Source organism: Pteronotus mesoamericanus, unplaced genomic scaffold, assembly GCF_021234165.1.
Source record: "Pteronotus mesoamericanus isolate MK-2021 breed Mesoamerican mustached bat unplaced genomic scaffold, CSHL_Meso_final scaffold_507, whole genome shotgun sequence".
NCBI classification, from domain to species: domain Eukaryota; kingdom Metazoa; phylum Chordata; class Mammalia; order Chiroptera; family Mormoopidae; genus Pteronotus; species Pteronotus mesoamericanus.
The window spans coordinates 3,251,275-3,316,157 of record NW_026555319.1 but is presented as its reverse complement, the minus strand read 5'-3'; the positions used below and the strand labels follow the sequence as shown (position 1 = coordinate 3,316,157).

General features: G+C 50.9%; 3 protein-coding genes across 3 annotated transcripts; 2 read left to right on the top strand and 1 right to left on the bottom strand.

Moving 5' to 3' along the window:
• Positions 1-9,479: 9,479 nt before the first annotated feature.
• On the bottom strand, positions 9,480-10,579 carry HCAR1 (hydroxycarboxylic acid receptor 1). Its single transcript, XM_054593957.1, has one exon. It carries the CDS (start codon positions 10,574-10,576, stop codon positions 9,548-9,550), a length of 1,029 nt encoding a protein of 342 aa, XP_054449932.1. The 5' UTR covers positions 10,577-10,579; the 3' UTR covers positions 9,480-9,547.
• A 15,386-nt stretch (positions 10,580-25,965) lies between these two features.
• On the top strand, positions 25,966-36,898 carry DENR (density regulated re-initiation and release factor). Its single transcript, XM_054594069.1, has 8 exons — positions 25,966-26,089; positions 26,805-26,919; positions 30,553-30,572; positions 31,486-31,570; positions 32,058-32,141; positions 34,026-34,142; positions 34,984-35,123; positions 35,231-36,898. Exons 2-8 carry the CDS (start codon positions 26,814-26,816, stop codon positions 35,273-35,275), a joined length of 597 nt encoding a protein of 198 aa, XP_054450044.1. The 5' UTR covers positions 25,966-26,089; positions 26,805-26,813; the 3' UTR covers positions 35,276-36,898.
• A 1,858-nt stretch (positions 36,899-38,756) lies between these two features.
• On the top strand, positions 38,757-64,371 carry CCDC62 (coiled-coil domain containing 62). The gene is made up of 12 exons (XM_054593963.1): positions 38,757-38,792; positions 40,525-40,717; positions 42,556-42,722; positions 44,878-44,979; positions 46,476-46,647; positions 48,472-48,573; positions 50,060-50,148; positions 50,495-50,610; positions 52,860-53,579; positions 55,810-55,954; positions 58,275-58,445; positions 64,303-64,371. Exons 1-12 carry the CDS (start codon positions 38,757-38,759, stop codon positions 64,348-64,350), a joined length of 2,061 nt encoding a protein of 686 aa, XP_054449938.1. The 3' UTR covers positions 64,351-64,371.
• Positions 64,372-64,883: the final 512 nt, after the last annotated feature.

Sequence of the window (64,883 nt, the reverse complement as noted above, 5' to 3'; positions counted from 1 at the left end):
TTCTCAGCCAAATCGCGCAGAAAGTGCAGAGCGTTCCTGTGTAACTCCTGTCCCCACGCATGCACAGCCGTCCCCCCGCCCCCCACGCTTGATAGTTTAAAAGCCCCCGTCTTTTGGATAATTAAACTTAGAGTGACAGGACCTAAGAGGACTTTTAACTCTGCTTCGGTGCAGGTCACCATTTCACACATCATTTCTTTGCTTTTCAGTATAATTGAGTGCAGCCGCACAGAACATTTCTACCCTGTGATGTTTTGGTCTCCTGACTTCTGGCTTTGCTAGAAGTTTCTAAATTGCTTCTACTTTGAGTTAGAAATAGGAAATGTTTCTTTTCTTTCTTTCTTTTTCCTTTTTTAAAAATTGTTCAAATACATTTGTCTCCATTTTCCCGCCACCGCTTTCCCCTGCCCCACCCGCCCCCACCTCCCACCCTCAATCCTCCTCCACTTTGGCTTTGTCCATGGGTCCTTTATACATGTTCCTTGTTCTTTTCTTTTCTTTTCTTTTCTTTTAGAAAGAGGAAAAGAGAGAAACACTGATGTGAGAAATAAGCATTGACTGGTTGCCCCCCATATGCACCCGGACCAGGGATCGAACCCACAGCCCAGGTATGTGCCCCTACCGGGAACCAAACCCTTTCTTTGGTTATGGACGACACTCCACCCAACTGAGCCCCGCCAGCCAGGGCAGAAAATCTGTTTCTTTAGGTGCACGCCCAGGTTCAACAGCAGGGGTTTGTACACTTTTGACCATAAATTAGTCAGGATGATCTAACACTATTAGACTCTCACAGGAAGCAGACATCCTTGATGACAAAGGCAATGAGAGAGGCGATGTTTGCACCGACGTTACAGGACACTTCCGATGTGTCAGACCCCGGGCTCCGTGCTTCACACCCAGGGCCTTGTCCCACTCTCACGGACCCCCCGTAAGGCAGGGACGACAACTGGTTCAGATTTCAAAACGAGGAAAGCGGAGCTCGGAGAGGTTGGTCACATAGGCAAGGCTGCCCAGCGAACACGGGCAGAGCGTAGATGTGGGCCCGGCCCCGGCTTGCAAGCCCGCGTCCCTGACCGTTGCACACGCGGTCTCTCTGCGGTTGTCTTGTCCATCAGGCTGCGCTGCATTAAGGTCACACTATGTGGGTGTCCTAAGGCTCCAGTGAAATGGCTGGTATTTGTTTCACGTTCTTGCTGCCTGTGACTGTCACGCTCTCTTCCTGGACACGTGGACTCGTCAATGATATCCGTAAACTAATCCTCAGGTGTTAATTAACTAACAGTTGGAGGAACTGGCTATTAAGTTATTTCGGGGAGCTAAAGTTTGCAAGGGACCCTCCCTTTCTAAATTTTCCAATTTTATAATTTTTTAAAAAATGTATGATCATGAACAAAATTAGAAAAGAGCAACAAATATTGTTAAGTGTGAAAAAAGAGGAAAACTGGAGAGGCTGGGTACGCGTTCTGGTTTTATCACCAGCAGGTGGTGAACCCTCTTAAGCTTCAGCTTCCTCATGTGGAAGTTCAGAGGTTGGACCGTCTTCAAGTTTCCTTCCAGCTCTCACAGCTTATGACTCTGAACTGGCAATTTTCCACTGGTGTGCCACGAGAATTTTTAAAACACGCAAAACGTGGCTCTTTAGTCAGAAGCACTAACCTCTTTTTCCCTTTGATTGTCAAATAAAAAAATGACAACAGCCAACACAACCGTAGCCACCCAGTATGAATGAATCAAAATTATACCTATTTTTTCGTAAGGTCGGCAAAAAAATCTGTTTTGGCGTACTGCAGAATTTTCGTCATCAGTTTACATGTGCCATGGGATGAAGAGGGTGAAAACCACTATCGAAACCGGAGTTCACAGTTATCTGGCAGAATGTGAATTCCGGCCTCCCCGGGTTCAGGTGCCCACGATGGAATTTCTGGCCTTCCCACTCCGCCGTGGGCATGTTTTGTCTTGCGTGCGTCCTCTGTTTATGTATTTTTTTTCTTACTAGTGCATGAGTTGTACAGAAACTTGTTGTAATGAATCATGTCAGCAGATAACAGTGATTCCACCGCGTTTTGAGCCAAGTAAGTCCACATATAGTCTACGACTTTCACATTAACTTGAATCTCCGTGCCTCCTTCTCACAGCCTGAGTGTGTGGCACTAAACTGGATGGAACTAGTTTTTAAAATTAAAGATAATAATAGCGGCCATTTATCAACAGTCCGCACTGTGGCAGGCGTGACCTCAGTGAATCCTCACAAAAGCCCTGCAAGTGCCTTGCTGATCCTACCCTCGCCCCCATTTTTCAGACCGGAAAACCGAGGCTTAGAGAGCGGAAATCCCCCCACTGCCTGCCTTGGGCTCTGTCTTTGCTCTCGTGGGTCTAGGCGTTGGTGGGGCTCCACCGGGCAGCTCTCAGTTGGGGCCCTCAGGGGGCAGCGGGGGCCCCGCAGGACACAGGGCTCCTCTCCACATGGCCCGTGTCTCCGTCTCTGTAGCATCTCTGGGTGGCAGGTCCACATGGCTCCTTCCCACATCCTTCCCGCGGGGCCGGCCAGCCATCTCATCAGGCCGCTCAGGGCTTCCAAAGCCACATGCGGGACCTCCTCCACGCCTGGGCTCGGAAATCCCAGACGTCACCTCCACCGCATTCCGTGGATTAAAGCGAGTCACCGAGCCATTTCCTAGTCCGCTGCCGGGCGGGGCGGTGGGGGGCTCTGACGCGGGGCGAGGCAGGATTCAGGGGACACTGCGGCAGACTTGCCTTGCGGATGGCAAACGGCACTGAGTTGAGACACCTGGCTAGTGGGAAATGCGAGGCCTCTGGACCACTGATGAGGATGAGGAGGAAGGGGGAACTGGGTGTGGGGGGTGGAGAGGAAGCTGCCGATGCTGACTGGCAGGGGACACGAACAAAAGGAGTGTCAGAGGTCGCACTTCCTGGCCAGGCCGTCAGCCTGGTTCACATAAAATCTTACATAAATTCAAAGAGAAAAAGAAAAAGAAAGAAGGAGTGTACGACAGGGTTTTGAAACATAGTGTTGAATTTAACGTTAACCACCTAAGGGCGTGTACATTTGGAACATATATAATTTTATTAACCAATGCCACCCCCAATAAAGTCAAGTAAAAAAAAACAACCCCTAAGGGCAAACCAGAATAACCAAATGATCCTGAAAAAGAAGAACAGAGTTAAATAACACACACTTCCTGATTTTAAACTTGCTGCAAAGCTTCGGTAATGAAGACAGCGTGGTCCCAGCATGAAGACAGTGTGGTCCCAGAGGTTAGCGCCGAGGACTCAGACGCCGCCGCAGGTGCGTGCGGCTGGCCGATCATTAAAAGCACGCTTGGGCAGATCAAGGGGGGACAGACTCGTCTTTTTAATAAGTGACACTGGGACAATCGGATAGCCACAGACATGAGAGTGAGGTCGGGCCCCTTCCTCTCACTGTACGCAAAAATGAGCACAGAAGGCATCGCAGACCGACCCGTGAGATGTGAAACTCAGAAAAAAACAGTTAGGGCTTCGTGACCTTGGCGAAGGCAAAGCCTTCTCGGGTATAGCACCAAACGTGCAAACAACAGGATCGATCAGTTGGACATCATCACTTTAAAGGGTTTTTTGGGGGGGTTTTTTGGGGTTTTTCTTTTTACAAGGAAAAAAATGCTTGTTAAAATAAGAGCCCTTTGGCAAGAGTGTCAAAGAAGGCTGTTCATCTGCTGTTGGTGGGAAGTATAAGTTGGTGTAGCCTTTTTGTTGGGCAGTTTGTTGGTACCTATCAAGAGGACAGTAAAAGCTGATACAGTAAGAGCTAATCCCGGTGAACGAACACAGCTAATAGGAATCGTGCGTCCGCTGTGCTGGGCGCTATTCTAGGTGCTCTCGCATTAGACTCATTCAGGGCTCACAGCACCCTTTGGGGGCCGGTGCTGTTCTCGGCCCCATTTTGCGGACAAGGAAAGGAAAGCACTGACAGGTTGAGTGAGTGGCCCGAGGTCGCACGGCCACCAGCCAGGAAGTGAAGGAGACAGGGTCTAAGCGCAGGCAGTCTGGCCCCCGGGCTCAGCTCTCAGCCACTCGGCCTGGCCTCTGACCCGATGCTTCCGTGTCCAAGAATCTAGCTCTCAGCCCTGGCTGGGGCGGCTCAGGTGACCGAGCACTGGCCTGCGAACCTCAAGGTCACTGGTTCGGTGCCTGGTCAGGGCACAGGCCTGGGTCGCGGGCAGGTCCCCAGTCGTGGGCCTGCAAGAGGTGACCAGTAAAAGAATCTAGCTTCCAAAAACTGTGGCCCATGTGCCCAAAGAGATGAGTCAGAATATTCACCATAGATGGTGGCAAGAGAGGGAAGTTGGAAATAACTTTTCCCTTTTTCTCTCTGAGTCAATAAATTAAAAAAAACTTTAAGGCCATTGGTTAAACAAACTATATGTTTGTTTATACAACAAAATTGAGTTTAAAACATGGAGCTTGATCTCTGTTTTTATGTAGGAGGTGCTTTATGATAAAAATGCCTCACAAAACTATATAATCTTTATTACATATTATATATATACCCCTGTTTTAGCCAAACAAAACACTCATTCTTTGTTTGTAAGTGTGAATATACCCCAGAAGTTAAAAGTCATTGCTCCTAAGAAATGAGATTAAATGAAAGGAAGACTTTTACTTCTTTATATATTTGTGTGTTCTTTGCATTTTGAACAAAAACATATACATGCCTTCTAGACTCAGAGAAATTCTTTTTTTTTTTAAGAATAGCATCCGAAAGGCTGTTCACGGGTCTCCTGTCCACACGGGTTGTGACAGAGCCTTTTGTCCCCGTGGGTCTCTGCGGCCGCAGCCCAGCCTCGGGCTCTCTGTCCCTGGTGCGCGGACCCCCCAGATCCCTGCTCTGCCCTCCCACCTCTCTGCTCTCCAGCCGGGGCGCCTTTGCCCCCCAAGCCCTCGGCTTGCTTCCTCTCCATCCTCGAGACCTAGGTTCATGAGCCACTTTCTCCGAGAGGCCTTCCCCCGCTGAAGCCAGGATTACGGGGTTCTCCCGCGGAACCCTGTTAACCACACTGACCGCAGTTCCCCTGAATGGAAATTTTATTTTTTCCGTGGTTTCTGCAACCAATGCAAACCATGGGCTCAAGAGCCGAGTTTGCCATTGCCATTGCCCCTCCACTGTGGCTGGCACAGAGCTGGTGCCTGATACGTGCTCCGTGAGAGGGGCGAGCGGTGGATGTGTCTCCTCAGGAGTGGGACACGGACCCCCCCCACCCCCCGCTGTCTCATCGCCAGAAGCTGCGCACGTACGTACTAGGGCCTGGTGTGAGGCCGCCTGTGAACTTCGTCTCAACATCTGTCTGACTCTAAAATTGAGGGCCTCAGCTTCACGGACGAGCTCAGAAGGGTCTCGTGTTTGGTTTAATGCTCTGCTGTCACCACGTTGAAATTCTGAGTACTTTTTTAACAGGGACCTTGCATTTTCATTTTGGCCCCAGGAGATCATGGAACTGGCCCCAAAGCCGTTTGTGCACTCACGGCAGCGATGGGGGCTCGGCTGCCGCTGGAAGCTCCTCTGGATCAGACGGCACAGACAGCGCGCCCGCTGGGGCTGTGGGTCACAATGGGCGCGCCGTGTCGTTGAGTGTCTAACTGATGGCCGAGCCCCTTGTGCCCAGAGGTCAAATTCCCTCTAAGCAGACCCTGCTTCTGGTGACCTCAGACCTCGTCTTAACCTTTCACTTAAAAAAAATTTTTTTTTTTTGCCCCGGCTGGTGTGGCCCAATGACCTGAGTGCAGGCCTGCAAACCAAAGGGTCAGCGGTTCGATCCCCAGTCAGAGCACAGGCCTGGGCTGCAGGCCAGGCCCATAGTAGGGGGCACACGAGGGGCAACCACACATTGATGTTTCTCTCCCTCTCTTTCTGCCCCCTTTCCCCTCTCTAAAAATAAATAAATCTTAAAAAAAAATTTTTTTAATTTTTCAATTGCGGTTGATGTACAATATTATATTAGTTTCAAGTGTAGAACGTAGCCGTTAGACATTCATATAACTTACAAAGCGGCCGCCCCTATAAGCCGGCACCCACCTGGCCCCGTGTGGCCTAATGACAGTAGCGCTGCCCGCCCCCCTGCGCCGCGCTGCGCGGCCCCGCGGCTGCTCCCGAACTGCCAGTTTGCACTTCTCGGGCCTTTACCTTCCTCGCCCCTCCCCCAAGCCGCCTCCTGTCTGGCGACTGTCGAAGCTCTCTCTGTATCTATGGGTCTGTCTCTGTTCTGCTTGTTTGTTTATGTTGTTCTTTAGATTCCACATACAAGTGGAATCATCTGACATCTGTCTTCCTCTGACTTAGGTCACTCAGCGCGGTGGCCTCTAGGCCACCATGTTGTTGCCGACGGCGAGAGGTCATTCTTTCTCATGGCCGAGCCATATTCCACTGTGTATGTGCGCCACTTCTTTATCTGCTCGCCTACTGACGGATGCGTGGGTGGCTTCCATATCTGGACTGTTGTAAATAACGCTGCAGTGACTATATGGATGTGTGTGTCTTTTCAATTTAGTGTTTGTGGTGTCTTTGGATAAATACCCAGAAGTGGAATTCCTGGGTCCATCTTTGTCTCTTGTGATAGCCTCTGTTTTAAAGTCTATTTTTTAATCGCTTCACTTTTAATAAAGGGAAAGGAAGCCCATTCTGAGAGTAGATCAGAACTGGAATTTTTACACTATCGGCATCAATAAAAGGTACCTCTTTTGTTGTTTTGGTAGAACTTCCTGTAGGATATATCACCTAACATTCATTACAGCTTTTATGCAACTGTTTCTGACAGACCCTGAAAAAGAGGAACAAACCTTTTCTTCCAAATCGATTACATATTTCCCGTTCCAGGTAGTTTACCTGATTTTTGTCAGCAAAGTAACCTTCCCCTTCCTTACTATTTCTGAAGAAAGCTTCTTGCTAAGATTTCTTTTTCATCACATCCTAGGAACCCAAAAAGGGAAGCAAAATTAGAGTCGAGTCTGTGTTTGGGTTTTTCTTTTGATTTGCTCTGGCTGCGTCTTAGTGAGAAACTCTACCCGCCAGCAGCTGGTGAATTTTTGGGACCTTTTCCCATGGAGGGGAAAGTCTTATGAGTCATTTAACATAGGTTCACACACACACAGGCATGAACTCACTTTGGGAACCATTTTTATTAAAATGAAGCAACAAAGAGCAGCCCAGGAAAGAATTAGAACTAAGAATGGAGTTAAAAGCAGAAGTGTGGTTTTCACAAATTTCTAGGAGGAAGGTACGTGCTTCTTTGATGCTGATAAAAATTCTGCCCTGGTCGGTGGCTCGGTTGGTTCGAAGGTCGTCGCCACACGCCGAGGCTGCGGGTTTGATCAGGGCACCTACAAAACTCAACCAGTGAGCGCACCAGTACGTGGAACAGCAAATCTCGCTCTCTCCCCCCTCCGCCCCTACCTTCCTCCTTCCTCTTCCCTTTTCTAAGGAAAGGAAAAAAAAAAATCCCCACCTTCACTCCTCCCCAGGCACCTGGGAAGCAGAAGAATTCAGGGAACAGTGCAGTGGCCACTCAAGGGCCCTGGACCCAAAAGGAAATTACTTCTGTGCCTCAGTCTCTTTATGTGTAGTTTGTGAACATAAAAAGCCATCGAATGGAGCACTTCCTGCAACTCCCTGTGCTTCGCGCTTTCCGTGCAATCAATCATGCATTCAAACGTTTTTGAGCACCTACTATGTGTAGCCACTCTTTGGACACTGGGGATATAACTGCGACCAAAGTCCCCATCTTCAGAATCTTCTGTTCGTTGAATCTGCCCAATGACCTTCTGGACTCCGTCTTACTGCTACCCCCATTTGACAGATGTGGAAATTACAGCTAAAAGTGGCCGAGCCTGCCCCAGCTCAGGCACCCGCTGGCCGGCCAGGTGGGGGTTCATGCTTCAATTTGTCTGACTGCTCACAGCCCACGCTTTCCCCTAGGCTGTGCACGCCTCTGAAAAAGGAAGTAATAAGGGCAGCCTATGGGGGGCTTTGGAGGCCAAAGAACTAAAAGCTGGGATGGTCCTGCCCTCACTGGTGTGGCTCAGCGGGTGGGCATCGTCCTGCAAACCTAAAGGTCGCGCATTCGACTCCTGGTCAGGGCATGTGCCTGGGTTGCGAGTTCGGTCCCCAGTCAGGACACGTACAAAAAGCAACTGAACGATGTTTCTCTCCCTCTCTTTCTTCCTCGTTCTCCTCTCTCTAAAAGCAATGAAAAAAACATGTCCTCAGGTGAGGATCAAATAAAAACTAAACAAACAAAAAGCCTGTACGGTCCTTGAGTGCAGAGCGCCCTGGGGATTTGGGAAAGTGGAAAGAACAGTGCCAGAGCCGCTTTGACCCCTCTGTGGCCTGCGAATGGAGCTCGGGTTGGCCTGGCATTTTCCCTGGATCCAGGGCCGAGTGGCCGTGGTCTCGCGGAACCACCGGTTTTGAGGGCTCCCTGTGGGGCCCTCCTGGGGCAGGGAGTGGGCCCCGCCCACCCTCGGGTGCGTGCGGGACCCTGCGCTGTGAGGAAAACACTGGCATTTACAGACACTGGTCTCCAAACCACTCGGCAAGCCGCATTGAAAGGGTGAAGGCCATTAACCCTGCTGCCCCTGCCCCCCCCCAAAAGAAAACTTTGCTATCATCTAAGCGTTGAAGAATGACCTTCCAGGTAAAAGGACACAGCACAGCGCCTGGCACAGCTCGTGAATCCAGGAAATACTGCAGCAGAAATGCAGGAATCATTTTAACTCACAGCCACATAACAAGCAGGCTAAAGCAATTCCGCTGGACTTGGCCCTTCCCAAAGGCCCATGGGATTTTTTTTTTTTTTTTTCAAAGCACTGAGCTCCCACCGGAAAAAATCAGGGCAGGTAAACATACCCCTCAGCATGCTCTTTGAAATGCAAAGGCTTGCAGAAAAATGTGGAGCCCGAAGAAGGTCAGGGCAGATTGTTTTTGCTGTCACTCTTCCTGGGCTCCTGAGAAGTCAAGAAATGAACCGAGGGCCCCCCGCCCCACTGTGAGGATGAAAACCATCAAAATCAAGACATTCCAATCTACAGAGCCTCGCTCGGCCTGAAATAAAAGTATTGACTTAGTCCAGCGTGTTTTCCAAGACAAGGAATGATTTAAGCTCAGAGGAGAGGAAATACTGGTAAGTCATCAAGTTCATTACCTCCTGGGGAGAGAGAACAGGACCGGTTTAGTACCTGTTTCCCTATTTCCTCAGCCGTTGGAAATGCCACGACAGCCCGGCTCATCCTGGCCCCCACCCTGCGCAGCAGCCCACACAGGCCGTCCCCTGTCCTTGCAGTCAGATCACATAAATATCGCCGACTCACTTCTCAGCTGGAACCTTCCAGAAAGGCATCATCGCAGCCTGAAGTCTGTTTCCAACACAGGGGGAAGGTTGCAGCCGAGACAGGGCGGCCGTGTCCGAGCCCCGAGCCCCGAGCCCCTCGCGTGAATTATTTCTAAGTCACCAGTCTGTCCTGCCCGATGATGCCTGTTGGTCTGTGTTTGGCCGGTGCATCACATCTGGAGATCCCACTGTGCCTCAGACTGGCTTTGCAAGCTATTCGCCACGCTGGCGCAGCTCCTGCGACACAGGTTTGAAATGGGCATCTCCTCCGGCCTCTGTGCCCTGGGGCATCCCGGGCGCTTGGGTCTCAAACTGCGGATTTTGAGCTTGGTGTAGAATTTGGGGAATGAAGGACTTGAGAAATAATACACCAGGGGGTCCAGCATGCTGTTCATGTAGGTGAAGCTGAGGGTCACGTGGAGGGCCATGTGGACCGAGGGATCGCACACGCTGGAGGGCACCGTGCAGAGGAAGTACAGCCTGGCTGATATGCTGGGCAGGTAGCATGTGATGAACACAGCCGCCACCACCATGATGAAGCGGGTGGCCCTCTTCATCCGAGTCTGCCGGGCCAGCTGCTGCCGCTGCCTCAGGCTCCAGACAACCCTGAAGGAGCAAAACAAGATGATGCCCAGGGGCAGGAAGAACTCCAGCTGGAACATGATGTCGTGCCAGCCGTTGGCCGACTCCATGATGAAGCTCTCACAAGATATGATCTTCTCTTGCACACACAGGTGGCTCTCCATCAAGAGATACAGCGTCCCCAGGATGACCATGGCCCAGAGGGCACAGGCGATGCCGGCCGCTGTCCGGTTGGAGATGGCGTTCACCATGTGGTGGGGGTGGACCACTTTGAAGTACCTGTCCACGGCCACCACTGTGAGGAAGACGATGCTCCCGGCCCTGTTCATGGCCAGCATGAAGAGCGCAACCCGGCAGGGAATGTCGTCGAAGGCCCAGTGCCGGCCCCGGCGGTAGTAGTCCGTCCTCAGGGGCAGGCAGATCGTGAGGAGGAAGTCGGCCACAGCCAGGTTGAAAAGGTAAATGGTACTCGGCTTCCAGGTCTTCATGTGAAAGCAAAACCCACACAGGGCGATGCCGTTGCCCAGGGCGCCGAGCACGAAGAACAGGATCAGCAGCGGGGGCATCACCTGAGAGACGGGGTCCCCCTGGATGGGGCAGCAAGACCCGTTGTCCATGGCGGCCGGGGGGCAAGCGCTCTGTGTGCCCGGCGGCCCCGGGAGTCCCCGCAAAGACACAGACGCTTATCTGAGCACTGCCACTCACCGGGGGCTGTCTCTCTGAGTCCTCTCCGACCTGGACCGCACATGTGGGAGGACACAGCCGCAGGCAAACAGAAACCGCGGCGGGAAATCAGAGCCCAGGGATGTCTTCCTCCGGAGCCCGGGTCACGAACTGCCTGTCCCCGACGCGGGCCACCCTGCGAGGCTTTGCAATGCAGGTAATGTCGCGCAAGTGGTCGTTCTGGGAAGCAGTTGGCAGGTCCAATGAGGCTCGTGCCAGGGAGGAGTGGAGGGTCCAGCCCGGGATGACTTCTTTCCCCTGCAGCCTCTCTCTTGCTCCACAGGCTCTGTGCGCCGGGAGTGCAAAGCTGCCCAGAAGGCACGGAAAGAGCTTGTTTGTCCTTCCTCCCTCCGGGAGGAGAAGTACAAACATTTCCCGGGAGGGAGGGGAGCGGCCCGGGGCCTCGGCTCCACTTCCCTCCCCAACCTTTGCCTGACTGGCCCATTCCCCTCCCGCATCCCCTGGGGCCCTCCCAGCCACCCAGAGCCACTTCCTGTGCCCACACCCGACACAGCCCTCAGCAACCAGAAGGGTCTGCAGAGGAAAGAAGCTCCAAACACCACACTTGCTGGGTGTTAAAAACTTGTTCTGAAGGGAGCTGGCCTTTCCTCCCCTGCATTCACCACCTCCTTACCCTTTGCCTCCTTCCCTGGACCCAAGTGGCCCGTTGCACAACCCGCAAGCCCATGGCCTGGACCCGGAGCCACCGCTCAAGAGGTCGGCCTCCACGGGGCGGCCTCTGGGGGAGCGCGGCCTCTGGGGGAGCCCGGCCTCCCTGTGCTGTTGGCAAAAGAGGATTTGGCTTCCAGCTTCCTGCCGGCTGCTCAGAAGCGCCAAACACCACGATATATGTGCTTTTTTTATTTTACTATAGTGACGCGCTGAGCCCACCGGTGGGGGCGAGTGAGGGCTGGGGCGGTCGCTCAAAGACTCGATCTCTAAATTAGCGTGGGTTGCCCTGGCCCATGGGGCCCATGGGACGGTGGGCGCGTCGTCCTGTAACCAAAAGGCTGTGGGCACGATTCCCGGTCCGGGCACAGGCCTGGGGTGCAGACCTGACCCCCTTGCGGCGCATGCGACCCCTGGTCCAGACAACCGTTGCTTTTCTCTGTTCCTCTGTCCCTAAAGCAATGAAAAAAAAAAAAATGCCCTTGTGTAAGGACTTAAAAAAAGTTAATTAATCAGCCCTGGCTGGTGTGACTCAGTGGATTGAGCGCTGGCCTACGAACCAAAGGGTGGCCAGTTCGAGTCCCAGTCAGGGCACAGGCCTGGGTTGCAGGCCAGGTCCCTCAGTAGGGGGCACATGAGAGGCACACATTCATGTTTTTCTCCCTCTCTCCCTCTCTTCCCCTCTTTCTAAAAGTAAATAAATAAATCTTAAAAAAAAAAAAAGAAAAGAAGTAATTAATCATAGGTAAAATTAGACTGCACCAAAGTTGGAGTCTTTGCTAAATTTTCCGATCCCTTGGTTTTAGATACGATCTGTCTGTGCTGTGTCTTTCAGCGCGCAGGCTGGGCAGGGGCAAGGAGAGGGAATCAGCCTGCGCGCCTCCCAGATGCAGACTGGATTCTTCCCGCTGAAGCCCGGGCTCTGGGCGCAGCCAGACCCCATTCCCCACGACCCCACCCAGCCCAAACCACGGCAACCTGCCAGCTGTCGAAGCTGTTGCGTTTTCTAACTGGTTTCTTTTCCTCTCGCCTATTTCCTGTAATTCCTCTCCCACATGCGATGTGATTTTTCTAAAGTACAGATATGATCATATCCTTTTTAAAAAATTTTTTCCTTTCATTTAAAAGCCAGCATCAGCTCCCTTCGATCTGACAAGGTGATAGCTGTGTGGCATGTGAGCCATGTCTGGTTTGAAAACCAGTTTGATTCAGCCCACACGGTTTAAAAGCCTGGGACGGTCCTATTAAAACCTGCATTTCCAGCCTCCCTTGGGAAACGGTGAGCGCGGGCGCTGCGGGGCCAGCCAGCGGCCTCAGAGAGCAGCGCCCCCTTCAGGGCGGCCAAGGGTCCTGCGCCTCGCCGCGGCCCCACCGCTCCCCGTGCCTGCTCAGCCTCCCGCCTGCGGGCGCCTGGTCTCCGTGCGATTTTGACTTTGTTCCCTCTGCCTGAGGTGAAAGGTCTCAATCCTTGGATTAGTGCACAACGTCCTTTACAGGGGCCTCCCAAACCACCTTTCCAATACGATTGTCGTGTTCGTCTCATAACTTCTCATAAAAAAGTGTGTCCGTCCAACCTCTACGTGTAGCTGCCCCACTGACTCATCCATGAGGTCCTTGGAGACCATGACCTTGGCTGAAAGGCGAAGACCAGGGTCACTGTCCCCGAGAGCCCCCAGCAGCCACTTTCCCTCGGGGGCCTGGTGATTCTGGGAGCCGGTGTGTTAGCTTATGGGGTGCCTAGCAGAGGCTGTGACACCCACGACGAGGCTGGGTGGTAGCTCTGAATGCCTTCATGGGGCCAGCTGGATTTTTCAGGAAATGGAGAATGTTCTTCACTCTGGGTTAGCAGACGCTGCCGAGATTCTCATAGAAACAAGAGCTTCCCTTTTCCTGTGTGGCTGACACCTTTCTTTCTTTCTTTTTTTTTTCTTTTCCTTTCTCTCTCTTTTTCCTTTTCTTTCTTTCTTTCTGTTTATTCTATTACAATCATGGCAATATTCCCCTCCTTTGCCCCCCCTCCAACGAGCCCACCCTACACCTGCCTTTCTTTTCCTCATCCTCTCTTTCTCGTCCAATCGCCTTCCCTTCTTTCTTTGTAGAATTAGCTGGAAGGCAGAGGATTAAGAAAAGGGAAGTTTCTCATTCTCTGAAGATCAGTTGTCGAGCACGTGTGGGAAGAGGGTATGTGGGAAATCTGCCTTCCTGTGAACCTAAGGCTGCTCTAAGCCTTAACAAAATTCATACCAGAATTTATTACTGATCTTTTTTTTTTTTTACGCCTAGTTGTTACAGTGCTTGATGCCTAATGGAAGCTGTATTGACTTCTTGACACTAATATAATATTTGACACCAACGAAAAGTTTAGAAATTAAAATTTAAAAAGTAAAAGTAAACAAAGAGGTTTATTTAGTGGACCTCCGAGGTGTTTCTGGTAGATGCTTCCGGACCCCCCAGTGAGGGAGGGTTACGTGCTGCCTGAGGCTAAGTGTTGGCAGGAGGAGACACATGCAGGGTCCGGCAGAAGGAAGGCCTGCGTGAGCATGGTCAGTAGGGTGATAATATGGGGGTCATAATTTATACCTTTAATTGGAACATTTCACCTAAAATGTCATATGACGTGCTTGAGTGTGATACGGTTATGTTACGGAATTACATGCTTATGATTTTGTAATAAAAGAGGAACGTTATTTGTGCTGGACCCTCTACATAAATAACAAAGAGAAGCAAATAGAGTGATTTAAGGTAGTATTTTTTCAAAACGTGATAGACGTACGACAGATGAGTGAGATTATTTTAGGTGAAACAGAGTAATAGACACATGTCTCTTGGCTTTATGGCTATGACTTTATTTGAGTGTCTGTTCCAAAAATATCAGTGGTGCGGGGGGTTCAGCGCGTGCCAGAGTTAAAATGCTGAGGAGCAGAAATGGAAGGGGCCGCATCGCGCGCAGCCAAGAGCCTGGAAGCAGGAAGGCTGGAGGGGCCTCTGGGGAACAGAGGGGTCTGAATTTGGATCTCTGTCACAGAACTGTGAGGAATGACACAGACCGCGCAGACTGGGACAGGTCTGCAGGGGACCTGGAAGTCGGGGCGGTGGGCAGCCCTGCGTGGGGGCTTTGGTGAGGGTGGCGGAATAGTTGAAAAGGAGAGAAGGGAAGCAGCGGGCTTCTGCCCCACTTCGCGGTCCCCTGCAAGCCCCGGGGCCGCAGGCCTGCGCCTCTCGTCACTGGGCGTTCCGCTGGCTCAGAGCCCACGGTTCCCTTTCCCGCGCTTTCCCTGATGAGCCGGATGGGGACAGCACCCGGGTAACTGAGGCCCGTTCCCTTAAGTGCCAACACTCACAAACAAGTTTCTCATCCTCCTCCCCAGATTCCACAGCAGGTGAAGGGGCTTCACGCCGTCCATCGAATGGCTCACGCCCGGTTCCCTCCTCTAACGCCCGCTGCCTGCCATCTGTTGCTCACATGCACCACAGCCACTGCTGCCTGGGCTGGGCCAAACCTGAGGGGGAACGCAGCCGCCTCCCACGGGTCCTCCTGCCTCCGGCCTTGCTCCGCCTCCAGCCCATTCTCCCAGACTCACGTCGGATGCCAGTCGCCTGGTTGGTGCTCACCTGGGTGTGGCTCCCCGTTGTCCTTAGCAGGAAATTCAAGGCAGCTGGTGCCGCACCGCGGGACCTGGCCGCCACGCCTCCCTCTAGGATCCGAAGGCCGCCGTACTGGGACTTTGGGGACAGACGCCCCTCCCCGGGGCCTGGAATACTCCTCTTTGATCGGCCTAAGCCTAGACCGGCATCTTCCAGTAGAGGCTTCCACAGTGATGGAAGTGTTGGGAAGTATACACGTAGCTTCTGAGCCTTTGAAATGGGGCTAGTGGGAACTGAATTTTCCATTTCATTTTATTTCAATTAATTTAAAATTGAAAAGCCACACATGGTTTGTGGCCAACATGTCGGAAGCCCTGGACGCCACTTCCTGTCTCCCCCAAGCCCGCTGGAATCCCCCTCTGTGGTCAGGGTTGGGCCCCCCTCGCTGTGCGTCTCTGCTGCCCACCCGCGCCTTGTGCGCCCCCTCCAGCCCCTCTGCCCCCCGCCTGGCGTCCCCATGGAGCCCGCACTGGGTCTGATTCAGTGCCCCGCGCACACTCGGTGAGCACCTGCCCATTAAACAGAGGAACTACGGAAGGAACGGCCCCAGACCTTTGTGGCCACTGACTGCCTGCTGTGAGGAGGCCCCCCCAAACAGGAAGGGTGGGTTCGCAGAACTTGAGAGCGCACCTTCCAGGCTGCCCCGGGGTGCCACCTCCTCTGATGGCTCGGTTCGTGAGATGACGCGTCGCTTTATAGGTGGCGGGACCGGAGGTGGGCGTCCCCGGGGGCTGCCCGGCAGGTGCGAGGGAGCTGTGTGTGGCAGTGCATCGGGAAGTGCCCCCCCTCCGGCATTTCTCCTTGACTCTCACCCTGCTGCCCGCTCCCCGTGCGGCCGAGGCCCGGCCCGTGGGACTGTTCCCACCCCGGGCAACACCCTGCGCCACCCTGTGCGTGTCCTGCGATCCAGCTCAGTCCCGGGACGAAGCAGAGTCCGTGCGGACCCCACAGCATACGGGCTTCGTCCCAAGAGACTGCCCCCGTTTCAGATGCCAGTGGCAAGTTGTGCGTCCCAAGGTCACCCTGATCCTCAGGCCAGCTGGGCTGCCAGGCCCCTGCAACCTCCCTCGTTAGAACTGCTCGCGGCGCGCAGGGGGCGCTCCCTGAGGTCGGTGGGCTTGTTCTGCCGCAAGGGTGTGATCGAGGCCGCAGGTGAACGCGGATGAAGAGGTGCCCGCGTGAGCTCCGGGAGGCTCCCACCTGCAGGACTTCCGTCCCCGTGGAGGACGGGTGTGTCACCCTCCCGGCCCCTTGACGTGTTCTCCAACCCAGAAGCTACGCGAACCCCCTACGTAGGGGGATTTTAAGGAGGCCTCATCACATAGACACGGTCCACCCCCAACTCTGTTTCCAGCCCTGTCCCCTCTCTGGAGAATGGGGCGTAGGGCTGAAAACTCCAAGCTTCTAATCATAACTTGGTCTGTATGGTGACTGGCCCCCAGAATCACCTCATTTAGGACACCAGATGCCCCAGGAAACTCCAAGGGGCTTAAGAGCTCTGTGCCAGGGATCAGGGACAGAGACCCACTTACATGTATTTCTTATTATTTTACTGGTAGAAATTCAGGGGGTCTGCCTCCCCCAAAATGCGCCTGCCAGGGGCCTGAGTATATGACTGTGTTAGCTTCCTGTGGCTGCTGTGACAAGTTCCTGCAAGCTTGGTTACTTGGAACCGCAGGAATTTATTCCCTTGCAGCTTGGGAAACCAGGGGTCTTCAGTGAAGGGGCTGGCAGGGCTGTGCTCCCTCCAGCGGCCCCGCAGGGGAGCTGTTGCTGCCATTTCCAGCCGCAGCTGCCGCCAGCAGTCCTGGGCTTGTGGCCGCATAGTCCAGCCTCTGTCTCCGTGGTCACATGGCCCCTCCCTGGGTGCCTCTTAGAAGGACACTTGCCATTGGATGGGAGGCCTGGATCATCCAGAATGACCTCATCTCAGGTTCCTTGACTTAATGACCTCTACAAAAATTCTTTTCCCAAATAAGGTCACATTTGGGGGGTAAGGATGTGCACGTATGTTTGGTGGGGCAGCAACCCTTCAACCTGCTGTAGTGACCTTTTCAACGTTGGTGTTTGAGCCCGGGAGTTCCTTCCTCTGCCTGTTTCAAAATGCTCTCTCTGGGAAGGAGCAAGACGCGCAAACTGCAGGTTCACGTGACTCGCCGTATTTTCTGCTCGTTTCTGCTCCGTAGGGATGTCCCCCCGGAAGAGGCCGGGGCCCAGAGGTCGGGGGAGGATGGGCTTGCTTCAGTGTGGCGGGGTCTCGCGGACTCGGGCAAGGAGGCTCCTCGCCATTTCAAAAGGAGTCTTAAACATTGCAAACAATTCTTTTCCCTATAAAGTGCAAGAAAAATAAAAAAGATGGGAGGGACGTCTAGGTACAACGAGATTCAAGAGCTATACCAGCCAATTGCTGGTACTCTGGCTCAAACAGCTCTGCCTTAAAAAGAATGCGAGCCCTGGCTCGGTGGCTCAGCTGGTTGACGTTGTCCCGTACACCAAAAGGTCACGGGTTCAGTTCTTGCTCAGAGCACATTCCTGGGCTGCAGGTTCAGTCCCTGGTTGGGGCGCACGCGGGACGCACTGACAATGTCTCTCACTCGTTTGCTCTCTCTCCCTCCCTTCCTTTCTCTAAATGCATATCCTTGGGTGAGGATTTAAAAAAAAGAAAAATAAAAGTGTGGCATTTGGGGAAACCTGAACACTGACTGTAAAGATATGAAGAAATTATTGCTAATTATTGGAGGTGTGATAATGACATTTTGGCTATGTTTAAAGAAATAACCCTTATCTTTTAGAAATAAATAGTGAAACACATACATGTAATTATACGGTACAGAGTATATGATTTAAGGGAGCTCAACAGGAGAGGGGGGCAGAAATACGAAAGGAGAGGTTCTGAGTTTGACTGTGACGGCCGCGCTATGGGAACACGGAGTTTGTAGTTCTACCCCCCTCCCTGGGTGTATTTTCCATAAGAAGAGTGGAAATGGAAAGTCACTTACACCTTTGCCATTGGGGAACGGCATGGGTACATGCCAGCGGCTCCATTCAGCACAACGCTGTGTGTGTGCTGCGAAGAGCGACAGCGTTCGCCGGGGCGGCCCCCGGGGGCCGGCCCTGTGCCGAGCAGCTCTGCTGTCCGCGTAGCGTGAGGCTGGCTCTAAGTACCGACCCGGAAAGGTGTCTGAGGCGCCTTGTTAAATGAAAACATACACACACAAACACCCTGGCGTTTGCATAGCAAATTCCCATTTTTGTAAGTTAAAAAATAATGTGCATGCCCTTGGCGCTGGTCGGAATGTAAAGTGGCTCAGCTGCTATGGAAAACAGTTTGGCAGTTCTTCAAAAAGTGAAACGTAGGGTTGCCGTATGGCCTGCCAATTCCACTCCTGGGCGCCTGCCCCAAAGAACCGAAAATAGGCCTCAGACAACAGCCGGCGCTCGGAGGCTCCCAAGCGCCTTCGCAGCAGCCAGGGGGCAGGCAGTGTGGCGGTGGCTTTTTCGTGTCAACTTGGCTGGGCCACGGAGCCCAGGCATTTGGCTGAACATTGAACTGGGTGTTTCTGTGAGACGGCCTTCAAGCTTGACTGCGGGGCTGGGTCTTGCCTGGGTCCCCCCAGATCTTGGACTTACCAGTCTTCATACCCACATAAGCCAAACCCTTAACATCTCTTTGGTTTCTGTTCCTCCGAAGAACCCTGAGTAATATAAGCAGAAACAACCCAAGTGTTAACCAACAGATGAATAGGGAAATGAGCTGTGTATATACTTACAATGAAATATTATTCAGCCATAAAAAGAGAGGAAGTACTGATTCATGCTGCAGAACGGATGAACCATGAAAGCATTCTAAATGAAAGAAGCCAGGCGCTAAAGACAACCTATCGTGTGATTCCATTTGCATGAAACATCCAGAATAAAATTTAGAGACAGACGGCAGACGAGCCATTGCCCAGGGCTGGAGACGGGGCCCTCTGCGGAGTTGGACTAAGCAAAGGCTGGTTCCACTGCAAAAGTTACAAAGGGCCTGCCCCGTCGCAATCAAATTGTATCATCTTTGTAAATTGATCGCCCTTTTACATTAAATACTGATAGGCCTCTTGCGGCAGAACAGGTTGTGTCCCTGTCGGTCCTGCGTGGCAAGAAGAGCAAACGACCTGCCTTTTGGAGAAACGGAACAGGTTGGTTTTCACGAAGCTCGGCCACGCCCGCTCCGCCCCTATCCTCGCAGTCGCTTGCCTTCTCCCTCTGAGCAGGGCTTCTGGGATAGAGAACGCAGATGCCGGGGCGCTTTCATGCTCTATGTGTCGTCCCAGCATCCCTGTGCCCCTCTTTGGGCATCAACCCCCTGATTTCCCTTGGTGACCCATCGATCCCTAAGGTTTGACCGTCTCTGAGGTTTGAGAGACTTTACCTTCATCCCGCCTCTAGCAACGGGCACGTGACCCGGCCCGGCAAATCAGAGCATCCCAGCCCCGCGGCCGCTGTGACTGGCTCGGGATGGGCACGGGCTCTGAAGGCTAAGGATTTACGCGTCTTAGTCCGCCCGAGCTGCTCCAGCAAAATACCGTAGACTCGGCGGCTTCTAAACAGCCGAAGTTTATTTCGCACAGCTCTGCAGGCTGGGGAGTCCGAGATGGAGGTGCCAGCAGCTTCACTGTCTGCTGAGACCCCGCTGCCTGCCGGCCGTCTGCTTGCTGGGTCCTCCCCGCAGCAGGGGAAGGGAGCCCCCGCGTGCCTCCTTCGGGAGGGTCCTAATCCCGCCAGTCACCTCCCGCGGCCCCGCCTGCTAATACCATCACACTAGGGGGCAGGATTCCAAACTCTGAAGCCTGAGGGGACGCACACGTTCAGTCCGTGGCGGCAGGTGCTAACCCGAGAGGTGTGCTGAGACCATCGGAAAAGATCGCCTCTCTTCTGGGATTGCTCAACTGGTAGAAAATAACCGGCGTCGTTTGGGACTATGATGAAAAAAATAGGGAAGAAGCCACGAGTTGAAAAAAGTAGTTTCCTTCCTGAGAAATTTTTAATTTGAAATAACTTCAGGCATACAGAAAAGCTGAAAAGAATATACAAAGTTAGCTCCGTACATTGACCCAGAACTACCAAGCATAAGCGCTTTTCACATTTGCCGGAATGTAATATTTTCATCAACTTAATACAGTTCATTAAAAAAAAAAAAGTTTAATAAAGCAGTTGGAACATCCAAGAGAAGGCTGCCCCTCTTGCGCTCCAGAAAGCAACCCTTTAAGGACACCCATCCCTTCAGGAGAGAACAGTGACAAAACTCTCCCCTCAGACAAAGAATGAACGATTTTAATTTAGACCAGAGCTCACACGTGGATTGTTGGCTTCGAAGGTGGCTCACGTAGCCCGGGGTGCAGGGAGCCCCATTCCCTTAGTGGTCCTCGCGCATAGCCCACGGGTGTCCCCACCCCCTGGCATGTTGATTTCAGCATCATGTATGGCATGTGTCTGGTAATTTATTGCTACTATGGAAGTCCTAGAGTTTCAAGTGTCATTTACATCCACAGCTGAAACAGGTGGTTAGCCCAGACATGTTTCTCTTTGGGCCAGGCCTTGTTCTGAGAACTTTGAAATGCTTTCTTAAGTAGGAGAGAGAGGAATGAAATGACAGCCCATTAATTGATTTATTTTTATTTAAAGATTTTATTTCTTTTTTTTAAAGACTTTATTTATTTATTTTTTAGAGGGGAAAGGAGGGAGAGAGGGAAACATCCTTGTGTGGTTGCTTCTCGCACGCCCCCTACTGGGGACCTGGCTGGCAACTCAGGCCTGTGCCCTGACCAGGAATTGGATGGGCAGCCTTTCAGTTTGCGGGGCGACGCCCAACCCACGGAGCCACACCACTCAGGGCATGACAGCCCATTCAATCTGCCGTCGTCCATGACAACCGACCTTACATAGGCATTGTCATTAGTTGTGAAAAGTATAAATTATTGTCACGGTTTTCACCCTTGCAGCGCTTGGAGGTTTCGTCAAGCTGCAGATTTGCTTAGGAGACTGCGCTCTGCAAGGCCGTGCCATCCGCTGTGTGTGTCGTAACGGGGGACGTGGGGGCACCCTGGGCTCGCACAGGCTTCCCCGCCCCTCTGCGAGCGCTGCCCAAGCCTGGCCCCTGTGTCCACCAGAACTGATCCGAAAGTGACACTCCAGTGAGAGCTGGCTTAAACTACAATGGGAGTTTGTCGACTTTTATAATTGGAAGGCCCAGGGTTCGAGCTGGCCCTAGACGTGCTGAGGGCAGGGGTCCAAGTTCCCCAGCTCTCAGCTCTGCTTTTCTTCCTGTTGACTTTCTTCTCAGGCCGCTCGGTGGCAGGGTGGCTGCCAGCATCCTCTGAGACGCAAGTCCGCTGGAAAGAGCCTCTTTCCTAGAAGCTTCCTCCGAGTTTGCTGGGATTCACGCTCACCAATCTACGCTTGAATCGAGCCATCATTGCCACGCACAGGACACCAGGCGCTGGCTGTCTCAGGCCCGAGTCATGTGGCTCGCCGCTGGACCAGGGTTTTGGAGGCACAGCCAGAACACACGGGCAATGGATGTGGGAAAGACGAGCCCTTCCAACCCCAGATGGACCCGCTACAGGGACGGGATGCTAGAAAGGCAGTCCACAGACGTCTTCTCCGCCTCGGGGGAGCGTCTTGAAAATGCCCAGAAGGAACCAGATGGAATAGATTGTGTGGCTAAGGGCCAACCCATCCCCAAGACAGGGAAAAACGCACCCCACAGTTCTTAAGAAAATAGATCACGTAATGACAAGGTGCCACATGCGGGGAGGAGCCACTTCTGTTTCCAGGAACCAGGGAAACTCATTTTTTTTTTGCTAGAAGACTTCTCAGAAAGAGAGTGACAGAGTGTGGCTTCTGAATGGCAGGTCTTGCGACACTGCTTCCTCATTGTCCTTCACTTCTGACCCCTTCCTTCAGATCTGCTTTGCTGGACTACAGGTTTCCGCTGGTTGTAAAGGAAATACCTGATTTCCTGGTAGGATCATTCAGATGCATCCTGTAGTATAACAGAAAACAACGCTAATGCACTTAGTTAAACCAGATGGCGGAGGCAGGTGTGTGTGTGCGCGCGTGCGCGCGCGCAGGCTGTTTGATTTTCACAGTAGGAAGTCCCAGAAGCGAGGCAGGCAAGAGCTGACATGGTGACTCAACAATGCTGTCAGGGATGCAGGCTATTTGTACGTTCCAGTCCCTAATCCTTAGCATATGGACCTTTGTTCTCAGGTTAGGCCACTCCTGCTGCAAGATGGCGGTCGGGAAGGAGGGAGCCAGGGCTCTGGTTTTTAAATGTGAGGTCTTGCCTTTTTATGTGAAAAGCGTTAAATATATATATGTGTATATGACTGATTTTAGAGAGGGAGGAAGAGAGAGAGACATAGAGAAAGAGACACAGAGAGAGAGAAGCAGCGGCCGCTTGCTTCCTGTGCCCCGGTGACAGGGATGGACTGCAGCCCTTTGGTGTGTGGACGACACCCCAATCCACTGAGCTCCGCGGCCAGGGCTTACATAGTAAGTTTTTAAAAGAATAAAAGCACGACTCTTATCCAATTATAAAATGAATGTGTCAAAGTTTATTTCCCACGGTAATTAACAAGGAAATCAATAAGATGTTAAAACCAAATCAAAAGAGAATCGCGGCGCTTCCAGGCACAGTTAGTTGAGTTTCTATGGACAACAGCCAATTGCGTGACTATCAATCTTTCCTACAACTTACAAAATTGTAAAACAGTTCAAAGACAATGAATGATGGCGATGACGCCTAAGCCGGGACACCCAGGGTTCTTTCTGTTGTCCCTTTGAAAACCCTTCACAGTGCCTCCTGATGGAAAGCATCAGACTGCATCCCTTAGCTACCTTTGCTGCAAGGGATGCTGGGAAATTCGGTCTCTTTTGCTGGACACCTGCCGTCTCAAGTGCAACGGGATTCTGTTGGTAAGGAAGTCTGCCTCCCCTGTACGCCCACCTGATGTGTTAAGGGCACTAGATTATTTACTAATTTTTTAAAAGTTTATTGTATTTTACTCCATTACCATTTATCTTCCTTATTCCTTCTCCCCCCTCCGCTGCCCCCCACCATTTAATAATCTTAGCCCATGTGAGCATGCGGATGGCTGGAGTAGACATTTGCTGTCTCTGGTACATTAGTATCCCTTCCTCCTCTGGTCGTGCTGCCTCAAGTGTCCTTTGAGCTGTCCCCTATCCCCACTCTCCAAACCCAGTTGCAAAGGCGGGCTCTCCACTCAGGTCTTGTCTAGTTATGGTGATCGATTTAGGGACGGACAAGACTAGAGCCAGGCCGGTCAGATTCAGCATTGGGATGTTAGTTGGGACAAAACTATAATTTATACTAGAAAATTAGTGATACTTAAGTCTGAAAGATATTGTCCATTCTCTGACAATGCTTGGTGTACAAGTGGATTCTCTGTTCTTGGCAATAACTCAGCTGCCTCTCAAAGAGTCTGGCTTCCTGGTGAGAAACCCGCATGATGCCTCCTTAGTACATTGTTCCCCCTTTAGAGCCAGGGAGCTGCCGGGCTGTGGCGGGTGTTCGGGAGCGCGGTCTGGGTGTGAATGCCACAGTGTCCCGCCGAGGCTGTGCAGAAAACAGAGCCCCGGGGAAGCATGGAAAGCAGAGAAGTTCACTCAGGGGAATGAGAAACTAAACAGGAGCAGCTGAGGCAGCTCAGGGATTAGGAGCAGCAAGCAGCCATCACCGCCCCTAGGCTATAGACAGAGAGGGCGCTGTGTTACAGGAATGCCCCACCGATGCGAAGAGAACCCGCTCCTTACTGCAAGCCACGCTGTGTGAAAGGGTGGGTGGGTGGGAGAGGGGCAGCTCCCGCGGCTGCCTCCGTTGGCCGAACCCAGCCGGATGGAAGCTCTGGAACAAGGAAGCCTGGGAATACAGTCTATACCCACCGGCGCCCTCTTCCCTGCAAAGCAGAGTAGGACAAGAGTTAGGAATGGAATTGAAGACATTGGGTCTACCATGCGGGACCGGCCACCTCTCCCTGTGTCATCGCATCTACAGTGACACTGATGATAAGATGCGCCCTTATATTGTACACCACTAAGAAAGAAAAATCCTTGGCCTGGTAGCTCAGTTGGTTAGAGCATCGTCCCAATATGCCAAGGGTTGCGGGTTTGGTATTTCTCTCTCTCTCCTCCTCTCAAATCAATCAATAAATATTTTTTAAAAAGAAAGAAAAACGCTGCCAGTTGATGATACAATGCTCAGGTTCCATCCATTGCGATGCATTTGGTTTTGAGAGATATTAAAATATGAAAAATGTGTATCTTAAAATCAATTGAACACACTATTATCAGTGTGATCTTAAATATATGTGAACTTAATTCATCTCCACCTTCGGGCTTCGAGTTTTTAAAAACATTATTTTATTTATTTATTTTTTATTTAATCTTTATTGTGTATTTTCCCATTACCATTTAGTCCCCTTATAAACCACTTTCCCGTAGCAATGGGCTTTGATTTTACAATATAGAAATTAGAGATAGTAATACCTAGCTTATATCAGCAACCATGTGTAAAACTGTTTAATGATAGGAAGTACTTTGTCTCTTGGTCACTGGATGCCTGGTGCCTAGCACAGTGTCAGAGCACAGTGGGAACCCAAGAAAGTTTTGTGGAATGAATCACCCTGGACTCTGTACCCCCAAAAGAGCAGGTTCTTGGCACATCGTGGGAGGTGGGTGTCAATAAATGGAAGCTATACCCTGGCTGGTGTTGCTCAGTGGTTTGAGCGCTGGCCTGTGAACTGAAAGATCATCCTTGGATTCCCAGTCAGGGCATACGCCTGGGTTGCAGGCCAGGTCCCCTGTTGGGGGTGAGCAATTGATGTTTCTCTCCCTCCCCTTCTCCCGCATTTCCCCTCTCTCTAAAACTAAATAAAAATCTTTTAAAAAATAAGTGGAAGCTATTATTATTGGAGTTGGAAACTATTATTGGAATCAAACGTGTGCTTGGGAACAAGATCTTCTTTCAAAGATGTCACCTACTAGGGACTCTTTGGTGAGGAGGAAAAGGACTCTTACCAAAGAAAGATACCAGAGTGGAGGTCACAGTCTGGTGGAAGACATTATGCCAGACGGAGTCATGAGCAAACAGAGTAAGTTCTGAGCAAAAAAATTTAAGGAGGTGGTGGTGGCAGTCGCGAATGTAGTTGGCAGTGAAGGAGGGGAATGGTGGAGGATTAAGGAAAACAAAAAAGAACGCCCCCCACTCCCTGCCCTGAACACATTTCTGTCCAAATCTTTCCCTAATCGTCACAGCCCTACAAATGTTGTAGTGTTGCTCCCACATCATGAATGGGACTTAGGAGCAAAACTAACACACCCGAGTGTGGGTCCGTCTCCTAGGCTTCACTGCCCTGCACGGAAGCCCTGGGTTGAGATCAGTTCCAAAGTACAACACATGCAAGGACAGATGAACACGGAGAAGGTGATGAAAATGTCGTGAGGGTGGTGAGATTGTGGGAGACGAGAAAAACCTAAATAGCGCTGGCATTATCTTTTTAAGAGTAACTCTGTTAATGTAGGAACAGGGTTGAACGACACGAAACGCTTTTTCCAGCCGCGATCTCCCCGCGGGTGTCTGACTGATCCATCGGGCTTGAGATCAGTCAGGACTCCGGGATACACCCCAGACTCCGGGACAGAGCTCCTGGCTCATTATCCTGGGGTCCCAGCAGATTCCGACGCACGTTTCCGCGGTTCCAATCAGCCCCACCTCGGCGCGCTCAAAACCGCCCGCCACCCGACTTCTCCCGCGGTTAACGAGCACCGCCTACTGGCCGTCAGACTCTTTGCCGTTTGGCCCCGCCCCCGAACGGACGCGCATGCTCCCCATTTCCTCTCCGCCTACCTGGCTTCTCGCGACAGCCACCCAGCGGCGGTCTGAGTCTCGCGATAAAGGCTCATTGTCTCGCGGGACCGCGCCGGCAGACGGGCTCTCGGGTGGCCCTTGCCGGAGAAGAGGAGTTGCATGTGTCGCTTGAGCTGGCGGTAGTGGCGGGAGCGGAGGCGTCGGCGGCTGTACGACCGCCTGGGTAACGACCCCTCGCGCTTTTCCCGCTTCGGAGAAATTTGTGTAGATAACGTGGGGAGAGCCGAGGTGCTGCCCGGCGGAAGGGGGCCGGGCCGGGCGTCACCACATCCCCGCCCACATGGGCCCCGCAGGTGCCCCCGGCTTTGCCCCTTCGCGTCGGACCTCCCCTCTCACACCGGGGCCGCTCTTGCCACCCCCGTGCCACGACTTCTTGCCCCTTCCCGGCTCTCCTGCCCCAGCTTCTCTGCCGAGACTCGGCGCCCCCGGCCCATCCCGCTGCCATCCCCTTTCCTGACCCTGCCCTCCGGGCCTCCGGCGGCCCACCCCTTCTTGGTCGGTTCTTTTCCTCCACCTGTTTTGTGGCTTTTCTCTCCTGCTGCAGTGTGCACCCCTCCATACCGCCCCAGACCTCTTGCCTTGTCCCCGCCGAAGTTGTCCTCCCCATCCTTCTCCCCCATTAGTTCCTCTTTTGCTAGCGCCCCCCGCGCCCGTTCACCCGCCTCCCTGTAGACCTGATCCAGGGTGTGGCCTCAGTCGCTCCTGTGTTGTAGATCCTCCCGGCGGCTTGTATCCCTCACTTCACCACCGAGGGGAAGCCGACTTGGGTCGGGGGTGGGGGGGGGCTGGAGGGGAGGAGGCGAGAGCGGCCCCGAATGGTGCTTCCCGGGCCTCTTGGTCCGGAGCGGTGAAGCGGTGACCCTTTTCCCTGCCCGCAGGTGTGTGAGATGGCCGCTGACATTTCCGAAGCCGGGGGGCAGGACTGCAAAGGCGACACCAGGAGCAACACCAAGTTAGACGCAGATTACCCGCTGCGAGTCCTTTACTGCGGAGGCAAGTGGTGCAGGGCGCGAGTGGCCTTTTCCTCACTGTGTCCCTGTGCCTTGCGATAAAGGTTCCGCGCTGGGTCCTCGCGAGCCGTTTTCAGCTGGCTGTCACTTGGTGGGTCCTTCCCTGGGGAGGGGGCGATGGGCGAAGAGGCTTGCTGCTTGTCCGGGAGAAGCTCAGGGTCCAGTGGAAGAGAGATGGGCAAATAGGTGTCTCGGCCCACGGCCGCGGGCTGGTCCGGCTGTTGAAGGAGGGCTTCTTAGAAGACAGTCGCGGGGTCTTGAGGCGTGACAAGAAGCGTGGAAGAGAAGCCCGGGCGTGTCTGGAGACGGCGCAGCTTTGTGTTGACGTATTTAACTTTTGGCCGGTCCCCACGTCTGCATTAGCACATTGTGCTAGAATTTCCTCTAGGACAGGGCGGGCGTCCCCGATGGGCAGTGGGACAGTCTTGGGAAAGCGTTCTTGGTTTGATTAAAAACATGCAAGAGTAGCTTGAATCAGCATTTTATAAAACCCTTTGACTATTTTCTCTTGTTTTTGCTACAGAACATTTGTGAAGTGTAAATGCTCTTATTTTCTTAGCGCCCCAGAAAGTTTCAGGAAACTTTGAAGGTACAAGAGAGTAAGTGAGGAAGGAAATATTAATTTTTTTAAGTGAGTGTTTTTGACCACTTAGGTGCCCAGCAATATTTTCGGCACTGGGGACTCCTCAGGAAACAGGTCAGCGAGGGCCTTGTTCTCGGGACCGCGCATTCTTGTGCGTGGACTGGAGACCTCACCTGGAGACCAGGTGCTGTGCAAGCAGAGGCCATGCGCTGAGCTCAGCAGTCGTAGCGGCACGTCCTTTATCCAGGACTTTTGATATTAAAAATAGTATCAGATACCTCAGCGAGAGAGTGAGCAGGGGAGCTCTTCATAGGGTTGATTGAGTCCTGTAGCAGTATGGGTTCTCTTTGGTTGTATCGTTTGCCTTGGGGGTCACACACCAGCGTCACCAGCCACAGAGCCCTGGGCACGTGACCTAATTCACTGAGGGCTGGAGGTGCGCTTGTTGAGGTCTGTGAAGCGAAGCGGGTGCGGGCCTCTCAAGTCGGATGGCTGTGCAGTATGAAGCTTCTGGTGCAGCGGCTAACACAAGAGCATAGTGCAACAAGTGCTAACTATTACTGTTATTATTAGAAAAGTATCCTAGTGTAGTGAAGAGCGGTGTCCTGCTTCATCAAATCTGAGACTGCGTATTTTATAAGATGTACCATTATTTTAGGTTCCACTGAGAAAGAAAAAATGGTCAGATTGACATAACGTAATTACAAGGTCATCCCTATAAAAATGGAAAAAACACCCACAGAAATCCTTAGAACTGGATTTATGAACTGGACTTAGAAATATGGTGTATGAAAGCCACCCTGTTCAGGGGCCTGTGTCTCTCCTGAAGCGGCTTTTGAACAACTGCAGTAGATAGGCCATCTGCCTCATGATTATTTCTGTTGAGAAAAGTTTATTTTCCTTTCACTCCCTAGCTTGGTTCACTGTGCCGTCCACTGGGATGGGAGGACAGTGCTACTTTTTCCTTGAGGGCATTAAGGTCCAGTTGTAGCAAGTGTTTAAGGAATGTTAAATGTTAAATGAGTTGGTACTGACTAGAACTGTGACTTCGGAGCTCAGGAAAGGGAGGGATCTCTGTTCAGAGGGAAGCAGGGAAATTTCCAAAGAAGCGGGAAACCCTAGGGAACAGGTAGACCTTGCAGGGAAAGGTGTAGGACTTCGTAAGGGTGATACGGTGGCGAGAGGTGGTACGGTGTCCGCGGGGGAGAGGCTGGTCGGAGCAGGGCGCTGGCGCGAGCCCGGGAGAGACGAGGGCGGCGAGGCGGGCGTGCCCCCGGGAGGACGGCTGCCTTTAGCTTTGAGACTTCCGACCGAAGTCATTCTGAGTAGGGTCCTGGCTTGGCCATTTACTCCTTGTGTGGCCTCGGCCAATCCCCGCATTTATGAAATGGGTAGCCGCAGAGGCTCCTTCAGAGGGCTGCTGCGAAGGGTGAGGGAGCACGACGCTCCCGGAGGCGCCCCCTCCTCGTGCCGCCCCGTCGGGCAGAGGGCCTCCGGGTGGGACTTCGGAGGGGCCCGACGTTCAGACTAGAGCAGGGCGTTTCACGGGTGATGGGCACTTTGTTCTTCGCGCTGTGTTACAGCAGCAGGACATACTGTCAGGCGCCCCACTTCGTGATGTGAGGTCGCAAGGTGGCCGTGAGATCTTTGCCTTGAACAGCTAGTTTACAAATAGTAAGTGATCTGTGGCAGAAAATTGATTTTAAAAGCAAATAACAGTGAACTCAGAAGACTTGTCCAGGTTTTTTCACTGTGTTAAAATGTCCTGAACTGAGCATAGTTTGAAATGGTGGGCCGAGTTTTAAAGCTTTAGTTAATTTGCTATAATGATACTTAACTTGTAATTATATACTGCAAGTATGGCTGAATATTTGTTCCTACTAGTATTTGAACTTGAACTGTGAGGGTGCCTAACCAGGGAGAGCTTCGGTAAACTGGAGCTGCAGAGACACCTGTTTTCTTCTGCCACATACCACCACGGTCATCGGATGAGCTGCTCAGCCTCTTTTATTGGGCTTCCTCTTTAACACGAGGAGGCGGATCACTGTCGCCGGGCGGGCACACGGCTGCGGCCGGTGTGTGCCGTGTGCTCTGTGGCAGTGGTGAGGGGCGTGAGCCTCAGAAGCAGGCCCGGCTTCAGGTCCTGCTCTGCTAAGCAGGGGCGAGGGGCTTACTTACTCTAAGTCTCACTTTTTCCCCCTGTATCTGACAGATATGACACTTCCTAGCTTTGTAGGGTTGTGATGACGAAACATAATCACGGATAATAAAAAGCACAGCAAAGTGCCTGACGTAATAGGTGCCCAGCACACGGGGACCGCTGCGGTTGGTAGGGTGTGCCTGCCTCGCCCTCGCACGCTTCAGGGTGCTGGGCCCGCCGACCTCCACGCTTCGCCTGCGAAATAAAGGCGAACGAAGCAGTTGACGCAGTGATGGAATTACTGTTAACATTGGGGACCATTCGAGTCCTCTGGTCCGTTAGCCCGTGTGAGCCAGACAATGACAAGGTTGAGACAGCATCCCTTCCGGCTTTGCAGTTTCTTCATCTTATGTAGCATCATAGGAAAAAGAAAAGGAAAAGTGTATTGCCAAGAAATGGTAGCTGAGTGCTACTGAAGTTTACAAATGTGTTGGTATGAATAAAAAGTAGTGGCTTTTTTGACAAAGCTGTTAAATACCCGGCTCCATTCAGGTGGTTATTTAGGGAGACGTTCCCATTTTCGCTTAGTGTCAGACCCGCCGAAGCGGTGGCCGTGAAACGTGAAGGCGGGCGGGCGAGGCCGGGGCCGGACGTTCACCGACTCCAGGGGGCGCTCCTCCTAGATCAGAGAGACTGGGTCTCCATTAAGCACGCGCGTTCTACCTTAGAAAGGTGGGCTCGATGGGTGGCATCTGAAAAGTACAGAAAAAGTGCAGGAAAAAGTAGAAATGAGGCATTTTATCAAGTTTAAAGTGAAAGTCATGATGAGTGCTGTATGTGTATATGTATATATATTTAAATTTCTTAATTTTTTTTTCTCTCCATTTCCCCAGTCTGTTCATTACCAACAGAGGTAAGTTCTTTAAACATTCTTTAACTTCTGCATTTGAGGTCGTTGATTTTATGGCTAGCTTGAGAACTTATTTTTCATTTTTTTTTTAAAGATTGTATTTATTTATCTTTAGAAAGAGAGGAGGGAGGGAGAAGGAGGAGAGAAACATCCATGTGAGAGAGAAACATGGATCAGTTGCTGTGCACGCCCCCAACCAGGGGCCTGGCCCGCAACCCAGGCGTGTGCCCTGACCAGGAATTGAACCAGCAGCCTCGGTTGACAGGCCGACGCTCAGTCCACTGAGCCATGCCAACCAGGGCTTATTTTTCATTTTCTATCATTTGATACTAGATTTTCAATCTTTATAGAGAAATTGGGTTTAGAATATTTTTATGGTCTTACAGTTTTGTTTTCTTTAGATTTTGAGTCTTACTTGTACACCTTTTGGACTTGTCTCTCCAGTTTGGATTTTTATAGGGAACTCATGAGTAGTCAGTCAGCTAATAAAACAAAGAGTAACGCTAAAGCTGAAATGTAGCATGCAAGCAGGGGAACACAGGCGTTATGTGTGAGACTTTTGGTAATGAGCTGCTCAGTCAGGCTCTGGGCAGGCCATGAAAGTAATGAGACACCATGTGCCCAGAGCAGGAAGCAGACGTGCTTGTTTCTGAGCGTTCATTCCCTTTTCTCGTGGCCCTTCTGTTTGACGGAGAAGGAACAGATCACAGCCGCGAGGCAGTGCCTCGTCCCTTTCAGTTTCTTGCTCCTTCGGGGGCCTTCCCTGGTGAATACAGGTTTCTGGAGATGAGACGGCAGGCGAGAGTAGCTGGTTTTATTCTTCATGTAGCAAGTACAGGGAATGATTTTAGATGAAAATATATTGGTTGACTGAAAATGTTTTGTTGTAACTCACCTTGTTCTTTGTCTCCCCCAGTACTGTGAATATATGCCTGATGTTGCTAAATGTAGACAGTGGTTAGAGAAGAACTTTCCCAATGAGTTTGCAAAACTCACTGTAGGTATGAACTTTTTTTCTTTCATTAAAGCTTACATACCTGAGACAAATGCACATACGGTGGGGCGGGACCCCTCAGGCCTGGTGTCACAGGCGGTCTGCGTGGGCGGCCCTGGGAGGCCTGCCCGGGGCGGATGTGACCTGAGGAGCGGGCGGGCGCCCTTCTGATCGGACGGGCTTCCCATTAGCGAGACGGGCCTGTTTAGGTGCCCGGCACTCCTGCGGGGTTCTGCGTGTTCCGTGCTCCTTCCATGTGGCTAAAACATTGTCAGCACATATCGAAGACTTTGTTTTGTCTTCTGTCACCATACACTTACCATGCGGATTTCAGGATTAGATTTGATAGCAATCTAGCATTATAATCCTGTGCTTTGTAAATGCCACGCTCAGTTGTTGGTAAAATTACCTACGTGTGTGGTTGCTCAAAGGCGATTTCTTTTAACATCAGTAGGAAGTGATGTTAATGTTTTGGATTTCGTTTTTACATCTAGAAAACTCACCCAAACAAGAAGCTGGAATTAGTGAAGGTCAAGGAACAGCAGGGGAAGAGGAAGAGAAGAAAAAACAAAAGAGAGGTGAGGCCTAAATCCGTGATTGGAGGGACACGAACCCACTCCCCTTAGCCAGAAGAAGCCAGTCATGAAGGCCTTTCCAGAGCGCGGCCGCCGCCCGTTCCCGCGGGTCCACGTGTGGCCACTGGGGGCAGAGTCGCGCTGTCCGCCGTGTGGCAGTGTTTGGGCTCCGGCGGTAAAGCAGACCTGAGGACACAGGCTGTCTTTGCCATGTGCCCGTAGTCGGCAGCCAGCCAACTCGCTGATGATTTGAAAACTTTGTATAAAATTTTTCTCATTACTTCTGACAGCTCGGTTGAATTTCTTACTGGTGTTGCATATGCCTGTCTGTCTGTCCTAAGAGTAAGTCCTTCTGCTCTGGATCCTGTCCCTGCCTGTTTCTTCTTCCTTCCTTCTCCCCTGTGACCCCAATTAGTCTGTAAGTATTTTCAGGACTTTCATCTTTTAAAAAATGTCCCTGGAGCCCGTGTCTTCCTTTGCCTTATCCCTCTGCTTCGCCTCTTGGCCAGGCCTCTTCAACAGGACGAGGCGCACACTCCTCGCTGTTCTGCCGCCGCGCTCCCTGCCCAGCCTGTCCTGTCCTGACTTTCGTGCCACTGGACGCCCTCGGGTAGGGTCCCCAGAGGCCGGGTGATTGCTCAGCTCAGAAGGAGAGCGTTTGAGCACTCCCCTCTCGAGGTGTTGTACTTGCTTGGTTCTGTGACATTCTTTTTCATTCTGTCACTTCTCCCCAGTCTGCCCTGCAGACTTCTCATCGCCCTCCTGTCTCTCGGGAATGGGTGTTTCCCCGGACGCTGCCCCCTGGCTGTGCCTTTCCGCACCTTCTCCTTGGGTGCTCGTTGTCCAGGCTGGGAACCGCCGCCACCCCTCGCTGCCCGCGTCTCTGGGCCGGAAGTGGGCGTGGTGCCGCAGGGGCCGCCCTCCCAAAGCCACGCCTTCCGTTTTCTCTGTTTGGGTCGATGACGGCACAGGTCAGCCCGTCTTCTGAGCCAGGAATCTGCGGCCTGTCTTAGGGTCTCTTTTTGTCCCTTTTAGTGGGTTCTAAGTTCTGTTACTTTGCTTGCTTACTTACACTCCGTTCTGTACCGAGAGCTGCCATTGGGATAGCTTAGATTTCGATCGTTTCTGCCTGGGCTCATGCAGGAGCCCCTCAGTGCCTGTCCGCCCTGCTGCCCGCAGACCCGCCCTCCGCACTGTAGGGCGGCCCCGATGAGACGTCATCCGGTGACTTCATTCCTGCTCCGTCATTCAGGGGCATGTCTCCGCATCCCTGTAAAGTCGAACAGCAGAGCTTGGTGTGCTCTTCCTTTCACGGCTGGTATGGGGTCCTGCGTTTTTCTGGCTTCCTCTGCTGCGTATCCGTAAGCGTCCTTTATCAAGACGGGTGCAGTTCTCACATACAGTGCCTTTTCTCATGCCTGCACTTGCTCCCTTTTCCTGGAACGTCCTTTCTTAAACTTAAACTCCTCCAGCCTGGACAGCCCCTTACCCCGAGGGAGCTCCAGTGCGGCTTCTGCCGGGAAGCCCGTTCGGCCCTTGAGGGGCGGAGCGGGCCGTCCCCCGCGACGTGCCGCGGTCTGGCGTCCTGTGCCGGCGGCCCCCGAGGGCCGTGGCGGCTCGGCTCTCTGGGTCTCGCTTCGCTGGCCGAGGGTCCTCGGAGCGCAGGGGCTGTGTGTCGTTCGTCCCATGTCCTCAGCTCGGCGTTTGGCGTGCGTCACATTCTTACTGAAAGGAGACTCATGCATGTGTTCGTTAGTTTTGCATTAGGGAAAGATACTTTAGGAATTTCTAATGGGTGCTTTTCGAAAACAACGGGTGTAGAGACCGCACTCTCTGACTAGACTACAGGGGAGACACTAAAGCTGCGCTCTCTCTTCATAAATCAAGGTGGAAGGGGTCAAATAAAACAAAAAAAGAAGACTGTGCCGCAGAAGGTTACAATAGCCAAAATTCCCAGAGCAAAGAAGAAATACGTAACAAGGGTGTGTGGCCTTGCAACTTTTGGTGAGTTTAATCTTAAGTATGTTTAAAATGTGTGAAGTATATGTATTTTTTTCTCTCTCTTTAAAAATATGGTATGAACATTTCACAGGTCTCTTTTTAGCTTCAAAATCAAATTTTGAAGAAATGTTACTATTTTTTGCAGAGGGGAATGTTTAACTTTTTCCTTTCCAGAATTTCTGCACAGACACAGTTTATGTAGAATGAGGAGGGTGAGAAAGGGTCCCCTTGGAGGCCCCCCAGGGCCGCGGCCCTGGCCCGGCAGGCCTGCAGGCAGAGGGCGCGTGCGGCTCGCCCCGCAGGGACTGACGGCGGAGGGGGAGGGGAGGCGGGCGGCGCGGCGCAGGCTTGCTCAGCGCCCGTCGGCGCCTGGGCCTTGCCCGAATTGTGGAAGTGGGTGGAATTGTGGACCGCGGTCCCTTGGTGGGACAGCACAGACTGCAAAGCAGTCACCGGGCCACATGATAGATACTGGGTTTGTTTCTCTGCTGTAAGGTTTTTTTGTTTTTTGTTTTGTTTTTAAGGGGTAAACAAAAGAACTTCATTGTACTCAGAAGAGCGTATGTAATGGAATTGTGTTACTGGATTTATTTTGGTTTTACTCTATGAGTCATGAATACTGTGGGTCATGCTTTTTTTATGTACTGCAGTTTTATTTGACTTTGAACCTTTGAATTTGTAAGACCTCTGTGTGTAGTAGTAGCTATTGCTCTGAAAGGAATATGAGACCCATTAGCGCGATCTGTCTTAAGGATTTAAAATGCAGGTCAAATTTCAAAATGGAAAGCTGTCTTTGACATACAATTCTAATTACAGTCTTGCTGTTTTTTCCTTAAAATAACAGAAATTGATCTGAAAGAAGCACAAAGATTTTTTGCTCAAAAGTTCTCCTGTGGCGCCTCAGTGACAGGGGAGGACGAGATCATCATTCAGGGAGACTTCACGGACGACATCATCGACGTCATTCAGGAGAAGTGGCCAGAGGTGCGTATGTGGGCTGTATCCATCCACAGGGAGAAGTTTTCAAAGCTGGTTGCTTCCCTGTTATTTGATACCACAACTCATAAAATGTAATTATTCGTGTTTTATAGGTGGATGATGATAGCATTGAAGATCTTGGCGAAGTGAAGAAGTGATTTTGAAAATTTGTCTGTATTTAATGGTCTGAACTGAGAGTTGATACAGCCAAAGGGGGAGAGGCCTTTTGAAAAAAAAAAAAATTATTTATCCTACAGTCAAACTGTAGGCTCCCCTCGCCCCGGCGTCTTCACTGTTCTGTGCGAGGCTGCTTGTTTTTTTTATTGCCAAAGTCTAATTAACAGGGGAGACTGTCATGCTTATGCATGAAATAGAATTTAGTCAAATAAAACTTTTTGGTCACTTGGTACTGACTTCTCTTTCTCTCTTTTAAACTTTTTATTTTTGGAAAAACACTGTAGACTTTTTGTGGGAAGTTTATCTGTTTTTTCTTAATGGTCATGATTTAATCAAATCATGATTCAAAACTGAATAATGTTTTAAAGAACTTTAATTTGGCTTCATCACCAGTAATAACTATCTCCTTGCTTCTTTGGTGTGTTAGTTGTGAGATGCTTGAGCATCTGATAGATTTGTGGGTGAATTGGCTTCATTGTTACCAACCAAGTCCACTATGTGGGCACATCTGCATCCTGTTGGTAGGAGCTGTTCAAGCTATTCTGGATGTTATTTGGTGAAGTATATTAAAAGCCTTAACACCATCTGCACTGTTTGACCCCTTAAGCCACTTCTTCGACATTACCCTAAAGATGTAAGTTTTGTGTTCATCACGATGTTGCTCATCAAAAAAATTGCAAATGATATAAATGAACAGTCGGGAGATGGTTAAAGAAACAATGGCGCCTTATGTGGCAGAATATCATGCATTGTTCTGAGTGGAAGGCCACTCACAGAGGCTGAGTTCTGGTTCTGGCCATGCATTATGATGTGAAATTCTGCTAACCAGTTGCAGGTATTACAAACCCACGCTCAATATATTGTCTGGGAAATAGCAATTGAAACATGTTTTCCTCACAAGAGAAACTGATCATTTTACTGAACGCACTAAATGAATTTAAACTTTGTTTTTATAAAGGTCTTAAGTCAGGTGCTGCAAACTGAAAAGAAGACTCACGGTGTCTCAAGCACTCCAGATGCCTGCGGAAGTTTAGAACCTGTTGGTGGTTGCCATTGCAAATTACAATCTGGAATGAATGTTTTTTTAAATAATTAAAATCTTAGAATGTGTAGTAAAGATGTAAATTTTAAAGAAATTCTGCATTAACTGTGAATTTTACTAAATATTATTATCTGATAAAGCAAATGTATCCATCGAGACCATTTGGTACGTGTTACGTATGCTGTTGGTGCTGGGAGATGCCTGTGTGCCTGTATCGACACATGGGACTTCATGTAAAGATTCTTAATGTTCGCAGTTCTGGGCAAATGCAGTTTCAATCCATAAATAGCCCCCAGTGGGTGTCACTGCAGAAAAATGCAGGATTAAATCGTCCTTGTGTATAACACGTGTGAATCTCTTTTCTTTGACCTGAATTTAAATTGCAGCGTAGTTTAATCTCTTATTAAAATGTACTAACGGAACAAGGATTGACTTTAATTCATACATTCTTTTTATGTGTGTTTTATGGAATGTTTTGACAGTTTAGTATTTTTAGCAAAAAGAATACTAATCCTTAAACAGCCTAATCTCATAATATGTGTAAGAGATTTGCCATGACTAAGAGGGCAACTTCATATATAAATACAGTTTGGTATGTAGTTTTTATTCATTAAAGAAATAGGTGCTGATAGTGATTTTAAATATCTTTTTAGTTATTACATAGAAGCCTCAGTAAATCAGCTGTTGCTTATGATGTAAGGAGTAAATCCATGGTAGCTTTCTCACTTTTAGTTAAAAATTACTATAGATAATTCTACCTTTTAGATCCTATCTTAGTTTTTTTTTAACAAACCTATTTACTAGATTACTTAGGAAATAGGTAAGAATAAGTCTGTTTAGCTCATGAGTTTGAATTAGACTGTAAAATCAGATGCAGCATTTACAGCTTTCAGAAAACATATCATTGAAAAGTTTTGTTTTCTCTTTAAACATTTTGTTTTCAAGAAAACCTGTGGGAATGAACTTAAAATGCTGAGATTGTTGATCTGCAGCCAGTCATAACACTCCTCTCGTCGTGCAACTAACCTTCACCCGCCATCAAGTCCATAAAGTGAACCTCATTTCTTACTGTCTGTGCTCATGCTCTTACGGCGAGTGTTTGGCATGTGGTTGCCCAGTGAACGGTGGCATTTCGGGGCCTCCTAAAAACAAAAAAACAACTCTTACGATGGTGAAATTTGAAAAACATTTGGATTAAAATGTTCCCGAAATGGAAAACTGACATTCAACCGCATTTTTTTCATCTCATTCCACCACCAAGCCGTACTGCGTAGTCACCTACTGATAGGCTCTTTTGAACAACTGGTCAGCGTCTTCTTTCCTGATTTTAAATTCTAAGACATGGTCTTGTTCGTTCTCCTAAACACGAGCCTATCCTAAGGACACAAGTGTCACCCAAATCGGTAAAGCTTGAGAGCGAGGAACTGTAATTTTGTTTGTCCATTTTCAGATTTTATAAACACAAGGGCATGTTTTGCTAATTCATAGTCTCAAAAGTAAAGTTCGAACACTTGTAAGGCTATTCAGTAACCTGTCCTGCCGGCAATGCCACCGTATTGGTTAAGCAATAGGGGGTGGGGACCAGGATTTAAATGTATTATTTTTTCATAGCTCAGTTCCTACCTGGCACCAAGAGGAAAAGTGCCAGGGGCGGCGGGCGAGGAGGTCCTGTGAAACAAAGGAAAAAAACAGGTTCAACCCAGAATGTAAACTTTGTCAGGATAAAGTTGCAAAATTCTCATTGCTATTCAAGAGCTACATCAAGAGTCCAAACAAAAAATTTTTTTTCTTTTTATCTGCGGCTGTTCGTTTAACGCTGACTGCCAGGCTGGTGTCTGCCTCCGCCCATTTTTTTGTTTGAGTGGCAGGTACCGTTTTCAGTGCCAGGTACGCACAGCAGCTGAACTGGCCGAGCGCACCGTTCAGCAGGGCAAGAGGGAAACAAGTGGGCATCCCCAGTATCATAGCCCAGGGTGATGGGAGCAGAAACAGCCTTTATTTGCGCCATCATTTACTGGGAAGTTGTAAAGAACAGGTTTATGTTGACGGATGGTGAGTAATGGGTTGCACATTCTCAGCAAAACCACGAGCCCCAGGCCCGGATTTGGAAGCACGAAACCTCGGGAGAACGGTGTGCACCGCGCCGCACGAGGTCGGCGGGGAGCCAGCTTCCCGCGTTGGGTCACGTGGCCGCCGCGGTCTCGCGAGAGCGGTCTGGCTCACCCCTGGGGACGCCGCGGGCGGGGGCGCGGGGGCGCGCGCTCCGTTGGGCGGGCGGTTTGGGTGGGCTCGCTCGGGCCGGGCCGAGGGCGCGGGGCGTAGGGCTCCGGGTTTCCCCGCCGCTCCGGGCAGGCGCGCCTATGGCGTTTCTAAGGTGACGCTGCGCACAGCGCCTCTCTCCGGGCGCGGAGGAAACACCCATGAACCCCTCGGCGACCTTCTTCGCCGTGCGACAGGTGAGCGGCGACCAGGGTGCTACCCCCGGCCGCTGCGTGCAAGTTTGGCCGAACCTGGGTGGTTTTTAAGGTCCGGTTCTCGCTTCAAATTTAAAATAGTACCCAGGTCGTCGAGGAAAAACGGAGCGTCACGTCCGTTTCCTTCCTTGTCCTAAAAGAAACTCGTTATCCAGCCAGATGCTGAGACCAGTAGCGAGGCCAGGTGCTCGCTTCTTAACGACCCGCAGCGCGCATTGGAGAAACTGCTGTTCACGGCGCCGCGCTTGCGGCCCCTAATTTACTCCTCGGGAACCCCGTTTTACAAAAAAAGCCTCGAAAGGGAACTTGCCCAAGGTTTGCATTGAGTGGTGTACGATGAGATGAACTTTTTTGTATACTTGGCCTATTGCCTCTTTTCCCATCCTAGAATATTTTGAACATACACTCCTTGCTGTGTCCCCAGGAAACATTTGGTGAAGGAAGGAGTGAACGAATGAATGAAGAGGCTCCCAAAGACTGGAATTCAAGTCTTGTGACTTGGAACCCCTTGACTCGCAGTCCCATTTTCTGTGTTTAGTTTCTAGCAACTGTGATTTGTCGTCGTTATTTACAAATCGTATTTTTCAGAAAGCCAGAATGATGTGATATACTTGAGCTTCTGGTAAACTTTTCACTCCCATCTTTAAGATAGAATTCTCAAAGTAAAAGGTTTAATTCTCTATGTCATTGAGAGGGACAGTACCATAATTCGAAATGTAACTTACTATCTTCCAAATAGCCAGCATTTGTTGGCTGCCTGCAAAGTACCAAGTAGTGTTAAGTGCTTTGCAGAGCTTGCCTTGTGTAGCTCTTAAGAAGTCACAGTGCTGTTATTGCCATTTTCCAGGTGAGGACACTAAGACTTAAAGTTAAGTAACTTGCCTGGGTTACACAGAGCCACCAAGTGGCTAATTCTGGAGTCCCCACTTGATCAGGCCAAGTTTCCGGCACTGGACTTCAAAATAATGTGCACTTACTAGGGGATGACTGTAGATCCTTTTGGTAGATGTGGTAGTGGCATCATGGTTATATGAAGATGTTCATTTTTAGAGGTGCACATTGAAGTGTGTAGGAGTGATAAGTATTTTTTTATCAGCAACAACAAGAAAAAATATTGAAACAGAGGTGGCAAAATCTCAATAATGGCAGGACCTGGGTTCTGAGCACATGGGAGCTAATTGTGCTGTTCTCTGTCTTCTGTGTACGTTTGAAAATTTCCCTTTACCAAGTTTGCTTTTTTAGTAGGTATGTTCAGTTTGGACCAGCCCCGATACGAAATTGTCCTTGGTAGACTGAGCGTGTGTAGATGTGTTAGATGCAGTGGGAATTAGTTACATTTAACCAGTAATTATTTTCCGTTTCTCTGGTTGCTCCGGAACTGCCAGGCAAGGGGAGGGGCGATACCGCTGGTCAGTACGAGGGGAGTGCTGACCGCTGCGAAACGGAATGCCGAGATGGTTCGTTCGTAATCGGCCAGCGGAGGTTTGACAGACGGTCCCACGTTTTGAGTGGCGTGCGTGGGGTGACGGAATTATAGAAGTGCACAGCAGGTGTGGACTTGTAGATATATATGATTTCGATGCCACGTTATAACCAGAGAATAAAACTTAGTTAATTAAAACTACCTGGAGTTGGCAGCAGAAGAAGATATAATTAGGCTGATTTATGTTGTTGATTAGTTTTTTTCTGATGCGAAACCACTTTCTGTGATTAGAACATCGGGTCAGAAGTTGAGGTTTCCACGATCGAGAAACAACGTAAAGAGCTGCAGCTGCTCATTGGAGAACTGAAGGATCGCGACAAAGAGCTCAACGAAATGGTGGCAGTCCATCAGAGGCAACTTCTTTCATGGGAAGAGGATCGGCAGAAAGTGTTGACTTTGGAAGAGCGTTGCAGTAAACTAGAAGGTCAGAAATGCGCTCGGCGACACCGATGATGCCCGTCTCTAGGCCGACAATTACTAAAAGGCCTCGCAGGGACGACAGGGAAGGCAGGTCCCGGTGCAGGACCTGCTGTGCCGGAGCCTAGTTTCACTGAAGGTAGAAGACTCACGATAAACAGTCGCAGTCAGACAAACACAGCGCGAGCTAAAGTGGGGTGGACACAGCTCTTCAGGGCGGAGAGCGTTGGGCGGCGCCCCAGGTCCCTTGCAGTGGTACGAGTGAATCTTGAGGAAAGCAATTTTGAGCTGGAATATGAATAGAGATGCCATAGGACCAGCCATTTTTCTTGAACTGACTCAAAGATTTTAAACTTTCAACACTGCATTTGATCTGAATTTCCTAAAATGGTCGCCTTTTACGACGAGAGCGGTCTCAGGCGCGGCTGGCAAGCATTTTTGTGTGCCCCGTCTTTTAACTGTCGCCCCGTTAGTGCTGCCCTGAAGTCTGGATGTGCGGTCGATTGGCACTACGGGAGCACTAGGCTGTATCAGGGGAAAACCCTAGATCTGCTTAGTAGAAAAATAACCACGTGGAGCCTTCTTCTTTTACTTACATCACACAAAGCGTCCTGCAAATACAACGATCCGAATATGCGTAATTTTCCCATGTCTTCGGGGGCTGTCAGATTCTCCTCTGACCCCCCTCCCCCCACATATTCCTACATAAACACACTTGTTTACTACGGTTGCACAATAGATGTAATATAATATGTTAAATCTTTGATATAAACATGCTCAAGAACAAAGATAACATTATATATAGTCATCAGTGTCTGATTTTTAAAATGAGTAAGAAACTTCAATAGGTATTTCATGGAAAACCGAATGGCCAATAAATACATAAAAAGGTTCTCATTCTCATTAGTAATTAGGGAAATAAAAATTAAAACCCTAATGAGATGCCATTTTACACTCACCAGGCGGCAAAAAATGACTAGGTATCGGTAAGAGCGTGAAGCCAAGGGATGGCTTCTTCGCTGCTGGTGAGGGTGTCTGTCGGTGCAGCTGCTTTGGAAAATCGCTAGACAGTATCTAGCGAAGCGGGTGACACACGCGGCACACGGCCCAGCGGTTCCACTCTAGTGCGTGCGCGAGTCGCCGGAGGGTCTTGTTAACACATAGATTCTGCTACTATAGTATTGGGCCCAAGAGCCCGCATTTCTAACAAGTTTCCAAGTGGTGCCAATGCTGCTGGTCCAAGGACCACGTTTGAGTAACAAGGCTCTAGAGCAACTCTTGCAAACGTGCATCCGGATGCACGTGCGGGGCCCTTCAGAGCAGAGGTCTCACTATTGCCGCAAAGCGGAAACCGCCCAAGTGACCACTGGGAGGGTGGATAAGTTGGGGTGTAACCCTACAGTGGGATATTAGGTAGCAATGACAGCAAACATGCACGGGTCACAGACAACATGGATAAATCCCAGAAAAGCAAACAGAAGAATTCACAGAGTATAATTTTATTCATGTGGGGCTCACATTAAACTATTCAGGGTGGGGCAAAAGTAGGTTTATAATTGTATCCACTTTCGAATACAATAATGAATAAGTAATAATACAAGAATAGACTCGGTGTTAGGGATGTGGTTATAGGTGGTAAAGCTATATAATAAAGAGCAAGGAAATGATTAAGATCAGATGGTGGTTGGGAAGGAACGTTCAAGGGTACAGGATCATGCATTCATAATAAAAACTTTTAAAAGGGGAATTATCTTGTAAAAAATTCTTTAGCACACTTTTTAACCATGTGTTGGAAAATAATGCACTTGAAGCTTCAGATCTGACCACGCACGGCCTTTCCCTCAGGTGAGCTGCATAAGAGAACAGAAATAATCAGGTCGCTGACAAAGAAGGTGAAGGCCCTGGAAGCCAGTCAGCTGGAGCGCCAGAGCGCTCTTCAGAAGACTCAGCTGCAACTGCAGGAAACGGCGCAGAAGGCCGCCCATTCCTCTCTCCTCTCTGAAGACCTCGAGGTTGGTTTTATTTTGTGATAAGCCTCACTGGCCCACATTCTGTTTGTGTTTTAGTTATTGAAAATGTAAATGTAAGTGCTACCATTAAAATGCATATGCGTATGTGTGAAAGTATATCCACCCAGCCCTGGCTGGTGTGGCGCAGTGGGTTGGAGCATCATCCTGTAAACCAATAGGTCACAGGTTCAGTTCCCGGTTGGGACACATGCCTGGGTTCTGGGTTTGGTCCCCGGTTGGGCTTTGTGCGAGAAACAACCTATTGATGTTTCTCTCTCACATGGATGTTTCTCTCCCCTTCTTTTTCTCCCTCCCTTCCTCTCTCTCTCTAAAAATAGCGAAAGAAAGAAGGAAAGAAGACATACCCATCCACCACACAGTCTTGTGTTCACTGTGCTGCTCTGGTTAGCTGCTGTCTGAGGCGTGAAGCCGAAGCCTCATTACAGCCCTTTTCTAACCGTCAGGCCATTTGGTTTAGTAGCATCTGTCGTTTATCAACAAGGCGTCATTTTGTAAAGCCTTTCTCAAAGTCTGAGAGCAATAGCATCAGGTTTTGGTCCCTTCTACTTATGTGTCCTAAAGAACTGTGTCTTATCTGATACGATGAACAGATATCTAGCCCATGTTAGTGGCGTATCGGGAATAAAATCTGTAAGACTGGCTTTTCAGTTTTCCGTTGTAACCAGTCAGCCGTCAGACATGAGAGACACAGGCAGGAAGCCATTTTTTTCTCTTCTTCATGTTCTTATTTCATAGCGATATTCAGTACAGATCTTGGCAATATAATGAGTCTTAATAATTCATAATAATAATATTGGTTTTATCTTATGCTTTTTTCTTTTATTTTTTAAAATTGCTAGAGAGTTACTAGCAATAAACTAAGCAAAAACTATTCTAGAGTCTATTGATATGTTCAATAAAAAAGGGGAAGTATTTCCCTCAGCTCAGGCAGCCATAACAAAAGTATTTCAGTTCAGTCCACAGCAGGAAGATTTTTTTAAATTCTTAAACCAGTTTTTAGAGCAGCTTTAGGTTCACAGCGAAAAGGAAGTGGGACTTCCAGATACTTCTCATAGACCCCCTGCCCCCACCCTCCCTCAGAACGGACATGCTGCACCACAGCAGTGCGCCCGTGACAGGTAGTCTGCATGGGCTGGTCGCTGTCACCGACAGCCCGTAGGTGACATTAGGGTTTTTCTCGGTGCCGCAGAGAAAAGCCTCACCCCCGGGAAGCCTGCTGCGCTCTGTCCCTCCCTCCCGCCCGCAGCCCCGGCAACTGCTGGTCTTTTTCCTGCCTCCATCGCTTTGCCTTTTCCAGAATCTTATATAGTTAGAATTACACAGCGAGAATTGCAGCCTCTTCAGATTGGTATCTTTCACTTAGTAATATGCACTTACATTTCCTCCGTGAAGATATCTTTTTAAAAGCCTGATTATTCTTTTTTCCCTAACCAATAAATACATCAAGTACACAATAATTATATCAGTTACAGTTCTGTGGTTAAAAAAAAAATCTGCTAAAGGCAATACCCCCGTGCAAAAGTTCCTTCAACACGGAGTTAAAAAAAAGCACAGAAGTTCACTAATTATTTTAGCAAAGGAAATTTCACTTTTCATTCATTCATTCGTTTTCCCCTTTCTTGCCAATTTAGAATTATACCTAAAAGACATTAGGAAGTAGGCGTGTTTATAAACATTACCAACCTAATCCAGTAGAGCAAACACTAGTATTGAGAGGGTGCTAAAGGTAATAGAGAAATAGCTATTAATATTCCTTCTTAAATTTTTTTTAGATTTTTATTTTAGAGAGAGGGGAAGGGAGGGAGGAGGAGAGAAACATGGAGGCGAGAGGGAAACATCAGTTGGCTGCCTTCCGTTCGCACCCCAATAGGGACCAAATCCACCACCCAGGCTTGTGCCCTGACTGGAATCGAACCGGAGACCTTCCAATTTGCAGGACAATGCCCCACCCACTGAGCCGCAGCAGCCAAGGCTTAGAATTCCTTTTGAGGACTGCTTACTTGACCCACTTTGTTACTAAAAAAAGTTAAACGGAGAAAAAACGACCCAGAAGAACAAACCCCAAGCGTGGCCGCTGATAGTGACGGACGCTTCTCTGCGCCTCATGCATTCGTGCCTGTGCGTTGTTTCCTCGCAGGTGAGAAACGAAAACCTGAGCAACACGCTTGTGGAGCTCTCTGCGCAGGTGGGGCAGCTGCAGGCTCGGGAGCAGGCCCTCACCACGATGATAAAGCTGAAGGTAACTCGGGGCGGGGGCCGCCTGCGCTCCCTGGGCGCCTTGTCATTCATGACATCGATCGAGTCGCGTGCTGATCTCACCGACTCCCACGGCGGTGCCACTGGATCATGCTGCTTGTGCGGCTCTCGTCTTTTAATTCTCACTTTAGAAACGAGGGGAGCAAGTTGAAGGCGGAGTCCCCAGGCGCTGGGAGAGGAGAGGGGGTCCACCTTTGGGCCCTGTGCCCGGGGCTCAGCCCGCGGTCGCAGGCACCTGGGCTCCGGCGTTTCTCCCGGGTGACCTGCCGCCAGGCCACTGGCCATCAGGGTGCCTGTTAACGTTTCGTTTCTTTTAACGGAGAGAAAAACTGTTGCCAGTGAAGCAGGTACATATGTGGTCGCTAACACGCCATAAACAGGTTTGACGACTGGCAGGGAGGGCACTGATGTTGGTAGAATGGGACGCTCATGGTCATTCTCATGTGACTTTTCCAGCACATTAATGTTGTGACGTGACCAGGGTAAGTGTTTTTTTGGGGGGAGGGGAGTGCGGGGGCAAGCTTTCTTAAAGAGCAGATAGTTAAAGCTACAGAGTTGTCACCCGTGAAGGGGCGACCAGCTTCGTGGCCCCAGCAGCCACTTTGGCCGCCGTCAGAGCGAGCTCCCTGGCGTGGCCGTGGGTCCCGATGCCAGTGCTGACGGGGGTCGCTGACCAGTGCGTCTGGACTGGCACTTGTGCTCGTGGGCTTGACAGGGCTGCTGGGTGTTTCTGCTGTCGACCGGCTTTGGGAATGTCGGCCTGGCCCTGCCCTTCCCCGCCGCTGCCTGTGGCGGGAGAGGCGCAGACGGTGGGGACGTGGGGGCGCGGTTCTGGAGCGCGCTGTGGGGCCGTGGCGGGAAGCCGCCCGCCAGGAGGGCAGCCGGCTGACCACAGTCCCTCCATGTGCGCGGCGGAGGGAGGGCGCGTTCACCCACCATTGACATTTGTACACTTTTAGGTATTGTTTGAATTGCTTTTCAACCAGCATATACCTTTTTTTGTGATTAAGAAACAATAAGAGGCTCTGATCTGGGTAGGTTTGGGATGAGGCCAGAGCGTCTCATTTTCCCAGCTGAAAGGAAGGGGGTCCCATGGGGCTTCTCCGGCATCCAGAGCCAGAGCCCCTCGGCAGCCGAGCCCTCCCACCAACGCTCGGCTGAGTGCATCGCGGCGTCTGGTTCCAAGCTTTCTCAGAGAGCCGGCTCCGGCGGCTGGGCCTGGCCTGAGTCCGGCTGGCTGGGCCCCTATGGGAGTCCCAGGGTGAACTGGCCGTGCACCTGGGGCAGTTTACCATTGACTCATCTGTCGCACGGGGTAACAACAGTGCCCGCCTCGGAGGTTCCTGTGCAGACGGGATGTATTACACGCGAGAGGCTTAGAGACCTAGCACACACTGACCCCTTAATAATTATAACCTTTTGTATCAATTACCTGGAATTTTACAATCTTATATAACAGTTTTCAAACTCGGCTTCTAGGACAAAGACATCATCGAGGCAGCCAACCACATCGCGGACTGCTCGGGCAAATTCAAGCTGCTGGAGCACGCCTTGCGTGACGCAAAGACGCTGGAGGCCTGTATCATGAAAGAAAAGCAAGACTACAAGCAGAAATTGAAGGCCCTGAAGGTTGAAATCAACAAACTAAAAGGCAAGGAGGAGACAAAAATTTGGGCACTGACCCTGGGAACGCATTTCTTCATCCGGGCTCACTTAATCTTGTGGTTGAGGGCGGGCCTCCTGACGGCTTTAGGTCCTGCCACGAAACGCCGTGGCGCGTGCATGGAATCATGCTGCCGTTTCTGTCTTACCAGGTGAGTGGGAGTTGGGGAGACTGCCTGGTGCATGACCTTTGTTAAATAACCCTGCCCTTGCCGCCTGGTACGTGCTGCGGACACATGCTCTGTAACGGCCGACGACAGCGTCGCGGCGGCCCGCAGCTGTGAGCCTCTGTCACACTCGTGTAGCTGGGGGCCCGCGGGAACCGGCTGACCTCAGAGGGGCCCAGCCGAACGGCTCACGGGCGTGGCGCTGCGCCACCCGCCCCCTCTGCGCACCAGCGGGCATTTTGTGCCCCAGGGAAGGCGGGAGCGTAGGAAAGACGCCGAGACGCAGGAGGGCCGGCCACGCCGCCTCCCACCTCGTGCTGCTGGCCGCAGCACGCCCCGCGGCCCGCCCCGAAGGCAGGCGGTGGAGGGTACCCCGCCTGCGCGTGGGCAGGCGCGGGGGGGGGGGGCGGGGGGGAGACGCGGCGAGCCCTGAGGGAGGAACGGCCACGAACGCCACCAGCGGCTCCAGTGGCTTTGGCGCATGTTTTAGTCCTACAAGTTCCTGTGCAGCCTCCTCCTCTGTTTTCCTTCTCCCGGTCGCTCCACGATCCATTTCTTTTGGAGCAACAGTCCTTGAAGTCCTATAATGAAGCGCAGGGCAGGTATGCCAATTACGCGCGTGCCCTGAGCGTGAATGTGGGTGCGGGCGACGGGTCAGAGGTGAAGTCTGCCCGCAGAGGCTGTGGGGGGACACCCGCGCCCCCGGGCTTTCCCCACTGCGGCAGAGTGAACGGCTGGACGGAGGCGTCGGCATTTTAGGAGTGGCCACCGCATCGGACACGGAGCCGGACCCCCGGTGGAGCGAGCCCCTGAGGGTGGCAGGGCCCTGTGTGGTGGAAGCCGCCCCCCCCCCCCCCGCCCTGGGGAGGGCCTCTCCGGCGCCGGCGACGTCCCCCGCGTTCATCGGGGATCCTTTACGTGGGAGACTCAGCCTGGTTCCCGCGTCGCGCTGACGTGGGGCGCATCGTGGGCCGGTCTCCACCGTGGCTTCAGCTGTAGCCCAGACCGCACGGCGAGCCACCGGGGTGCGACCGGAGCAGCGCGGCGCCTGGGGGCCCGGGTAGGCGTTCGATAAGTAGTTAGTGAACGCTCTCGGTAAGACGCTTCGGATGTTCGTTAGAAACGATTTTGTTAAAGAAAAATGGGGCAATGGATAGTGCACTAGAGAGCGAGGGAAACAGAGTCGCTCAGGCTGGGCGGCCTGGGAAGGCGTCTGCAGAGAGCATTTGAGCGAAGTGCGGCTGACGGGAAGGACCGTCCACGCGGAGGCCCGGAGCCTCCCAGGCGCGAGGAACCCTGGAGGCAGGAGCCGGGTGGGTTAGGAGCAGAACGGGAGGGGGCCATTACTGGAGGGCCTGGGGCCACGAGTCGGGGCGCCGCCCTCCGGGTGGTAGGAGGGCTTCCGACAGGGAGGCTCTCATTTTGGAGAGAGCGCCCGCCGGCCCCGTGGACGGCAGGTGGGGCCCCACGGGGACCGTCGGAGGGCGAGAGCGAAGCTGCTGGGTGCGTGGGCGGTTTGGGCTGTAGAGCCCACGGGCCACACCGTTGCTGGAAAGGGCGCTGAGGGCATGAGGGGTAGTCGGAAGGTGTGTGTCCTTGGAACCGGTGTTTATTGGAGACCTTTTCTTTTTCTTCTATTTATGAAGAGGATCTAAATGAAAAGACAACAGAAAATAATGAACAACGGGAAGAGATCATTCGCCTCAAGCAAGAGAATAGTTGCCTGCAGGATGAATTGGTTTTTACAGGTAAAAATAAAGAACTAGTTTAAGGGACTGGATACGCATATATTTGTATCCTGAACTTCCTACAGTACTGCTGGGGCAGGCTAAAGGAATGATCCCCCTCTCAAAATAGTTTTTCCTTTTTTTTTTTTAAACACCCTTCGAGGGATGGGGAGGGGCCATTGGAGGTTGGCGTCATGGCCCCCCGCCCCCGCCTGCCCTGTGCGGGGAGCCGCCCTCCCCCGGCTTGAGCCTGCGACTGTGCTTTTCACTGCTCGTCATTAAGGAAGAACCTAGGAGCTGAGGAAGGAAGGTTGTTTATACTTTTGCAAACACTCTATAAAAATGAGCAGCTCGACATTTCTCCAGTTTTGCAAAGAGATTACCTGTAATTATTATGGTTGCAAAAATAGCCACATGTTTTTGTGACATCAGTACCACCCTAAAATAATACGGTTGGGGATGAAGTTTTCATGATTTGAAAGCAGGTTTATCAGGAAGGAGTAACCTGGCCCCTCCTGGTAAGCAAAAGCTGCGTCCCCTCCGCCAGCCGTGCCCCTCGCTGTACCCCTCCCTGCCTCGCCCAGGACCTCGGTTCCGACGAGCGAGGGCCCCTCCTTTCCCTGCTCCCAGCTGGGACTCCCTGCTGCGTAGGTCTTGGTAGGTCTTGGTGGCCCGTGCCGGCCAAGGAGGTTTCCAGTGGGCTTCCGTTTTGGTGCATTGTACTAGGAAAATCATAGATTCACAGGTGAAATTCCAGTACAAACTCAATCAACATATTTTTGGTCTACTCACACCTACCATCAATGCCCTGCCTTCTAGGAAGAGAATACACTTCTATAGCTAAAAGGGCAAAGTGCAGTATTTTATTAAAAATGTCTCAGATAATTTGAGTCTCGTGTGGTGGAAAATACATCTTTGTACCACTAGAGGGCGTTATTTCCATTATTAGGATCGCTGCTGTCGCAAAGTAATGTCTTATATTGCTGAAGACAGGGGAGAGAGAGACATCTTACTATATAGTAGCTGTATATGTATATACAGCTATACATACACACATATATACATATACATATCTCTTTATACATCTCTTTATATATGAATATCAGCTTCGGAGCTGAACGCACAGTCCCTGGACCGGCATTCGTGGGCTGGGCGCTCTGCTAAGAAGCCCGTAAGCCCGGAGACGTTGGTGCCGCACAAACGCTGTGACTGAAACGCTGTGGGCGGTCCGGGGAGGGCGACCGCGGGCGGGTCTTTCTTCTTTTTGACTCACCAAGTCTTACGCTTACAGCCTCTTGTTATTTACTAAGTAAAATATTTGGAATTTGTTAGACAGTACTATAACAAACCCATTTTGTGAAGTAATTTTTTTAAGTGTTTGCTAAGCGGATTTCTTAAACATCTTCTGCACTCATTCTGCCGTCTCAGAATAATTTTTGGAAATGAAGAGGTGTGTACTGATATGGCCGATTAAAAATATTTCAATGATTTTTTTTTTCTTCAATAGCAGAGAGAGAGAAAAGGAAAGATGAGCTACTCGATATCGCAAAGTCAAAGCAAGACCGGACGAGCACAGAGCTGCACAGCCTGAGACAGGTACGCCCAGGGGTCCTGCTCTTCCCATCAGGTAGGCAAAGCTTCTCAGCAAACACCAAATTAGGAAAAGAGTGTGTCTGTTGGCGTTGTTTACGGAGCTTTTGGAATCCCAGCCACATTACATGCATCGCGTATTCAGTGTAGCAGAGAGGGTCTCGTGCATGGTAATTAAAGGCCAGGAGACTTATTGTAGGGACACATCTCAGTGCTAATGCAGGAAAAAAATGAAAGCAAAAAGTCGTGCCATGTTTCTCCAGTCACCACCTGATCTGTTTTAGCGTTTGAAAGTACCAAACGGTTGGCTTAGTTTCGTTTTATTGTCACACTTTATATTGATTTACGGCAGATTTATGTAAAACAACAGAGCGATCTCCAGTTTCTTAACTTCAACATGGAAAATTCTCAGGAATTAATACAGATCTGTAACTCAAAGATGGAGGAGCCAAAGGCGCTGGAGTCCAGGTAACCTTGGACGACACTCTCACTGTGGTCTAGTATTTCATTTCATCGTTCAGTCAGTATTTGTTAAGGACTTGCTATGGGCCAGCGCCTACCGCTGTTCCCTGGGTGGTAGGGAATGAATGTGTGTGAGCTAATAATGTTCCTTTTAATCCCGGGTTGTGCTGAGACCTGAGCTGAGAATTTTAGGTATGATCCTAATGCAGCCGCTGGATAGAAGCAACTCATTCAGCGTTCCTTGTGTGTCTCTTGCGTAGAAGGCCTCGAGGTGACATGGAAACAGCAGGGATCAGCCACATGTTCATTCACCCAGTGCTCCCAGTGTCGTAGGCGCTGGGCAGGAGGAGGGCGCGTAAAGATGCGCGGGCCCTGCGCCCTGGGAGAGGGAATGGGGGGTGGGGGCGGGGCAGGGGCACAGCTGCAGGAGGGGCTCAGCTGGCTCAGGGCCGCTTTGCTCTCGCTTGAGTTTCCTGTTCCCCTGTTAATAGGCAGAGGCATTGTCCCTTGGCTAAAATAAGCAGCACGTGAATTCACTGGGTTTCTGCAAAATTAAAGTGGAAATGTGTGAGCTGTGGTCTGACTGAACAGGCACGCAACTGTCCCTCAGTTCACTTGAGTCTCCTTTACGAAGGGGTCATGGGCAGGAGCAGGGCTCAGGGACGTCCCTGCCGCCGCCCGTGACCCCCAAGGCGGCCCAGGTTGATGGCAGCCCCTCGCTGCCCAGGGACAGGCGCAGGAATGGGCTGCGAGGGGCAGGGCTTGGTGCGGACGGTGCCCCAGGACCCCGCACTTCTCGCCCAAGGCCTCTGCTGGGTGTCGTTGCCCCGGCTGGGTCGCGGCCGCAGCAGCCGCTGCCAAGCGCCCGGCCATCCCAGAGCTCGCTTGTGGGCAAAGGCCCCTAACACACTGGCTCTTTCCTTCCTTGACGAAAGAAACGTCCAGACCTGTAGAGATTTTTTTTATGAGTTCATCTGAGCCAAACTGATGACATATGCCAGGGAGCAAGATCTCAAATGCTCCCAAGAGTGGCAGTATCGCAGCTTCTCTTTTACGTTAGAGTCAGAGGAGAAGACGTCGGTGGTAGGCTAAGGGGACGGGGGAAGGTGAGCAGGGCTCTCTGGGACTGGACAGATGGTGAAACAGCTGCTTCTTTCCGGTGGGCGGGGTCAGGACGGTTAATACTTAACATTTGCGGTGCAGAAGGGTGTGCGGGGACCAGGGCAGCAATGAGGGGCTCTGTGGTCTGGTGCCCTGGTGCTGGGGGTGCCTTTCAGGGGCAGGAAGAGCAGCACAAGAAGAGTGGACAGGCTCCCTTAAGGGACAGCGTCCTTGCTAAGGAAGCTGTAGGCCGGGGACATGGCCGCCCGCTGCCACCTGCCCACTGGGAATTTGCGGTCAGGCTGTCCTCTGCGGCTGCTTCTGGCCCCTGAGCTTGTCAGGCTGATGGCATGCTCTTCGCGTTCACACCTTTTTGTTCTTCGTTGCCTCTGGGAGGTGCCCGGGCTAGACGGGCCAGGTGGCTCCTTAGGAGCAGAAAGCAGCTGACGGGGCCCTAGGAGGAGGGGGTGGGTTTTCCGAGGGGTCGGCCCCATACAGGCCAGGACAACTGGATCCATGTGACATGACAAACTTTAAGGGACGCTTTATTAAGATTTGTCGCATGTGTGCTGTGCCCTTCATTTTTATGTTCCGGACCCGTGTCATTCCTACCTTAAGGTCAGCTTTCAGCACACAGCCGCCTAGGCCTCCGGCAGGCGGCCAAGGCTGGCGTGAGCGCAGTTCGGCCGACACGCCAGGCTCTGTCCGCTCAGTCTCTGGGCCTCGACTCTCGGTGGCCTGGCAGTCCTGGCTCCCCCTGTGTTTGCCGTGACACTGACGGAATGAGGGAGGGAAATACCAGATCGGCCACCGCTTAGCGTAGGTTAGAGCCTGTCGCAGGCCCCAGGAGGGGTAATAGGCGGCCTCTGCATATAAAATGTCTATGGAGGAGGCAGGAGACATGTGACTTAGTAAGCGCAGCGGGAGGTGGAGGGAAGGAGGAGGTAACAGTGTGGGCTTGGGGGTCAGAAAGTCTTCCTGAGGGGCGCAGGCAGAAACTGGGCTCCGAAGAGAGCGGATATTCTTCCTTATATTTAATTTCGGACAAGTGGGTCTTACTAGGGTTCAGGTCAACTAATGGGGTTGGGTGAAATATCTAGAATGATAGTATCAAGTGTATCTTATAACTTCCGTTTTTTGTAATGCCACCATAGCAGAGAGATGTATTTAACTGACCTTGAAAATAACCACCCAAAAGTCAACATGAAGAGGGAGAAAAATCAGAAGTTGCTGGCTAAGGACCAAAAATTTGAGACCACGTTGATTCAGCAAAACAGGTCAGACAAGATCTCTTGTGACAGGTGCAGAGAGAGGAAGCTGCAGGTTAACACTTCATTTGCGGAGAAAAGTGTCCTTGCTGTCTCATCCCTATTTACAACAGACTTAATGGAGAAACAAAGGCCTTGGCCTCTGGGTGGAAAACTCCAGACCGAAGCTGAAAACAAAAGTACGTTGTGCAAGATTCATGCCAGATCCCCCAAAGGCAATGGAATTGGGATTCCGGCCGCGGAGGAGAAGCAGCGCTCAGAAGCCTCGGCTTCGCCGGAGGAGAAGCCATGGCAGGAGGTCAGTGTTTACCTGGGCCTGGCCGACTGCCCTGGTCCGAGGCGGCCGGAGAAGCTGGATGCAGAGTGCCAGGCGCACGCGGAGCTCTCCTGCTGCCACAGACGCGAAGCCTGTCTGGGCGAAAGCGACGCGTGTGAGGTCAGGTGCTGCCGCCCAGGCAGTCTCGTCATCGAGGCCCCCGGCCCGATGTCTGACACCGAGTGGATGAGCATCTTCAAGCCTTCCAAGCTGCAGCGGGGTGTCTGCCACAAGTCGGTGTGCACGTGTCCGGAGAGCGCCGGGGGGCCACCGCTCGGCTCCCCTGCCAGGTCAGTGCTGCCCCGCGTTTGCAGGCGCCTGCACGTCGCAGATGGTCCTACCCCGGGCAGCCGGCTTCCTCCTTGCACCGCAGCAAAGGCCGCGGTCCCGTGGGCCGGCCTGGGCTCCAATGGAAAGTCTGAACCCGCCGCCGCTGAGGCAAAGGTTGTGCTTAAAAACAAAGCCGGTTGTCCTGGGAGTTGGGCAAATATGTTTTATGTAAAAACAAACAGGTGGGTCATGTTATGCTGCTCCGGGACATTCCTCACCCTGATAAGCGGCGTCTGTGTGTCCAGACCGAGTGCATTTCGGAGACCCCAGGTGAGAAGCTCTTCCTCCTTCCCTGAGGTTGCCCCTCCCCATTACAGATCCAGCTGCTCTGCCTTCGTGTTCCCTGTGTGTTCCCCACACTTCCTTAAAACCATGCAAGAGAACGAACACCTGTATATAACGGGGTGGCCACGTTGTTGAGGAGAACGTGGACTAGCTGTTAGCACACGCTGCGGAAGCGCATCACGGTTGGAGCGGCTGGGCTTTGCGCTCCGGCGCCTCCGCCGCCTCCAAGCACAGCCCAGCGCCTCCGCCTTAAACTGCAGGAACGCCGAGGTTCTGGTTGGGGGCCTCGTGGTCCTCGCGTCACCTTGACGACTGAGTTTCCTTTCTAATGGTCCCATGATTTGGATGGTCCTCTGGCTCTTTTAGAAGCCTGGGTCATCTAAAAATCGTACATGTAGGGAATCTGTCAGTTGCAAAACTTTTTAAAAATTGGTTGTCACACGCGGTGCTCTCTAGTCACGGGAGGTTTTTAAAGCTCGTCTCTCGATGGCTGTGACTCTGGGATGGGCGCCGCCGCGTGGGCTGCCCCAGCGAATACGAGCACCCAGAGATGATGGGGAAGGCTGTGTCGCGTGGTTTTAAGAGCATAGTGGACGTATATTAAGGCTAATGCACGAAAGAATTCCAAATTTAAATTCAGAGCTTTCTCTCAAGAAAGTCCAACCTCCCTGGCTAGACGTGATCAAAGTGACTTCCGGTCTCGCCAGCCAGAAGCGCGAGCCGACGCCGCGCGCAGGCGTGGGATGCAGGGAGGAGGCGACGCCGCTCTCCTGCTGTTCCCGATCTGCCCCCGCGCTCGCTCTGTGCGCCATTCCATCCGGCAAATAAGTGCGCCCGTGGGAGGCGCCGTGCTGCCCGCGGGCCCATAGGCGCAGGCTGCGCGGCAGGAAGAGGGCCGGGCCCCCTCCTGCGCCAGGACAGCTTCGGCTGCTCACTCTGCGTGGAGCCCACGCTCGGAGCCAGACCCAGGGGCTCAGAGACGGGCGTTTGTTCTCTAAACTGGAGAAGCCAGAGAAGTAACGAGCACAGCGGTGCCCTTCCACGTTCACAAGAGGACTTTTATTTTTTAAAGATGTTATTTACTTTGAGAGAGAAGGGAAGGGAGGGGGAAAGAGAGGGAGAGAAACATCACTTGTCAGAGCTATATTGATCAGTTGCCTCTCGCGCACCCCCAGCTGGGGACCTGGCCTGCAACCCAGGCCTGTGCGCTGACTGGGAATCCAGCCCGCGACCTTTCAGTTTGCGGGCGGGCCCACAACCAGCTGAGCCACGCCAGCCAGGGCACAAGAGGACTTTTAAATACACCATTAACAAAAATAGTCTCACAAACCAAAAAACTAAAATTTTTACCAACTATACTATGTTAATTTTTTCCCTCCATTTTGGTTGATTCCATTTCCCAGTCTTTTCTTTTTTGGGGCGGGGGTGAAAGGAAATTTCTCTATTCCATTGTTACCCTTTAAGAATTTTTTTAGCCCTGGCTGGTGTGGCTCAGTGGATTGAGCACTGGCCTCTGAACCAAAGGGTTGCTGGTTCGATTCCCACTCTGCACAGGCCTGAGTTATGGGCCAGATTCCTAGTAGGGGGCGCCCAAGAGGCAACCACATATTGAAGTTTCTCTCCCTCTCTTTCTCCCTCCTTTCCCCTCTCTCTAAAAATAAATAAATAAAATCGTTTTTAAAAAAGAATTTTGTTTTAATTATTGCAAAGGGTATGCCTTAATTTATAATACTTTACTCAAATGTTCTATTCATAACATTCCACCGAAACTTGAACTTCTTCATTAAAAAAAGAGAAACAACTTATTTTTGTCCTGCTGAGATACTTTGAAGTGTGAGAGCGCTGGTGCTGTGTGTTTGATTCTGTCCTAAGACGCCCGTTTCCCTTTGGCTTTGTCGTTCACAGCGAGCTCGCCGCTCAGCATGCCCAAAGCTGGGGTCCTGCCTTAAGAGAAGACGAGAAGGGGGTGGAGGCAGAGTCCTCTTCTGATAAGAAGAGCTCACCTGAGATTTTGTTAGTGAACAAAGATGCAGCATCGCCCAGTGAAAAGGTTTGTATCTCACTTCCGAATACCCAGCGTGTTCCTGCGAGGCTTCTCCCCGCATGCGTTCCGTCCTTCCCCGGCACTGTTGTTGCCGCGCCTTGTTTTGGTCATGCCTCCGTCCTGTTTCAGCTGTAGAACTTTGTTACAAATGTCCCACCGATCGGCCTTAGGCAAGGTGTCCCTCAGGCTCTGCAGGTGATTAATGTATCAGTTTTTAATTAGTAAATATTTTAAACACACAAAAAAACGTAGAATATAGAAAGCAACTGTGTGCCGACATTCAGATTTAGCATGTTTCCATGTTGCCAAAGTTGCCTTATGTTTCTTGTTAAAGAAATGAAGCGTTACAGATCTGTGTGACCCCGTTCGCCCCAGGCCCGTACCAGCTAACCACTGTTCTGAAGCAGCTTGCGTGCTTGTTTGTATTCTTCTGCTACATGGAAGTATATACTTAAACACTACATAATGTTGTATGTGTGTTTAAAATGTACGTAAATGGGAAAATACTGTGTGTTCTTTTGCAACGTGACTTTTCCAATTTTGTCACTATTTTGTGACGTTTATCCATGCTGACACTGTGGATCTAGTCTTTCCATTTTGATTGTCGATTGGGGTATAGTCTGTTGGTTGACTAACCCACAGGTTGCTTGCCCACACCCCTGAGGGGCGGTGACGCTATTTCCACATTGTCACTGTTGTGGGTGAGTCAGTGTCGTCCTCACAAGGTCTTGATCAAAGCCCTTTCACGGAAGAAAGTAAGTTCAGGTCAACTTGATTGCTTCTGCTGTTACATTGGAAAGCTCTCCGGCTTTGAAATCAAACTGATCTGGGTTCAGATCTGCGTTGTTGCTTTGTCTCAGCTCAGTCACCTTGGGAAGTTATTGAAGGTAATTTCTTTGAGCCTCGGTTTTTTCCAAGAAACTGCAAATACGCAGCAGTAACATCACAGCTGCCTGGTCTAACGAGATGGTGTCCGGCCTGGCTCCTAACGGGAATTGGATGAGTGTGTGTTCTCTTTGTTAAAAATTGGCCATTCCAGGTGTCGCCTAGAGCCTGGAGCAACTGGGACTCTCACTCCCTGATGGTGGGGGTGTGAATGGTACCCCCACTTTGGAAAATGCTTCAGTCATTTCTTAAAAAACTAAATAGGTACCTACCATGTGACCCAGCTGTTGCACTCCTATAGAAGTGAAAATGTATCTCCACATGAAGACTTGTACATGAATATTCAAGCTTTATTTGTAATAGCTAAAAAACTGGAAACAAACCAAGTATGTGTTAATAGATGAATAAACTGCGGCCTAATTATACAATAGAGTACTTCTCAGAAATAAGAAGAAATGACTCTATGCACACACACAATGGGGGTGAATCTCAAGGTAATTGTGCTGAGTGAAAGAAGCCAGACAGACAAACATATGAATGTGTTTGTAAAAAAGTAACTATGCAAACTAATCTCTGGTGACAGAAAGCGCATCAGTAGTCGTCTGGGAACGAGGGGCAGGCCCCCCGGGGCAGGCGTGACCCGTGCATCCCCTGTGCACGGTGCGGGGGTGGCTTCACGGCGCATGCAGGTCAGGACTCGGGCTGCACACTGCAGTTATACAGCCAATTGTATGTCAGTTCTACCTGGAAGCTGTTAATTAATTAAAGCCATGAATATGAGGGGAAATACCACCTGTCACCTTTTTTAGCTTTTGAGAGACTTTTTTTTCAATGTTTACACCTAGTTTTCTGAGGCAGTATGTGACATTGCATGCCCACACTACCCATGCATGTGTATGTATATATATTTGTGTGTCTGTGTAGTCGGTATACATTCATTAGCAGATATTTACTAAGCATCTTTTAAATTCAGGTCAGTAGTAATCATTGTTTATGGAAAATTAGAAATTAGCTTTTCTTAATGAAAAAATTATTCTTGGCGCTTTTGAGAATAGTCGGCATGCTAAAAGTTCAGATACCAAGGTGGAAAATTAAACAAGAACAAACAGGTACATTTCCACATATTTTTAAAAGCTTATAAGCCTTCAGTGTCTTGCATTTTGCACGTATTCCGATATTCTAGCTATGGCTTTGGCAAGTCGACTCAGGAGAACCAAGCGGTGCCTGGGGTTCTTCTGTCACATGGATGTTGCTTAATTACTTGTCGTAAGGTCTGTTTAAATCAAATCATTTAGCCAAGTAGCTCCTAAGAAATAAGTGGAATTTGGTTATTCTAGTATTTACTGTCCTATTTCGATATGTAATAACCTACAAAGAAATATGAACGGACAGTTAACATCTCTGTTTGTTACATCGCATTCACGTGCATGAACATGTGAAGACGCCTCTCGATCTCACGGCCGCTTCCCTTGCGCTGTCTTCCCAGGACGACTTTTCCCCCACAAGCAAGCTCCAGCGCCTGCTGGCGGAGTCCCGGCAGATGGTCACAGACCTGGAGCTGAGCACTCTGCTCCCCATCAGCTGCGAGAGTCTCGGCAGCGCGGCCCGAAAGGTACGTGCTGGCTCTTCTTTTGACCCCACCTGCGTGTCTGGGAGCCTGCATGTGGGCGTCTGTTGCTGGTCACGCAGTGAAAGTTTCTTTATGTCTCGGGGGGAGACAGGTATAGCACCCTGTTTTTTGTTTTTGCTTTTAGCACACTGGTTTTGAGGAAGAAAAAGTCATACTCAAATGGTACTGCCCCCAAACTTCCTCTTTCTAATTACCTGGGCATAGGATTATAAAGTCTTGGGAATTTAAAATAAAACATTTTAGTCCTGGCTGGTGTGGCTGAGTGAGTTGAGTGCCAGCCTGCAAACCAAAAGGTTGTGGGTTCAATTCCCAGTCAGGGTACAGGCCTGTGTTGCAGGTCAATGTTTCTCTCCCTCTTTTTCTCCCTCCCTTTTCCCTCTCTCTAAAAATAAATAAATAAAATCTTTTAAAAAAACATTTTATTATAGAAAACTTCAGATACACAGAGAAGTAGAATGAATAGTACAGCGCAGCCTCCAGCTCTCTGCCGTTTCTGTTTTGTCTCCCCCATCCACACACATTTTATTCTGAAACATTGGAAGCAAATCCTAAATATCACCTCATTTTACTTATTACGTATCTCGAGTAGATAAGGACACCCAACCAAACTAGTAATTATTCTTTTTTTTTTTTTTAAGATTTTATTTATTTACTGTTAAAGAGAGGGGAAGGGAGAGAGAAAGAGAGGGAAAGAAACATCAGTGTGTGGTTGCCTCTCGTGCACCCCCAACTGGGGACCTGGTCCGCAACCCAGGCCTGTGCCCTGACTGGGAATTGAACTAGTGGCCTTTTGGTTCCCAGGTCAGCACCCGATCCACTGAGCCACACTAGCCAGGCAATAATTATTCTTAAATATCATCTAATGACTAGATCATGTTACATTTTCCCCATTTATCTCACAAATGTCTTTTTACTCTTTGTTCTGATTAATATCCAACCAGGGTTTATACTTTGCATGTTGATTTGTCCCTTAAGGTCCCTCTTAACCACGAGCACTTCCTTCTCCCTCCCTTTTCCCTCTTCTTCCTACTGTTTCTTGTCCTTCTCCATTTTTTTCCTAATGCCATTTATTTATGGAGGAAACATTGGGTTGTTTGTCCTGTAGAACTTCCCACATGCTGGCTCTTGCTGGCTCTGTCCCCATTGTGATTTCACACCCGCCCCCGCCCCCCCCCCCAATAAGTCCTGTGAACTGGTATTAAGATCCAGCTGCTTGATTAGACTTGCGATCAGTTTGGGTTTGTATTTGTTTTGGCCCTGCGGCTGCATAGGCCTTGCTGTCTGCTTCCTACCCAACCGGACAGGGAGGGTCGCAGGGGCGGTGCCCTCCAGGCCCCGGCCCCCGCCCCCGCAGGTGTTAGCTCGGTCAGGGGCTCAGAAGGTGGTCAGCCTGAGGTTCGTGTCATCAGGCTCCCCGGAAGGCCACTTGATGATTCCAGCCTTCCTCTGTTGGATTGTTCAGATTGATTATGTCATTAGGATTGTGAAATGGTAATCTTCATTCCTCAGGGAGTGTTTCACAGGCTAATTGTACTGCTTTTTCTGAGCACAGTAACACTTCCACAGCAGTGCTAGAAGCAGTGCTAGATTTTATAGCCTTAGCATAAAAGTGAAGGGAACATTGGACTTGAAATCAGGAGACTTGGGGCCCCATCTCCTAATCTGCAAGGTAAGGGCTTGGAACTGACGCTGTAAATTTGATTCCAGGCACATCACTTGAGTGTGCTATGTACCTAATTAAAGATACAAGCGTTTTAAAGCTCTTGAATTAAACTTTTTTGCCTCTCTGACCAAAAACTAAAATAAAAAAGGTCTGCAAGAACACCGAAATACTTTTCTTTTATAATCAACTTTATCGAGGTACAGCCTACCTTTCTGGACCCTCTGGGCGGTTCCGTGGATCCGGGTATCTCACACCAGTGCCACAGTGTACGGGTTACGCAACTCTGGAAAGGTTGCTGTCACATGGTGTGCGTCCTGCTGGAGGAAAGCCCCAGACGTCAGGATCAGTTCTGAAGAACTGACACGTGAGGGCTCATTCAAATTCATGGGAGCTTTAATGGGAGAGACTCCCCGCGGGCAAAGCAGCTGCTCCCAGGGGTGCCCCCCAGGTACCCCCCTCCTCCCAGGACAGGGCCTCTTCTCATAGGGGTTTAAACCGCTTGGTGGGTAGCCACACAGACCCCCGGGAGGAACAATGCCTCCCTCAGTCGGCGGATTACATCAGGCAGCTGCCACACTCCGTACATTCAGCAGCCTCCTTCCTGGGGGCGTTGTTGTCTTGGGGCGTTTTCTGGGTAGCCGGCCAAGCCCGACGCCACAGAGCGTCCAAAATTTCCCCGACGCCTCTGCACCTAAAGTGAGTTCCCCTACGTATCCTCCGCTTTGTACTCCTTTTGCAAAATTGTTTTGCATCTTCTTTGTCCTTTGCAGACCCACAGCAGTTTTAGAATCAACTTGTCAGTTTTTAAAGCAATGCACTCTAGTGTTGTGATTTCATTGCATCCATAGATCTCTGGGGGGAGACTTGGCATCTGTGAACAGCGTACACGCACCTCCATTTGTTTAGGTCTCCCTTCCTTTCTCTTAACCGTGTTTTGTAGTTTTCACTGTAGGGGTCCTGCACATCTTTTGTTAAATTTATTCCTATTATTTTGTCTGCCGATGCCGTTATTCATGGTATTTTCCTTTGAGATTTTATTTATTTATTGTTTCCTTTTAGAGAGAGGGCAAGGGAGGGAGACAGAAAGGGAAAGAAGCATCCATGTGACAGAGAAACATCGACTGGTTGCCACTCGCCTGTGCCCTATCTGGGGACCGAACCTGCGACCCAGGCCTGTGCCCTGACCGGCAGTCAAACTGACGACTTTTTACCTCGCAGGACGGCCCAGCTCACTGAGCCGCACCTGCCAGGGCTTGCGCTCTATTTTGTTTTACTCTCAAGTTGATTGTTGATGATACAGAGAACTACAAATGACTTGTGTAATTTGCATCTTTTCTAAATTCACCTGTTCTAGTAGATTGTGGATTCTTAGGATTTTCTACCTAGACAATCAGGGAATTTGTGAATAAGAGTTTCTTTTTCTAAGCCTTGTGTCTTCCTTCTTTTTCTGACCTTGGTGCTCTGGCGCAGACCTGGTCGGCGCGGGCAGAAGCAGCGAGAGCATCGCTGCGCCCTGCGCCGGGAAGTGCTCTCTGGCGGCCTTCTTTGCGCAGCTCCTCACGCTGGGGTTTGGTTAGATCCAGGGCTCCCGGGGGCAGTTTCCATGTGACACAGTCGATCTGAGACTCGAACATGCCCCACTTGAGAATCAACACAGTCACTTCCATGAGCTTCAGCAGGTGTTTGCATGCCTGTCAGCTCACACCACACCTCGTATGTTTATGTAAATTTAGAGAGACACTAGAGATCGCACACTGCTTGTGACCGTGAGCGGAGATGTGTCCTGTGCACATCGCGTGTGCCGTTGAAGCTCGTCAGAGCGGAGCCCGAGAGGGGCTTGGTGGTGGCGTCTAGGAAGATTTTTTTCTCAACAAAATTTCTTTGAAACATTCGTGAAGCAGTTTATTTACACGGGGGCAGAAAGGGTTTTTAAGTAATGAGGTTCTGTTTTTCTTAAACAGCTGTTTGAGATACCATGTCCATACCATAAAGCTATCCCCTGCCAGGTGTGCAGCTGAGCGGTTTCAGTGTGTTTACGTGGGTGGGCGACCATCTCCATAGACGACTTTGGGACAGTTTCATCATCCGGCGTTCAGTGCAATCCACCTGGCAGACTCCTGCCCGTCCCGGCCCAGGCCCCGCGCCTCACCTGTCCTCTCGGGCTGACGTCCAGGTCCTAGCGCGGACGCAGTCGGCGCCCTCACCTTGGTCCTCGCAGCCTGGCGGTGTGTGTGGGTGCCCGCCGGCGTGGCCCATCGGAGCGCAGTCCCGGCGCACGGCTGGCGGCATGTCCCCCCGCTCGCCCCCGGCCCCGTTAAAGGGCCCCTCTCGCTGGGCAGGGCATCCTCAGGCCCAATGCCCACGGTCCCGCTACACAGGACGCTCAGCAAATGCCCCGCGTGGAACGGATAGGAAAAGCGGAAGAAAAGGCAAACCAGCGGCCTCAGGTGTAAGTGGAAAAATCACTAGAGCTGTGGGAGATCGGTGAAAACTTGGCTTAAGAGCCCTTTTGAGCTAGAAAGGCCCAGAAGAGATACCTACTCGCAGCCCTTCATTTTACGGGTGAGGAAAAGTGATTAAACCTCTCGCTTAATACCCACATCATTTTGTTGGCAAAAATTTTGGCTCTGGATGTAATATGTTTTCCAGTGGATTATTAACTGATCCTGGACCCGCTGGAAAGACGAGCAAACTGCACTCGGCAGTGAGCTTTGCAGACTCCCCGCTCTGGCCGGTTTAGCAGTTGGGACGCGGGGAAAGGTCTGAGCGGCCCGGCCTTGCCAGGGCTTTGCCATCCGTGGCTAAAGGCAAAGGGCTTCCTTCAGAGCTTTTCTCTGAAACAGTCTCAGCCGTTGCTGGGGGCGGGGAGGAGCACATGGCGAGGGACGCCGCCTGGCAGGGACGGCGGCCTGTGGCCCACGAACCGCAGGGCCGACCCCACTGACACATATGTCTGGTGTCACGCGCTGTGAGTCCTTCATGGCAGCATTGCTTCAGGACAGCAAAGCTAGGGTACTGCCCCGTGTCCAGCGCGGAGGCACCGAGTGAAGAGCCACAGCCCGTCTGCACACTAAGATGTCGCCTCGCCGTGACACAGGACGAGGAAGGTCTTGGCGCAGAAGTGTTTCTGGGGTATATTATTAAGTGAAAAGAAGCAAGGTGCCGTGCCGACATCTTCGCCTGGAATTCTCCACATGTACAAAAGGGGTGGGGATAAAAATATACAAGTATGTGATTTTTATTTTCAAATGATGTCCATGTACTAACTATTGAATAATTCAGAAACAGGAGAAAAGAGAGAGTAGAACACAGCGCCGCTGACCCCGTCCCCTTCTGCCCGAGCCACTCTCTACTGGCCTGCGGTGGGGGACGGGGCACGGCCTGAAACTGGGTAGCGGGTTGTGACTGGCGCACGGGGCTGGATGCCGTTGTCACCGGCCTGGGGCCGTGCGTGTCACCCGCCGGGTGGCCGCACTTTTTCCGTGGCAGCTGGTAAAGCCCATGGATCCCTTTTAGAATCATGCTTTAAAGTGAATAAGGTCAAACCCATCAGGTGGCAAGGTACGTGGGGAGGCTGTTGGAGAAGAGAGGGCGCAGCACGAGCAGAGGCCAGAGGTCTGGGGGCGCGAGGGCAGCCCAGCCTGGCCGGCCCGCGGTGGGGGGAGGCAGCTGGCGCGGCGCACCCCGCACGCCCAATTCCCCGCCTGCGTCTGCCTGTGTCTTTCCAGCTATCACCCTTTCCTTTTTTTTTTTTTTTTAAATAACATCTCCCCAAACACCCAACGGTGCGGACCAAGCCCTCAGCAGGCACTTGAGTGATGAGAGCTCCTAGGGTTGTTGATTGTTACCGGTGCCCAGAACCCCTGTTGGGGGCGCACCGCCGAGCCCTGGCGAAGGCTGCCTCGCAGGCCGCGCTGGGCAGTATCCAGGGCTCAGCCGCAGCGCCCTGGAGAAGCTGACGGCACCCCACCCCACGGAGACTGGGGCCAGCTCGCCGGGGGAGATTAACCTGCCCTTGTGTTGTGTGGGTGGACGGAGGTCGCATGAAATTCCTTCATCGTATTTCATTAATTCCCTGAGGTCTTTTAAAGGCGCTTCTGCTGTATTTGCATATAGTCTTCTTAAGTATTTTCTAGTTTTTCTATCTTGGTCACTGATTTGGGGCTTGTTTTATAGAACCTCGAAGTCTCAGGAGAGTCAGCTCAAAAAACCCCCTCTCAGTAATAGAAGAAAACAAGTCGGCCTCAGTGTTCAGCACTTGTGGGTAAGTCACCTTTGCCTGTCCTGCCTCCTATCTCAGCGGGCATTTAATGAGTAACCGGGGACACTGATAAGACGGGTGGAGGCTGCACGTGTGTTTGACCGGCAGTCCGTTCTCTGCGTTTGACCTATTTATGCGTCCCTTCTAAATTTAATCCAGGTAAAATGTCAATTACTTGTAAGACAAATGGAGATCAAAAAAGCTCTTGTTCTCAATACCTAGAATTTCAAATGCAAGGAAGTGACTACGCAGAGCTTTCAAAACTGACAGTCTGGAAAAAAGTCTTTTCCATGGGGTTTCGAGTTACCGAGCCAGGTGTATTGACCCAGGAAGCACTTTCTTGATTTGTGTTTCCTTCTGTCAAGCCTCCCTTTCACATGCACAGTGCCTTTGGAATCCAGTTTAAGTTAAAAGGTATTAATCATTTTAGGTGGTTTCAATGCAAGCAGAGAACATTTTTAAAAACTCGGTGAAAGCAGAAAGCTTAAGTAGTCCC

Bases quoted from the DNA above. Each gene is read 5' to 3' on its own strand.
- CCDC62 (XM_054593963.1), top strand. From the start codon at position 38,757: ATGAACCCCTCGGCGACCTTCTTCGCCGTGCGACAG. The intron at 40,718-42,555 runs GTCAGAAATGCG...CCTTTCCCTCAG, and splicing joins GCGTTGCAGTAAACTAGAAG to GTGAGCTGCATAAGAGAACA. The intron at 50,611-52,859 runs GTAACCTTGGAC...ATGCCACCATAG, and splicing joins CCAAAGGCGCTGGAGTCCAG to CAGAGAGATGTATTTAACTG.
- HCAR1 (XM_054593957.1), bottom strand. From the start codon at position 10,576: ATGGACAACGGGTCTTGCTGCCCCATCCAGGGGGACCCCGTCTCTCAG.
- DENR (XM_054594069.1), top strand. From the start codon at position 26,814: ATGGCCGCTGACATTTCCGAAGCCGGGGGGCAGGACTGCAAAGGCGAC. The intron at 31,571-32,057 runs GTATGAACTTTT...TTTTACATCTAG, and splicing joins GTTTGCAAAACTCACTGTAG to AAAACTCACCCAAACAAGAA. The intron at 32,142-34,025 runs GTGAGGCCTAAA...TCATAAATCAAG, and splicing joins GAAGAAAAAACAAAAGAGAG to GTGGAAGGGGTCAAATAAAA.